At 43.2% G+C, this 72,089-nt stretch overlaps 1 protein-coding gene across 1 annotated transcript; it reads left to right on the forward strand.

The window, feature by feature from the left end:
* The first annotated feature begins 15,657 nt into the window (after positions 1-15,657).
* On the forward strand, positions 15,658-37,243 carry GRPR (gastrin releasing peptide receptor). The gene is made up of 3 exons (XM_056489515.1): positions 15,658-17,216; positions 33,297-33,648; positions 36,137-37,243. Exons 1-3 carry the CDS (start codon positions 16,798-16,800, stop codon positions 36,527-36,529), a joined length of 1,164 nt encoding a protein of 387 aa, XP_056345490.1. The 5' UTR covers positions 15,658-16,797; the 3' UTR covers positions 36,530-37,243.
* The last annotated feature ends 34,846 nt before the right edge of the window (positions 37,244-72,089 follow it).

Genomic DNA, 72,089 nt, shown 5'->3' on the forward strand with positions numbered 1-72,089 from the left:
TCATTTCCTGCTGCTCCTGTTGCCAGCTGCACCTGCTTCTTGAGACTGCCCAGGTCTCAGGTATCACTGGATGTGGAAAACACACAGCCCAGAAAAGGGACAGGGCAGGACCTCTCTTGGGACAGCTGCTCTTCTGTTTTTGCAGCTTAAAGCAGTCGCAGAACGACAGCCTCATCTAAAATCAGTTAAATCAGTGAGAGGCACAAGGCCTGCGATTGTATCAGGCTTCAACAGTAAAACAACTTCTTATGCCATTTAAATTACACTCAGGGGAAGAGGAGGGAAGTGTAGATAACTGAGAAGAGCCTCCTTCACACCAGTGTGACAGGGCTGCCCAAAGCCCGTGGCTGGAGAAGCCTGACACAGAGACTCTGGCACAGAGAGCTCCGTGCAGGTGAGCTCTCAGCTTTGGGGGCTGTGCTGACCACTGCCTGGGAGCTCAGAGGGTACACATGGCACAAGCATTGCTGCTGGGTGCCTTCAGGCTGAGCCTAAAGTTATAGCTCAGCTTTGCTGCTCTTTTATTTCCAGGCTACCTCTGGCCTTATTTTACTCTTGAAAAGTGACTGCTTTTCCCACAAAGGTGTTGCCACAGCACTCTGTGCTTGCTCTCCATGCTGGTCCCTCAGCCCTTCTGCTGTTCTTCAGGTCCTGATGCCAGGCAGAGTTAGCTCCATGTGGCTGGCACAGGAATATTCCTGTGAGTTCTGCATAGCCTGTAAAATGCTCTCCTTTCTGAGAAAAAACTGCTTAGCTACTCACTTTCCAGCTGAGATGGAATTCATGGCATGCCTATTTTGTTTTGAATCAAAAGAGGTGATCGCATTTTGATTTGCCTGTGGATAATATTTAGTGCAGGCTTTTAAAGGAAAACCTTTTTGCTTTGTTCTGCAAGACATTGAGCACTCCCAAATTTTAAACAGCCTAATGTAGTGGGAGTTGTCCCTGCCCATGGCAGGGGGGTTGAAACTCGATGATACTTTAAGATCCTTCCCAACCCAAACCATTCTATGATACTGTGATTCACTAACCTAAACGATAAACCATAATCCTGCACAAAGGAATCGTCTTGATCATGTTCTGGTGATAATCACTGAGAAATTAGTAAAAGCTAGAGCTAAGTATTCTTCTTTTCAAACCCACTGTTCTATTTACTTCCTTGAAAGGGAGACTGAGTTCCCTCAACTGAGTGCAAAATAATTTCTACCAAACAAGTACTTACGGAACAAACATGTATTTTTGAGAGGTGTAAAAAATGAATGAAAACATTTTTGTGAAAATTGCCACTAATAACATTTTACTGTTTATCTTTGAAAAAAACTAAAACAGAACAACATTAAGCTAAGGTTAGCAGGTTGATAGTGCATGTAAAATCAATACCAGATAACTTAATTGTCAACTAATCTCAATTCACACATAAGTGTACTATAGAGTCTGTTGGGATTTTTATCCTGTTTCATTAATGAAAAAGGAAAGAGTCTTTCCAAGATTACCCAGGCTGTTCATTTTATAGATTGTCCTTCAAAAAACACTGTTCTGTAAAAGAGAGGAAACAGGAATCTGATACAAATCTAATACAGAAGGCAGTTGAGTAATTAATAATTTGAGCTCCATTCATAAATGCATTAACTTTATAAAGGCAGAAAAATATTTACCCTCTCACACACAATCTAACTCATTATCCCTGACTGGTACTGTATTCAGGACATTTGTCTTTTGAGCATTATTTAAACAATTTAAACTCATTAGGGACCGAAATACCATTACTTACAGGGAGCAGCATCTTACATAAAGAGTTAAAGATACATCTTACCAATCTCACCTATGGAATAAGACCAAAATCACTACAGATTGTACAGCAGGGTCCTGAGTGTGTGGTAGCCATAGCAGAAAGAACGGGAAAATGTCATGATATTATTATGTCAGCATGAAAGGTCTTATTGTTCCCAGTCGAATTCCCTTTATTCCTGAACATGTTCCTGTTACACACTTGCTTGGGATTTTCAGGCTATTTCGGAGTATTTATGACTCAGTTACGAATCTTCATAAACACAGATCATTGTCAGCATGGGCTCAAATGAATTCAGCATTTCCAAGGAGAAATAAATAGCCAATAAGAAGCATACTTCTCATTTCACATGTCTATTCAAATACTGTCTCATATCAGTCAGATCCATACAATTTAAAGCCTGCCTCAAGAGACAATGGCTGCACTTGTAAATAGGAGCAGAAGCACTCAACAACTTGAAAAGGAGTCACTGAAACAGGGGATGTCACCGGACACAAAGCTTGGCAGACACTTATGATGGAGCATGACAACATGAAAGCCTTGACTGAATGTAGATCATGTTTATGATTGTTCATTTGTGGTTCCTTTCAAGGAGAATAATCTTTGCTTCCAGAGTGATAAAGAGTCTTATTACTCCATTCTGTCCACTGTATAACAGTACTTCACTACTATTTCTTTCTTTGCACCACAGAATCACAGATCAATCATGCTGGAAAAGACCTCTGAAATCACTGAGTCCAACCCATGACCCAACACCTGCCAACTAGATCAGGGCACTGAATATCAAATCCAATCTTTCCTTAGACACCACCATGACAGTGATTCCATCACCTCCCTGGGCAGCCCATTTCAATATCTAATCACCTTTTCTGTTAAAAAACTCTTAATGCCCAACGTAAACTTCCCCTGGAGGAGTTTAAAATTATGATGTCCTCTCGTCCTGTCATGGGTTGCCTGGGAAAAAAGGCTGATCCCTGTCTGACCACAACAGGCAGATGTAGAGAGTGGTAAGGTCAGTCTCTCAGACAAAGCACTCTGATGCTGAGAGAGCATGTCTGCCAAGTGGAACACACCAAAGCTTGGCAATTGTCTTGCAGGAAATTGGTTAAATTTCAGCTGTGTCACAGTTCAGTTCACTGTCTAAGGCCATAAATTCTTAGTAAATAACAGCAATCCCATGATTAAGCATTTCTCTTCCTTTATCTGGTAAGAATTGCATTTGTAAGAGAAGGTACTTAATTTTCAGGACGTAAACCATTAGAAACCAGATGTTTAGGCTGTGATGCGTAAACCTAAGAGGAAGACAAAAACCAAAACCAATACCAATGTAAAGGAATATATAACATATCCTGCATCTACGCAGGACCTCTATGGTGTACAGGTGGGACCCATAGCATTTATCTAAAAATCTGAAATCCTTTCTGCTATTTCTAATAAATGATGAAATCGGAGAAGATGAGGAGCAGTTTTTTGAATCCTGGTATCTATTATAGAAAAGGTGGTCCTACTTCATCCCTGACAGGCATCTGCAGGGAGTTTGCCAGTTTGCCAATTCCTCTTGATTAGGGCCATTTGGGTCAGCTCCAGTGAAAATGTTAATTATTCTATTGAACTAAGTACAGGAAGGAAAAGATGGATGGGCTGGCTGGAGTAATGACCGCTGCACTCGGGGAAGGTGCAGAGCCAAAGGCATTACAAGGAGTGCAAGGCTCAGAGTGGGAAGATGAGAAGCTGGGGTGAGAAAGGTAAGGAGGGCCAGCTGTGGCTGGGGCTCTGTGTGTGCTTTGTGCCCTCATTCTGGAAGGGAAGTGGAAGTCCTGCTCCCTGAGAACATGCTTACCTTCCCCATCTTCCCAGTTGTTCACTCCAGTGTGCAGTGGACAAACAGCACAAAATACAGAAGTATCTGAGCTGGCAATGTGCCCTGGTGGCCAAGAAGGCAAATGGAATCCCGGTGTGCATAAGGAAAAGCACTGCCAGCAGGTCCAGGGAGGTGATCCTGCCCCACTACACATCCCTGGTGAGGCCACATCTGGAGTGCTGTGCCCAGTTCTGGGCTCCTCAGTCAAGAGAGACCTGGAGATCCTGGAGTGGGTTCAGTGGAGGGCAAAAAAGATGAACAAGGGATCTGAGCATCCCTCTTATGAGGAAAGGCTGGGGAAACTGTGCCTGCTCAGCCTCAAGGAGAGATGACTAAAAGAGGACCTCAAGAATGTTTATCAGTATCTGAAGGGAGGGTGCCAGAGGATGGAGCCAGGCTCTTCTAGTGGTGCTGGGCAATAGGACAACAACAAAAAGTAAGAGTCTTTGAACTCCACTAACAAATTGATAGATGATTTCTCAGAGTGGAAAACTCATAGCTTTTTATTGGCTAGTGGCTTAGTTTATCCTCACGAAACACTGAATGAGCACTCTTAATAACCATTCTGAGTGAAAGAACAGCTTGGGCGGTGAGGTGAAGTGCCTCCACCTGCTGTGCTAGCCCAGGCACAAAGAGCACTTGGAATTGCCTTTATACACATAGAGCTTACTGTCAAAAAAGGTATTTTCATTTATCAGCTCCCTCACAGAGTTTTCAAAGTAACATTTTCTAGCTTTTCTGGTTCTTTGGTCTCAATTTAGAGCTATTCAGATGGGAAAGGCACAGTGCCTTCCTGTATACAAATATCTTGGTATTTTTTACTTTTCAGTTAAGTTAAAGTTTTTATGTCAGGAAAATGGCTGTGGTTAGACATTGGCCAAGAGTGTTCCCAGTGCAGCCTATTGGTATTAATGGAAAACCTCCTATTTGAATACCAAGGTTTGGAAAAGAACCACAAAATCTGTAATGAGTTTTCAGATGTGGCTGAAAACTATACAGCTGTGTTGGGTTGAGTCTTCTTCAAAATTGTTTTAGATATTGTAGAGGACATGGTTTCATTTTATCTTCATCATATTTAGCATGCCTGAAATGGTCCATTTGCATTGTACATTACAGAGAACAGCCTGACTGTTACTGCTCTTAAATGTCTTGTCAGTGCTGCTGGGTTTTTTTCATCTAAGGGATAGAATGGTTTTCAAATTTGGATGAAAAGGATTTAATTATTTCTACTCTTTCTTCCCCAGCATTTTAAATATTAATATGATATCTGTATTTTGGCACACCTGAAAGAGCAGACTAGATTAGGCACAAAAGTTTAATCTCACAGAAGGTGGGTGAAGGATAGTCTTGTTTTCAGTCACTGCTCAAGTTCCTGGAAAGGATTTTCAGTGTGACAGCATAATTGGTGTGTTGCAGATAATTGCTGATAATTCAGAGTCCTCTGATGACTTTCATCCATGTCCAATACCCCACCAGCATAGATGATCTTCTGAGGCTAGCTAATCTCCTTCATTTTACTGACAGAATCTTTGCAAAGTAAGTGTCTGCTGAAAATCTTTTCTTTCCTGTCAGGTTTGTAAGGTGGAAGTTGAGGACCTCAGTGTTCTTAATGCAGTCCACAATGTGTTCATACTGCCCAAGGTTTAAACTTCTTTGCTGAATAGAAGTGAATAATTTAGTTTCAGCTGCAAATTACTGACAGCTAGAACAGTCCTTTTGCCTTTTCTAGCACTGCATATAGCATCCAAATTAACAATACAAGCACACTAGAAGAATGCTAATACATCGATTCAGGGTGGATGAAAAGCACCCCAAAGTTAAGAAAGAAGTATGTGTCCAATGTACTCGTGTCCCAAGTAAAGGGATCAAAGCAAAGTGTCACAACTTCAGCTCCAGAGTCATTCCTCAGTACAGGATCCTCAAATCAGTTGTCAGATGCTTTGTCTTTTCCATATTCACATTTTCACTGAACTTCCAGGAGGATACATTCACTTCGTACTTGAACTCTCTTCTCTTCTAACAGTATACTCTGACAGATAATAGGATTAGTTCCACAAAATGCAGAAAAAGCAGTAGTTATACTTGTGTTGTTTTAGAAGTCCCTTATTTGGGATTTCTATGAATAGGATGTTTGCTGAAGCACAGTGATATGCTAAAAAAATTATTCAAAAAGTAATTTATTTTTCACACACTTGTCTGCCTGCCCAGAAAACCAATAATTTGTTTATTCAGTTAAATAAGATAGGACACTGACTTGCCAAGACACAGAAATGAGTTCTGAGAGCTGTCAATACATTCATGAATACAGATAGTATTTTACACTGACGTTGATTTAATTTTAACTGAAGGTTTATGCATCGTTCTGAAAGATTTTTTCCCTATGGTATTAATGGTGAGAACCATCAGGGCTGTAAACTCCAGGGTTCTTCCAGCTCTCTCATTTCATATGGATAACATCCATCGTGGGAAGAGCTGTATTTTATTGGAATGACATAACTGAATTGAGGTCCTAATAAATCATATCCATTGGCACATTCTCTGCAAACCTTTGGCAGTCTGATTCCTGAGTGAAGTTTAGGAACATGTTTATGAATGTACTCTCCACAGATGGAGTGGGAATTGCACACTGTGCCTTCCTTCTTTACGTGGGATGGACAGCTTTCTTCTCCTGGTTCATGGCTGAATTTTCCAGCGTGCTCACAGTTCTGCATCTCAATTTTGTCTCTCTCTGCAGTTGCTATAAATGCAGAATTGAATGTGCTGAATGCTGTTATGTGTCTTTTTATGGTAAATCAAGACAACAAATCACTGAGTTCAGGGAAGTTATGCCATTAGAAAAGCAGTGTGATATCAGAATTGGCCATCTGTCTCATTGCAAGCAAAGCAATGCTCCAAATCAGACTAAGCTTTACCTATTTCACACTTCCAGGTTTCCTTCTGATGCACAATTTTTCCGGGGATAAAAGTCCAGTTACTTCAGCATTGCAAAGCCTTTTATCCTTCTGTCTTCATTGCAGCTAATGTAATTGCATGTTGCAAATGATTGATTTCCCTCCTTTTTTTCCTTCATTAGTTTATCTTTTGTTAGCTGCTCAGAGAATTGTGAACATCCATCTACCTGTGTATTTTCAGAAGTTGTTTATACGAAGCACTCTCCTATTTTGTAACCTTTATTAAACCCTAAGTTTATGAAGGCTTTCATGGAGTCTGAGCACATACAGATCACCTGACTATCCTTATTTACAACCTCACTGACTCCTAACTTAAGTAACACTAGGTTGGAGGGCAATGGCTTCCTTCTATGAATGTTGTGCTGATTTTTCCCCTACTCTTTGTATTTCTTTACATTCCTACTGATTTTTGTTTTAATATGCTGTCGTCTTCAGACACCAGAAGCAAGGTGTCTGCCCTGCAGCACCCTAGCTCTCTCTCCACATTTTTTGGACATCAGTCTAATATTTGCATCACCTTTCCTTCTACTACCATTTGTCAGAGCATAGTCATTGCTTGGAATAAAACCCAGCACTGCAAAATTCACAGGAGGAGCTTTAAGAAACGGAACTACACTGGTGGATGGCTTTGCTTTCCAGAAAACCCAATCCTTCCCTTGCTTCTCAGACATCGGCTGGAGTTAAGCAATAAAGATCGAGTCAGATGCTCTGTTGACATGGCAAAGCCACTGTAACAAATCCCATGACTGGATATTGGGGACAGCACACAAAACTAAAACCAGAGCTAAATTAAACTAAGACGAGAGCAGAAGCTCTGTCCAACTTCTGTTTCTTCCTCTCCCTGATGTAGGAAGACCCTCTGAATCTGTCACTGTCTGTCACATGCTGGCTCCCGGCCCCTGCGGAGGCCTGAGCGAGGCAGGGGAGCTCTCGGTGCTGTCAGTGTCGGTGCCCGCGACCCGCGGTGTCAGCGCCCGGCGGGGTGGCAGCGGCCCCTCCATGGTCCCTCATTGCCCCTCACCGCCCCTCACAGTCCCTCACCACCCCTCCATGGTCCCTCATTGCCCCTCACGGTCCTTCACAGTCCCTCACCACCCCTCCATGGTCCCTCATTGCCCCTCACGGTCCTTCACAGTCCCTCACCACCCCTCCATGGTCCCTCATTGCCCCTCACGGTCCTTCACAGTCCCTCACGGCCCCTCCACGGACCATCACGCTCCTCCATTATCCCTCACAGACCCTCACGGCCCCTTCACGCTCCCTCACTGCCTCTCCAAGGCCCCTCACGGTCCCTTACAGCCCCTCCGTGGTCCCTCACGGCCGCTCCACGACCCCTCACGGCCCCTCCATGGACCCCCTATGGTCCCTCACAATCCCTCCATGGCCCCTCACGCTCCCTCCACTCTCCCTCACTGCCCCTTCACGGCCCTTCACGGCCCCTCGTTGCCCCTCCATGGTCCCTCACACCCTCTCCACGGCCCCTCACTGGCCCTCGCAGCCCCTCCACGGACCTTCCATGGCCCCTCCATTGTCCCTCACGGCCCCTCCCGGCCCCCTCCCCGCCCGGCCGCGCCGCCGGCTCAGCGCCGCCCTCTGGCGGCCGCGCCCCTCAGCGCCCGGGAGAGCTGCGGGCTCGGGGGGTTCGAGGGGCTCGGGGGGTTCCGGGGGCTCGGGGGGTTCGAGGGGCTCGGAGGATTCCGAGGCTCGGGGGGTTCCGGGGGCTCTGCGGGCTCGGCGAGCTCGGGGGGTTCGAGGGGCTCGGCGGGCTCGGGGGGTTCCGGGGGCTCGGGGGGTTCCGGGGCTCGGAGAACTTAAGTGTCTCGGTGGGCTCAGGGGATTTGGGGGGCTCAGGGGGTTCCGGGAGCTCGGGGTGTTCCGGGGTCTCGGCGGGCTCGGGGTGTTCTGGGGCTCGGGGGGTTCCAGGGCTCGGGGGGTTCCGGGGCTCGGGGGGTTCCGGGGCTCGGGGGTTCGAGGGGCTCAGCCCCGAGAAGGGGCGGCAGGGGCGCATCCCACCGGCCCCCCAAAAGTCCGTAAGACTTGCTGGAGCAAAGCTGCGCCCAGCGCCCCTGGCAGGGTGCGGGGTCCCCCTGCCCCGCCAGAGCCCTGAGCGCGGCGCGGGGATGCGCACCGGGGCTGATGGAGGGACCCGCGCACGGCTGAGCCCCGAGCATCCCCGGCGCCTCCCGCTTGTCACAGCTGCGGCCGCTCCCCCTCGGAACTTAAAAGGGAAATCACTGCCCTCGAGTATCTGAGATCTGCTCTCTTTCTCCTGTGAGGGAAGATAGTGCAAAACAAATCAGATACCAGATGTAGACAAAAACGATTTGTTTAGACTTATCATTACTGCATGACTCTATATTGCATGATTTTCTTCCTGAAACATCCCTGAAGTACAATATGAAGATGGGAAATGGTAATATTACCTTGCTGTGTTTTTCCAGCACATTTCTTGGTGAATTATGCCAGGAAGCTCTGGAACCATTTGTTTAGAAAAAAAGCTTTAACAGCCTTGTTGATGATGGGTTTCAATATATTTTTCTTCTCTAAAATATGTGTTTGACACTGAGTTGTTTCATTTGTTCCAATCTCCAAGAGTACAATTCTTATTATTAATAATAACAATATTTCCCTTTTTGTGTTTTTCTCTTGGGTGGGGAGCTGTACTTCCCCATGACAATCAAGATGTGAAAAAAAAAGAGTTCATCCTACCTTATAAAAGGAAAAGAACAGCATGCATTCAGCAATAATTTATTCCAGCAGCTGCTTGTCAGTGACAACATTGGAAGAAAAGAAATGTTCCTACCCCAGGAGCCCAAGGAGGATACTGGGATGATGCAGGGAAGGAAGGAGAGAAATGGGTGTGAATCCATCAGCACTGCTTAGCCTAAGGAAGGGCTGGCACATCCTAAATGATACCTCTGGCAAACCAGGGGTCAGGAACAAATATTTAATCTTGTTAAATCAGCACCTATATTTCCTGTGAAGCTGGGATGCTGATGCACACAGGGCTGATGCTCACAATTCAAGGTCTCAACACAGACCTTCTGGCCTTTGGTATGCCTGCCTGGCCTTGCCAGACTTAATGTTTGAACAAATTCTCAGGCTGACTTTGCCCAGGTTTCACCAACCAAGTAAAGTCTGAGGTACCTCCAATGGTCTCATTGGAGTTCAATGCTGTCTGGCAGTAGGTCCTGGAAAAAAAAAAAAAAGGTGTTAATAGGAAGGATTGGTAACATTGAGGGTGGTGTTACCTTACCTGTTTTGCAGTGTGTATACCACTCCATGCTCTGCTCTCCTCAGCTGTCTTGCCAGGGAAATGCTTCCACATCCCTGCTAAGGGTCAGCAGCTGCAGGGAAGTGCTGGCTCTGCTGATGGCCAAGAGCAGGGGAATTTTCCAGGAGTGTTTGGACCACAGTGCCATGCTATAAAGTGCCCAGTTCAAGGTGCCCTTCAGGGAGAATTAGCAAACTCAGGACACGCATGAGTTATATGCACTTTTCTTGCCCTTCTAATGCTGCAGCCCCCAAACTTCTTTCACCCAGATCCTTTTATTCCCCTTTTATCTTGGAAAACAGATATATGAAAAAAGAGCATCTTCTTTTACAGCTCCAGCCCAAACTTTTAATCTGGCTTCATCCCTTCCACAGCACTGGAATTTCATGCACAAAAGTCCATAATTGTTTAAGATTCCTCTAGTCCAAATGATGCTGCTAGCTCACCTAACATGGACATGTAGTTACTTAGGGTAATGTATTTGATTATACATTTACCCCAAAGTCTTAGCTTCCCCTGCTTTTCTCATCTGCCTTCGCTTTTTCTGCATGCTTTTTTCCTTCTGCAGGATCTTTGATGGTTTCTTTTTGTGTCCCCTCAGCTGTCTGTGGGATGATCTTTCCTTTGTACCCTTCCTTGCCCCTCTGAGCTGTCCTTATCCACAAATGTGAGTCTTCTTTCCATGCAGATGGCTTTCAAATCTCAATGACTTTGCATCCGTCTATCAGGATGGGAATCTCATCCTGCAGTATTTCCTTGGGAAATATTCCTATTTGTTGCCAACATGAGCTCAATATGGTTAAAAGAGGTGTTAAGGTTTTCTCTGCACTAAGGTGGCAGCACTTTTCTTGACTGCTTTTCACTCAGTCCTGCTTCCTACCTGTTGCTCTCCTTGCATCCCCAGGTCTTTCTGTCTTGCAGGGTATGGGGATGTGTGTGCCTGTATAAAGTGTGTGAAATGAAACTTTTCCTGCCTCTTTTTTAGCTAACATTTCTTGCCAGTATCTTGCCTGTTACAGCATTCTTTGCTCTCAAAAAATGTATTGTTGCTTCTTGGAGGGTTGCCAAGATCCTTTTCTTTGCATTGGGCTGACATCAACACTCTGTGCATCTTTTCCAAATGTGCCCTCCTTGAAAGTGGCTCACACAGGCAGCTTTCTACATTCTCAAGTCCCTTTTCATCCCTCATTTACCAGGTACAGACTGGTTCCTTGCTCCTGCTGGCCCACCATGCAACCTTTACTTTCTCACTTACTACGTTTTCAGATGCTGTTATGGCTGTATTAATCTTCAAGCCTGGCAGAAGATTCCTGTAAATACATATCTGCAAGTGTCTCTTTCAAGCAATTCCTTCTCCATGAGCACACATCCAGTGTGTTAGACAGTTCAGACATCCCTTCCAGCTGTGTCAGTTTTTGATGACTGTGTGTCATGATGAAACGCTGGGAATAAGTAAGGGATTTGTGAAGCTAGAAACACACTGAAGGAGTTGCCTAATTTAGAATTAACAAGCTATTTTCAAAGGCACAGTGGGAGCACTTCACATTGTATGGCCTGCATCTTCATTTGCACTCTAGGCTGTGCGTCAGCAAGGCTGCAGGGTGGAGGAAACTTGACAATGCTTCATTTCCATTTTTACATATGCAAGAAACCAGCACATAGTATCTACTCAGGGGACTTTTACTCTGTGAATTATATTCAGTTCCTTCCCCAGCCCCTCTGACCTCCAGTCATGCAGGTATGAGTACAGATCTTTGCTCAAGAAAATAAAAAGTTTATGTAATTTACTCTCTGTAAAGCCCTGATATAAATCTGTTCCCTGGAATGAAATGGGTTGGAAAATCACTTTTTTGTGAACAGTTTCTGTTTGCTTTGGTGACTGAAAGGGAGTGGTGAACACAGAGCATGATTTGGGCACGTAGGGGTGACAGCAATAAAAATGAAGAATTTCCTTGAAGAGATTATAGGCAGGATGCCTTACACTGCTTTGTCCCCTCTGGGAGATGAAGAGTTTCAGAAGGAGAATGCTTGGTAAATCAGCGGATGTTGTGCTCCACAAGCTCAGCAGTGAGTAATCCCTGGTTCACTGCTTCCTAGCCCCAGTAATCCAGTTATCAGGAAATAGCAGAACCCTGAGCACAGGGACTCCTCTCCTGACTCTTGACTGTGGATGCAAGTTTATTCATCTCCTCTGAGCTGGGAAGAGGCTGATAGGAAGGAAAGTCACACAAGCAACGAGCTGTGCTCCAAGGAGATGGTTCCCCATCACCCCCACATTCCCTGTGTGCTGCAGGTGCCTGGTGTGGGGATGCTGCATGGGCTGCCCACCCTGGTGCAGCAGGCTGCTCCTGCTCTCAGAGGTGATGGCTGGGCCAGCCTCAGGGGCTGCTGGTGGCAGCACCAGCATTCTCTGGCTTCCATCACCTGATCATTTCCCATGGAACATCACAGGGCCTCAGAATCCCCTGTTGCATTAGATTTTCCAAAGCAGTCCATTTAGATATGTAGAACATATGATCAGTGTCTTTCCAAAGACCTCGACTGGCTGTTAGGGCTTTGAATATCTTCCTGGAATTGTGATTGTGGCAGCTGCAGCTCTCCAAGCACCTTTGAAAAGTGTGTACTTTCGTCAATGCAGACTGCATTTGTTTGAAACTCTGGCTGCACTTCTGGGTGGTGAGCTCATAAGAAATCTGCAGGCCTAAATTTCATTACCTTTCATGTAGGTTTAAGTGCTTTAGAAAATTTTGCCCATCAAACTTTTACAAATCTCCCCATTGTGCACAGTTAAGGAGTAAAAGAAGGTTGTCCCTTTGCAGCTGCCATTTGGAGGTTGGACAAAGGTTGAGAGATGACAAAAAAAAGAATCTAATGGAAGTATGTATGGAATCTCCCATTGTCCAACTTAAAACCATTATAATGCAGGACCAGGCTCATGAGCCCTGCATTATTCTACTCACAACTCTGCCAACAGCCTGTTAAGTAACTTGTGCCAGGCCAGTCACTTTTTTTTTTTTTTTTTTTTTTTTTTTTAATATTCATGCAGGTTACTCCAGTGGTGAAACAGGGGTAATGACAATTACCTTCCACTGGAGAGAGGCTTGGGATCTTGAAATGAGCACAGAGGTGGTGTGCTCATACAAATGCCCAGACATCTTGCCTGCGCAGGGAAGATAAACGCTAGAGCGAAATGATTAAAAAGGTACACCATTTATTATAAACAAACCCTCTCAAATGCAATTTATGACAAGACAAAAACATGTCTGGGAAATATCCTCAGCATTTTTAAGTTACTTCTGGGGTACATCTGCAGGCCAGGCAATGATGAATAAAACCTGTGCCCTTCATCTTCCCTGAAACAGTATATTTACATTTGACATAAATAATGAATATTTTTTATAATCTAAATTGTTCCAAGCATTATAGGATCTGGTTCTGTTCAGTTTAAAGTTTGATTTTTGAATACTTTTTTTTTGTCTTTTCAGTTTCTCATTCTCTGTGGTCAGAATAATTCGTCCTAAACCTGAAGCCCAGATTTGTAAAAAGCAAAAATGAGAAAGCTGTAAGTTTAGACTTGAAGTGCTTCCTGGAATAACTATCAGCCTTGCAAAGATAAAGGTGAAGTGCATCCTCCCAGAGGTCATTGGAGCCCTTTCCTGCACTGATGGAGACATCTGGGATATGGTGATATGCCCCATCTCAAAAGAGTGATCAACATCACTGTCTCCTGCCAGATCAGCAGGATTTCCAGCATTGCTTCTCATTTCTTCCTCTGCTCACCCCACATAGTTTGCCATGTAAAGGGAAAAGAGGTTTCAGTGTAGAAGAGCTCAAATGGTGAATAGGGATGACTTGGTTTTTCTATTAGAGGGCTTTTGTCCAACTGACCACCTTGTTTTCCATCTGGAAAAATAAAGGCTTGTGATGACAGCTAGAGATGTGATATCTCTGAGTAGTGGGCTCACAAAACCCAATGTGAAGAACCTGTTTGAAAGGGAAGGGAGACAAGAAGTCCCCACCTCCTACTCAGGGTAGGTCACTGCCAACTACTGACCAGGCTGCTGGGCACAGGGGTCCAGCAGGATTACACCAAGTGGCTGCTCCCACTCCCAGAAGTGTCCTCTCCCCTTTATCCCAATGCTCAGAAAGCAAAGTGTGGGGGAGGGAGGGAAGGTGTGCATCCCTTTGCTATGCAGCCCCTATCACCAGGCTCCCAGATATGCTAGGGGATATTCTGGGAGAAGTGTCCCACCATGGTGTGTGGCAGGGCTGCTTCAGTAGCTCCACAGCTCCTCTCTGTGCCTTTGGTCCTGCTGTGCCAAACATGGCATTGCCTCCAAATGGCATCCAGCCAGCCTGGGAGCCCTGCCCAGGGCTGGCCCTGACCCACAGAAGTGCCCGTGTGCCCCGATCAGAATGTGCACAGTTGCTCTGTGTCCTTTGCTTTTAATGGTGGTAACCTCCAGCCTGTTCTTAAAAGCAGGCTGAAAGGAATACTAGAAAATTTGGCTTCTCCTCTGCACTCTCAAGCTCTCAGCACAGCACTTTCATGGGTGTTTGGCTTGAAAAACATATGTAAGTAGCCCTACTTGAAGTTAAGGGTACACATAAGTCCTTTGTTGGCTTAGAGTGGACAGCAGAAAAACAGCTGAAAACACTGACCCAGGTCACGAGAATGAGGCAGAAAAGCAACTATAGAAACCTCCTGCTTCGAATCCCACCATGGGACACCACTTTCAAACCCTGGAGATTTTCCAGATTGTGTCCTGAAATGCTTCTTTTATGCAGGACCCAGTGAACACACTTTAAAGCCTGCTTTGAATCGCCTCCCCTCTCACTTGCAAGTAACTCTAGCAGTTGGTGAAACATTCTTTTACATGCAAAAATGAGTAGTTGTGAGAGAAAGCGTAAAGTACAGCTTCATTTAACTCTGCAGGCTGGTTTCCAAATTGACTATGTATCTCTGCAGTCCAGTAAGTCTGCATATATATTCATAAATAGCCTTCTGTAAAGCATTAAGGCATCAGTAATAGTTATATCTTAATTCAGTTCTACGAAGGAGTTTTTTCAGACTGTTATAAGCCAAGCAAATTTCTTTCTGCTGCATCTCAATATTCATTATCTATGGATGCCAGTATGATGGCTACCTCATAAATAGAAATTATTGCACAGAATGGTGAACTTTGTCTCTTGGCATTGCTACCTCCAAATTAAAAAAATTAACATAAAAGTGTGCAGAGTTAAGGCTTCTCTGTATAACTTCAGGCTCACAGTGCTAATATTAATTTGCCTACCTTAATGACAATATTGGGTTTTACCCTAATTGGCTTTATTAATTTCACTTGTCTAGGGATGAGAGGGGAAGATGAATTTGGCCTTATATCATCATTCTCTTTCATTGTAACAATTGAATACCAGAATGCAAGTAAAATAGTTGTGCTTTTAAGTGAAGAAAGTGGGAGGGCTTTTCTGAACACATCATTTGCAGTGTGAAGTTAACTGGGCTGGGTTTTGTTTGGTTGGTTGATTTGTTTGGGGTAGAGCTGTTTGGTTTGGGGTATTGGTGTATTTGAGAGTTTTTGTGGTATGTTTGGGGGGGGCTTGGTGTTGTTTTTACTTTGGGAAGAGTTGGGTTTGGGGTTTTTATGGGGGGTAGATTTGTTTTTGGGGTTTGGTTTTGTTTTTTTTTTTTTTTTTTTTTGGGGGGGGTGGAGGAGGTTTGGGTTTTTTTGTTGGTTTTTTTTTTTTTTTTTCGGCAGGGAGCAGGTGGGTGGCGAGCCGGTGACGCACGTCGGGAGCCCTAAGCGAGCAGATGTATATTTTTTTCAGCTAAAGAGTTAAGGGCGGTGCTGGCCGCTCGCCCCACGCAGCGCTCCCCGGAGCATCCAGCAGGCGGCCGGAGCTCCCCGTGCGCTCCCCGAGCGCTCCCCGGTGCTCCCCGGTGCCCTCCAGGGCTTCCCGAGCGCTCCCCGGTGCTCCCCGAGCGCTCCCGTGCGCTCCCCGGTGCTCTCCGGTGCTCCCCGTGCGATCCCCGAGCGCTCCCCGGTGCTCTCCGTGCGCTCCCCGGTGCTCTCCGGTGCTCCCCGTGCGATCCCCGAGCGCTCCCCGGTGCTTCCCGAGCTCTCTCCGGTGCTCTCCGGTGCTCCCCGAGCGCTCCCCGGTGCTCTCCGTGCGCTCCCCGTGTGCTCCCCGTGCGCTCCCCGTGTGCTCCCCGTGCGCTCCCCGTGTTCTCCCGGCTCTCCCCGGCTGTCCCCGGTGTCCCCGGCTCTCCCCGGCTGTCCCCGGTGTCCCCGGCTCTCCCCGGCGTCCCCGGCGCTCCCGACGCCGCCAGCAGCCCGCGCACCCGTGGGAAGCAGCGCAAGGACTGACGTCCAGAACATCCCGCCTATAGGATCCGAGCTGCCAGCCGAGCCCCGCTTTCCCCCCGCGCTTTAAATCCGGCTGGCGGGGGCAGGCGCCGAAAGCGGCAGAGATTGGCGATGCGGCGCGGCAGTAACTCCCGAAAGTTCTTGCTTTCTGTAACTCCCTGCTTTCGGACTCGGAGCTGCCGGGCAGACCTGAAGCTGGGAGTTTAAGGAGCCTCGTTTGCGAAAATGCCTGCCGCTTGCTGGGCTTTGAATTTGATGATTGAACTTCCAGAGCTGAGGAATACTTAACAGCAAGAGAAGTCAAGGAGGAAAAGGCAAGTTTCACAATTCAGACCATGCTAAAACATGTTCTTCTTTCACCTTATGGAAACAGACTGTGGAAAAAGCTGCAGGTGCTTTTTGATTTGGTTATTGACAAGATGTGTCACAAAGTAATATGACTTTTAAACTCTTCTGACTGTGAGGAGCAGCAGAATTAAAGCAAGAAATTAATTTGAGGAATTTGAGGACTTTCAAAGAAGAAAGCTGTTTTCCAAGAAGAGCAAAGTAGGACGATGGCATCTGGAGAGTGCCTTCTGCTGGACCTAGACACAGAAAACTTCATTTTCTATAACATCTCTGTCAACCAGAGTGCAAACGTCTCCCTCCTTGGGGAAGACTGGTTTTACCCAGCGTTCCTCTACGCCATCCCCACCATCTATGGGATCATCATTCTGATAGGCCTTATCGGCAATATCACTTTGATCAAGATCTTCTGCACTGTGAAATCCATGCGAAATGTCCCTAATTTGTTCATTTCCAGTTTGGCCCTGGGAGACCTGCTGCTTTTGGTGACTTGTGTGCCTGTGGATGCCAGCAGGTACCTTGCTGACGAGTGGCTGTTTGGCAGAACTGGATGCAAACTTATCCCCTTCATACAGCTCACCTCTGTAGGGGTGTCAGTCTTTACTCTCACTGCTCTCTCAGCTGACAGGTAAGCTTGGCTGCTGTTGCCTTTAAAAGAAGCCTGCATAATTATGGCTCCATAAAATGCACAATTATAAATTTGTATTTTCAGGTAAAATGTTTCTTTTTAATATAATGAGAAAAGAAGAATCATCTCAGGTGTTTTCTGATGGATATTAGCATACAGAAGGAGGATGCAGACTGAACACAGGATACTTTTTCTAAACGAAATGTTTGTGCAATTTAGCTAATAGGCTACATTAATTCAAAGAGAGACAAGAGGAGAACAAGCTAAAGACCAGAGACAGAAAATGCCATTAATGAAGCTCTGCTAAAAGATAGCATGTTCATATTTGCCAAAAAGATAATTGATCCATACTTCATGAAGTGTGAAGGTACCAGAGCAGCAATTTAAAGTGCAGTGAGAATCAATTTTTTCTGGTGGCTTGCTTCCTTATAGTTAATAATATGTGAGATAATATTTCATAAAATATTTTTCAAATATTCAAATGAGCTTGCCAGGAGTCACAGTTGCCATAGCCAGTGTATTTTCCTTGGTTAAACAGTTTGCCCCTTATCCAGTCAAAAGTGATCTGTGATGTTGTTTGAGAAACTTCATTTTTCAATAATGTTTAGTGAAAAATAATGTGTAGTAAATATGCTGGTTTATTTTCTGGATATTTCCAAAAGAGATTAAGGAATACATTGTCACCATGATGAAGTGACACAGAAGTAATGAGTGAAAAATTATTTCAGTTTTGTTGTGATCAAAAACACATGGGGATTGTATCCTTGCTCACAAATAATTGAAACTATGTTTGCTTTGGGTAGTCCCTTGAGTGCCACTGCCTCTTGCTAAGCTGCTCTAAAACATCAGACTACTTTTGTTCAGATTTCAGTGTAGTTCATACACATATTTCAATATACTTTTTGCAGTTCCAACAAGAGCAGATAACTCCTCTGTGTTTCAGACAGAATGGTCAATATGTTTGTCCTCTCCTCCATGTTGGGATATATAAAAATAGCACTGTTGTCCCAGAAGCAGATGACAAACAGACCTATGTGTAGATAAAAGTCTTAAAGCAATATTCTTTAAAGTGCTGTGGAGATAGGAAAACAGCAGTAGAGAAAGACCACATGCGCTTTTTCTCCTGAGTTTGATGTGGTGTCTGGATCCCCTCTGACAGCTCTGAAGAAAATGTTAGGAAAACAATAAGTATCTCTCCAGGAAAATACATCTTTCTAAAGCTGTAATGTAAGTTGTTTTAAGGGGTGTAAGGAAAAGAAAAATGCATTGTAAAGAAGATTATGTTCGAGATATTTATTGCTATCTGATCTCATTCTACATAAAGTAAACATTACAAATGCTTTTACTGAGCAGCACATCAATAACACTTTCTGCCTGAAGTGATAGACTAGAACAGAAAACAGCAGCTGTGCCAAGCTTTGGGTTTGGTGACTTCAAGTTCTGAACTTCAGCTTTATCAGGAACCTGTTAACCATCATGCTGCACTGATGATCAAATGTTTCCATTTTCAAGGGATCATTTTACCTTCTTCTAATGCATCTGTGGTTCGCTGCAGAAGAAGATAATGAAACTTGTAACTTTGTTATGTCCATGAATCTAATATGCTGTGCATTGAAACAGAAGTGTCCCTTATCTATTAAGTTTGCTGAAGTTTCTATTTTGATAAATTAACAGCAGTGCTGGGATAATTTTGATACAAAATAATGCAGTCTATATTTTGTCAACTCACAGCACATTAGTCTATTTCCTTAAAGCTGTCACCCTGAGCTCCAGACCCCTTCAGCCTTAATCATGTCAGAATCACTAGGGAAATGACCTTAAAATGTAAGGGGAAAATTTCCAAAATGTGAGTTGAATGTGAACCAGCATGGTGGTGCCAGCTGGGGGCTGTGGAGGGTCTGGAAGCCCAGCACCCTGCTGCAGGTGAGATGCTGAGCCTGGCAGGTGGGGTGGTTTCATAGACACCCATTTCTGATGACAGATGTGGCAGTGCATGAAGGGAAACAGAAGAAAGGGTTCAGTGCTGTGAATCCTACCTGAGATGCTCACATGAGGCATGTGAATGTCCCTTCTCATTAATCTAAGCCATAGACCATGTGAGAGAAAAACCTCCTAAACCTCCTGCTCTGAACAACATTACATGAGACTCCCTCCAAGAAAAGGGAAACTTGTCAGTGTACTACAGATCTTTTGTCTATAATTCATCATCTGCAAAAAATTACTGTAAAACCCTCTTGGTTTCAGCATCCTTCCATTGCCAAAAGCAAATGGAAACAACTGCTGGCATGACTGAACATATCATGGTGATGCCTAGAGAGACATCCCAGGGAACAGAAGTCTGACGTGTAAATCTTTGGAGTGTGATACAAGAGGGTCATTTCCAGAGACATGACCATTGAAACAAGGTGAAAGACAGTGGGTAGGTGTGATGGGCAGATAGAGTACTAAGAGTGTGTGAGACACTTATGCTACATTGCAACAATGGTACAAATCATCCTGGCTGCATGGGATCGCCTTCTCAAAATGAGGGGACCAGTTTTAGTAAGTTTTTGCACTCACATCATCAGTGAAAGAGTATATGCCTTCCTGGGATATACTTTTAGTCTTTCCATTTACACTTTATCCTGTGTTCAGAATCTCTCATCTGCCAGTGACTGCAAACCCTTGGTTGAGTGCCAGTCTCCAGCACAGAGCACCTAAAGCTGCTCAGTAGTTTTACCACCAGAATGAGGGGCTGGCCAGAGGATTGACTGTTCACTTGCAAACTTCTCAAGGAGAAAAACAGAGGGACAAACTGCTGACCTCAGCTTTTCCTGCAGTGGGAGCCCCCAAGCCTGCAAGTGCTCTGTGTTTGTATGGACACAGCTGAGCATGCCTGCACAGGTTTGAGCAGGAAGGGACAGCCAGAGGGTCCCTGGGTGCTTAGGATGGGTCTGTGTACAATCATGAGATTTCCTTCAGATTTAATTATTATTTCACAAAATATGTAAGAAAGGGCAGGAAAGAGTTAACAATATTGCAAATGTATTTCCTCTGGGACCACTCCACTGACTGCACAATGCTTGCATCTGTCTGGCTGCACTTGCAGGAGCAGTGGGAGCTGTCGGGGGACAACTGTTTTCCTGCAAGAGTGTCAAATTTTCAGAGCAGTCAGGAGAGGGTTAAGGCATGTCCTGTGCTTCCAGCCACCTTCCACGAGTGATAAGGCGCCAGTGCTGAGTATACAAGAGCGAAGAAACAAGCAGCCCGTGTGTGTGTGATGTTTGTGTGTTTTAGAAACACTCTAAATGGGGTTGGTAGGGGAAGGACATCTGTCTGCCCAGCTGCTCTGTGCTGTCAAGCCAGTGGTTTCTTCAGCTACTGTGCAGTTTCTCCCAGAAAAAATGAGAGTTTGGGTTCTGCCCTCCTCCTTCACCTCCTCCTCAGTGCAAGGATAAGGGGCACAGAGGCACCTGTGAGAGCAGTGACACCTGGGCTTCTAGCCCAGGAGAAAAGCCAAAGCTGTCTCAGCAAGGGACAGGAAATTAAGGAAAATCTTTGCACAGCAAGAGGAAAAGCAACTATTTAATTGCCCATGTCATGGGAGAAGTCTTTATTTAATTGGCTCTCTCCCGTGACTGACAGGGTATATACATTTGCATTTGAATTAACCAGGCTGTCAAGCATTGATCATAGTTCCTCACTGCTAGGCTGACATCGTAAAAGATCAAAATGTCCTGGTGCTCACGCAGTGAAACCTTCCTGAAGCAATGCTGTTTTTACAAGCACACAGCAGAGTTAGTGTAAAATGTAATTGGAGTTTACAAGCAGCATCTTTACTTTAAGCACCTTGGATTATATGGATTCTAGCACTGGAAAACTGCAGCACGCCTGCCAGCCAGAGCTGCCTGCAGTCCTGTGGTGGGAGTGACAGTCTCGTGAGACATGTGGAGTGACATTACACAGGAGATTAGGTGGCTGACAGTGGTAAAACCAGCTGCAGACAGCAGGGTTGCAGTCATGTGGGACACCTGAAATGAGGATGCACTTGGAAACGTTGACCTCAGTGCCTTGATGGGTGCAGGGATGGATGCAGGAATGCTGTAGGGCTCCCAGCTCTGCTGGGTCCCTTGGAATGCACCACGAACACAACTTTCAATGTTCCTCTGTACTCATGTGACAGTTTGTTTATCTAAGAAATAAAGCTTTCAAACTACACTCCTAAAAAAAGCAACAATGCAAGAAAAGAAACAAATCCAGAATTTCTAAAAACACACTTTTAAACATGCAAAAATCTTTGTTTAGTGGACTCATCTCTTCTGTGATTTAGATGTCTCCAGCCCCTACTATTACTATTACCTACAATACTACAGAAGGTTTAATATCTACATGCCAGTTCATTTATTTTACTTTACAATCACTGGTTTATATCTCCACTAGAGGACTAAGGGAAGCATGCCACCTTAATAAAAAGCTTTGAAAAGTCAACCCACACTTCCACTGAGTTGATTTACATAACGACACTTTTTTTAAAAACACCATCAGAAGTAAAGTGCCAAGTCCACAGCAGTTAAGAATATATTTTGGGCATTCTAGTCACAGCATTCATGAAACACCTTCAGGTAACTAAGGCACTATTTTGGATTTTTTTTTTTTTTTTGTGCTGTAATTTACTGTGCAGCCCCCAGAGGGTTTGAGCCACTCTGAACTACCAAAACAGCCTCTAACCCAGTCAATGTAAGTTGGCAAAACAATACCCAGCATGGAGAGTTTGGATCCACCAGTGTGACCTCATGATCTCAGCCAAAACATTGATTCTTCCAAGCCAGGGAAGAAAACAGGAGGGACTTTGGGGCCAGCCCAAAGCCTTCCCTTTCCCTGGTGCTCAATGAGTCAGGCAGCCCCATCTCCACCCTTGCAGTGTCTGTGCTGCTGCCCTTCACGTGCTGATGGATGCAGGGTGATAGACACATATCCCCTTCAGCTGATGTACCACAGTCTTAGATCCTGGTTGCTGGTCACTGTGTCAATATAATATAAACACTCTTTACACTCTTAGTTTTAGCTCTCATTTCCTCAGCCCCTGAATCCATCTGCACCAAGAGCAACTGATCAAACAACACAAACTTTCTGAATGTCTTGATTAACCAGAGCAGATGGCTAAAACACAATAGATGCACTTCTATAACCAGGAAGATTAGAGCTCCCATTAATAGCAGTGGGATGGAAATCTGAGTTTAGAGTCAGTGCTAATGTGCTGGAGACTGTCAATATTTAAGCAATCTAAAGGAAGAAAAGTCAGATTACCTATTGTTTACATTTCAGTAAAACCTAAAACCCTCAATCAGTTGTCATGGTCTCATAGTATGAGGTGCTGTACACACTGTTATTAAGGAGAGCAACCTGCTGCAGAGAATTTGCCAGCTGTGTGTCCCAGCAGTGGGCTGGGATTTCACTGTCACTGCAGGGAGATGAGCTTAGGGTGGACCCATCAGTTCATGCCTTACTATCTGATTTTCAGTTGTGGACAGCAGCCTGGCTGAGAAGAGAAGGAGGTAGCTGAGCTGAAAATATAGAAGCAGGCACAACCACACTGTGAAGCATCCAGTAATTGCTTTGCTCAGAGACAACCCTTGCAATAACCTGTTTTCCTTTATTGTGGAAAGTGAGTTCACCGCTGTCCCTATGGAGTCTGCTCAGCTTGTTTCTCAGCAGTTTGGCCCCCAGGTGCCCACCTCACCCCATACAATCTAGGACACCATGGGCCATGATGTCTTGCCCATAGTAGGCTCTGCAGCCACCCACAGTGTCTGCTGTGTAGGATCTCAGGCAGAGCAAAGGCTTCCAAAATTCCTGTGCCATGGGGCAGAAAACAGGGACAGTCCATGGGCCTCTCACAGTGCTGAGGCACCTGAAGGCATCCCAACAGCAAGCCAAGTGCTCTGCTGTAGAGAAAAGCAGAAAGATGGAGATGCCTGGCAGAAACTCCCCTCCTGCTGCCAGGCTAGTGATCAGTTTAATTGGGCTGCAGAAAACTGTGGGCAATCAGAGGGAGAAGCATTGTCAGGGCTCTGCCATCCTGTCCTCACTTGTCCACATTCAGTCTCTGTATCTTTCTAGGAAAGCAGGACAGAAAACAGTACTGTGACACCCTGAGAGAAAAAAATGTTTCTTCACACCTTCAGGCAACCCTGAAGCATGAGATTGAGACATAAATGTTCAAATGACCTGGGGGAACCAGAGATGGGGATACAGGACTAGGAGATACTGCTCTAGCCATCAACTCAGCAGTATTTCTTGCCCACACCTGTGCACAGAGGCTACTGAATATCTCATAGGATTTGGATTTTAAAAAAAATCTTTCCAGTGACATGAGGCTGCTTTCTGAGTATTCAGACTAAAAGCACATATATCACTCTGCCACCTCTTGTGTGTCTGGCACTCTGCTGCTCTCTCTGCTTAGAACTCATGTCATGCTTCAAATTGAAATTTGTCTGACCTCTACCTGCTGCATAATAACCTGACTCACAGCAAACCTGAAAGGCTGAGAGTTGAGTTCACCCTGGTGAAGAAAACATTCTGGGGACACCTTATTGCATCCTTTCAATACTTAAAGGGGTCTATAAAAAGGACTGAGAGGGATTTTTTACCAAGGTCTGTAATGGACAAGGGGAAGTGGTTTTCAACTGAAACACAGCAGGTTTAAGTTACATATAAGGAAGAAATTTTTTATGATGAGGGCTGTGAGGCACTGAAGGGAGCTTGCCCAGAGAAGTGGTTGATACCTCACCTCTCAAAGTGCTCAAGGCCAGCTTGGATGGGTCTTTGAGCAGCCTGACTTATTTGAAGATGTCCTTGCTTATTGTGGAGGGGCTGGGCTTGTTGATCTTTTAAAGGTCCCCTCCTAACAAAGCTATTCTATGGCTCTAGGATTAGAGCAGTCAAGGATAAAATAGATTGTTCAGCCCCTACATGCTGCTGAGGGCTCATACAGTGGTGATGATCTCTTATGACACCTATGTTTACTGAAACCACAGAAAGGACTTAAGCATCATATAACTGGCTTAGCTTTATATTGAATTACACTAAAGTCACGACAGGATGAGAATCCCACAGGATATCTCATTTTGTCACATGCAGAACAGTCACTCTAATGTCTTCTTTTGTCTCTTTCCTTAACAGAGCACTAATTTTTTTTGTATCTCCTGCTCACTTGGCTGCCGTGTTTACTATTTTACACATAACTGAGTTCAAATGGTTTATTTTAGACTATGGCCATTTACCCCAATGACTCTACAACATTCTCAGTCTGGTTAGCCACTGTGACATCTGCAAACTTTTCCAGCAAAGGTTTTATAGCCTGCTCGAGGCAGGTGATACACACAATAAATAACACTGCAGCTAGAGAAAGTTCCCAGGACCCAGGCCATGAACAGTTCCACACACTGCTTTTTACCATGCTTGATGCCCTGCTAGGGAAGCATGGGGCTCAGGGTCCCCACCTGGAACCCCCCTTTCCCAGATCAGGAGGCCTAATTTTAACCCTTTCCTGTGGGAGTGGGACAGGAATTGCATGGATAGGAGAGGGAGGACCCTGGTTCACATGTGTACATATCTACATGCATGGTCACCTGTGCCAACATGCCCACAAGAGCTGCAGCTCCTCTGTACACCAGCATGGCCCACATTCTATTTTCATCCCCTATCATGTTGTGACAAGACAAAAAACCCTGACATCTGCTGTGTGTTAAACAAGACAGACATATTAATTATCACCTGTAAGCAGGATTAACCTGTCTCTTATTCCCTCTACAACTGGCCTTGGGCAGCACAGATATTTACAATTTTCTTGATCACACCCTCCAGCTTTTCTGCACATCACATATTTGAAGCCAGTTTTCCGCTTCTGAGGAAATTCACCACTTTTTCAAGATTTGTAAAAAAAATAGCACCAGTTGTTTCTCAGCTGGTTCCTTTAGTACTCCTAGGTGTAAATTATTAGGTCTGTTGATGTGAAATTAGTTTGTGTTAGCAGATGTTGGCTCACATCTTCTTTAATACACCTCACAAGTTTTCTGCTACTTCTGCAGTACTGCACACATAGTATAGAACCACATGCATCTCCTGCTCATTTGGTCCTGAAGATAACTATCAGATTATTGCTTTTCACTTGGTCTCATTATTGTTCATATCTTCACTATTTATGTGTATGCTCAACTTACTGATTTTTTTATTCCTGATGTATTTAGAAATGCACATTTGTCTGTTACAGAGTGACCTTTGATAATTTGTTGGCTCCTTCAGCTTCCCTTATCAGTCACCAACATTTTAAAACTCCGATACTTGCTGTCATTTACTTTTGCTTTTTTCCCATCTGTTGCATATTGATTTTTGTAATTACTTCTTTGAGGTTTTAGCATGACTCCTCCTTTTCTGTTATACAGGGCAGCTTTTTGCCATGCTTTTTTCATGGCAAGGAGGGAGAACACAGGGAGCAGGCTGGAAGTCAGCAACTAATGTATAGTTAGTGATGCCTCTTTAGATTTTTTTTTTCTCAGTCAGTTGATTTGAAAGATGCTTTTAACTTTAGGAAATCTGCTTCTCTAATGTTAACAGAATCACAGAATGGTTTGGGTTGGAAGAGACTTTAATGGTCATCTAATTGCAGCTCCCCAGAAGTGGGCAGGAACACCTTCCAGTAGACCAGGATGCCCAAAACCTCATCCAACCTGGCTTTGGTTCTAAATATAGATAGCTTTTTATTCTATTTCCACAAAATTAAAATAAGCACACAGCAGCTGCTATAGCTTATGGAAGTGCTAATTTTTAGGTCAATGATGAGGTCTTCTTTCTTTGTCAAAACAAGGGAAAATATTGATTTATTTTACATCACAGACAGGACTTTTTCTGTTGGGAAACTGCCATTTTTGGAAACTCTAATGAATTTCTTTAACTGGCTCTGTGGGATATCCAGCAGTTATGCCAGCTGCTTAGATTACTCAGTGATTCTGTCTTTATGCACCAAAGGTGGTGCTTTCAGAAGAAATAAGGCACATTCTCTAGTGAAGTGAGGTGTCCATGTCTGAGGCAGCAGCTTTAGTTGCCCTGGTCTCAGTTCAATCCTCATGCATGCAGATGTCCCACCCCCAGGCTGCTGACATCCCTGGAGACTTGGGCTGTGGCAGTAAAGCCTTGGGTGGAAATCATCCCTGGGGCTTCTCCTTCTCATGCCTGGTGGCCCCAGTGTCAGCACCAGTTTTCCAGATGCTCACCACGAGGCAACCACAACACCAGTGTGTGTTCTGGTGCCACATGGCAGGAGCAAGCACATCCCTCTGGCTGTTCCCAGGCACTCAGCACATAGGAGTGTGTGCTGGTGCTGGAGAGCTGTGTAGAGAGCTGGTTTTGAAATTAAAGGATGCTTCCACACTGTGTCCAGGGGGGCATCAGGTCAGCCAGGCAAGGGAGGGGATTGTCCTGCTGTACTCTGCCTCACCTCGAGTGATGGGGGCAGTTTTGGGCAGTACAGTGTAAGAAAGATATTAAACTATTACAGAGCATCCAGAGGAGGGCAACAAAGATGGTGAAGGGTCTGGAGGTGAAGCCATGTGAGGAGCAGCTGAGGTCACTTGTTCTGTCCATCCTGGAGGAGACTCACTGCAGTTAAAACTTCTTAGTGAGGGGAAGAGGAGGGGCAGGCACTGATCTCCTCACTGTGGGGACCAAGGGATGAGATCTCCTCACAGGATCCAAGGGATGGCCTGAAGCTGTGTCAGGAGAGGTTTAGGCTGGATATCAGGAAAAAGTTCTTCACCCAGAGGGTGGGTGGGCACTGGAACAGGCTCCCCAGGGAAGTGGTCACAGCACTGAGCCTGACAGAGCTGCAGAGATATTTGGACAATGCCCTCAGGCACAAAGTCTGACTCTTAGGGATATTCTGTGCAGGACCAGGAGTTGGACTCAATGATCCTTGTGAGTCCCTTCCAATTCAGCATGTTCTGTGGTTCTGTCAATGAATGGGTCCCAGCCCTGCTTCAGACAGCAGCTCTCACATCTCTTCACAAGCAACCATGGAGCTGGCCCCACTGAGATCTTTCCCTTGGCATGAGGCTGAAGGTCACCTTCTAGGAATAACTGCCCTGGGTGGAAAGGGGGTTTTTATGATGTCCATGAGACTCACACTATTTCCTGCAGTAACCTTTAAATCCATTGTTTTTCATATGTATAGTAAATTTCTGAAATATTTTAGGCTGTGGATGATTATGACTAGGAATAACACATTTACTATCAAATTATTAGTGTTTAAGCTCTCCTTCCCCAGTATGTAGTACAGTTCAGTGGTCTCTAAAACACTCTTATCTCAATCCTGAATTTAGGCATTCCTAGACTGAGATTCTTATTTGTCCATATTCCAGGATAATGTAGCAGTGTGCAGGTATATAGATTGAATTTTTAACATATGCTTTAAAAGTAATAACTGTGCCACTTCCATCAACGCCTCCTTTTTCTTTTCATTTAAATGTTAAATTAATAAAAAAGAGAAAGTAGGCAGTACCTGCCAATGTATGTAAGATTTGCCCATTAGAGATGTCTTTGTGCCCATATGCAATTTACTAAAGATTTTAATAACAGATGTTCACTCAAGAATCATGCATAATAATGATAATCTTAACTAAGTATGCAGAAAGCAGATAGACCCAGAATAAGTTGTCGGAGTGTGTTGATGGGTTAGACAGTCTAGCAATTTTGTGGATTTACTGAATTGTCTTCAGAGCTATAAATATTCATAACATCCATGGTAGAAACAATAAAGGAAGTTTTTGGCATTGCATTTGTCATAAATTTCTTGGTATATTTAGCAAGACTGTTTTCTTGCTTTCTAGGTGGAGCTTCACACCATCTTCTTCATTTATGTAGTTTTTCCATAGCATCAATTTTTCTCTGCTGCCTGAGGCTTTTTTTGCATGGTAATTGAGCCAATCCTTCATATTATGTGGGCAAAACAATAATGTGATGCTCATAGAACATAATTGCAAAATCTTAATGAAAGGATTTTTGTTCGGTCTGTTCTGAGGCAAGGACCAGACCAATGTGCCATTAACCTTACAAATGGGAACAGATGATTGGGGATCAGAGGGACAGCAAATTGCACTTTCTCACTATATCAGTTACAAGTGGGAACAGAAGTATGAGAGGCATGCTGACTGAGAGGCAGTTCTTCCATCATTACCACAGGAAGTCATGGCAATTTCAAGCAATCATTTTCTAGAACTGAGGGAAACTCAGTGTTTGCACTTCTCAGCAAGTTATGTGACTGTTTCTGCAAGACATCAGTCCATTCCAGCCAATCCCTACTTTTTTATTTAATTTGAGTTTCAAATTAGCTCAACATCTCAAAATAGAGCACAGTTTAAACAGATTCAAAACTTTGTAAGTGGATTTCTCACTTCAGAGAGAAAGAAAGTGGCAATATATACATCTTCCTACCAGCCTGATGCAGTCTAAATAGTGGGACCAGTAATGAAGCAGGGGTGGGCAAGGCTTCTGAACAGGTTTCTTGTTGGAACAGGTTTTAACACACTTGGGTTTTAAAATACAAATTCAGGAGTGGGGCACAGGATCTTTTTATGTAAATGGTGTTGGGCATAGTAACAGATGATACTACTTGGAGGAAACCTTTCTTGACACTTAAATACTCCTGCAAATTAATTTTTGGGGGGTCCTTTTCCTCTGGGGGAAGGATGAGCAGGCCTTTTTTCCCTCTTGTATTTCTTGCAAGTGTTAATCTGTAGAAAGATGGACATGCTTGGAAGGACTGAGCTAGAAAAGGGCAGTGCTCTGTGGCAGAGCCTTTTTCAGCCATTTTCTCTCCCTACTCTCCTGGGTCATCTACATTAGCTTTCCTTGCTGACCTAAGGGATGGGAGAAAGGCATTAATACAAAGCAGTCATAGAAGAGGAGAGCAAGCTGAGACTGCCTAAAGCACTGGCTCCTCCACACAGCATAAAGTTACTTCCCTCCAGAAAAACCCAAAAAAACCAAACCCAAAGACTTAGACATATGGAGCTAAACTAATTTAAAATCCCAGGGAAGCATCTGATTTTCCTCCCCATGCTTTAGTTGTTTTCATTTAATTTTTGTGGCTATTTTAGCAGGCATAGGTAAGTGGATGAAGGTGGCAGGTAAAAGCTGTGAAGGAAGCAGTGAGGCTGCAGTCTTTGTGGATAAGTCTTTTCTTTCCCAGAGAGAAAAATTGCAGCCCTTCTATGCTCAGAAATGTATAGGCATTATGGCCTTGAAGGCAAAGCCTGTTTATACTTCAACTGGTGTATATTTTCTTGCCTCAGCTGAGGAGCACAAAGATGGATAAAACATTTTTGTACCAACAGAGAAACTACACCTTGGAGACACTGACACCCATTTGGGGCTGTATTTTGGTTGGTATCTTTGGACAGTGTATCTGTAACTGTCTTTTCATGCCACAGCTACTGCTGTGTTTATATGTGAAGCTGCAGCTTTGGGGCAAGTGGATGGTATTAACCAATGTTTGCATACTCCAAGCTTTAGAGAGCATTAGGTAATACTATCATTAGTTACATTATTATTAACACAGGGACAATGACACATTTTCCTTGGCATAGTAACCTCAGTGGGAAAAGTATTTACCATGGAAAGACCTTGGGTGTGCCACATTTTAGTGGTTTATGGCCATTTCAGTAGTTTCAGTTGTAAGAAACAATTACCCAGTGAGCACGACAGAGATCCTAAGGGATGTGCAACAGACATTTTCAAGGATTGAGTGGAGAGGCACATGCTCTATGGGCTCCTACAAATCCACAATGAATTTTTGGGATTGGGATAAGAAGTGATCAGGTGCTCTGGGTTGAATCACCAGCTTGCTCTTGGAGGCTTGGATTCTGACCTGGGGAGCAGGGACAGCACCAGAGTCATGGTGGCTGGTGTGGGGATTTCCTTAGCAGAGAATCCTCACAGTGCCTCAGGAATTGCATTTATATTAAGCACACTTAGAATAGCCCCATGAGTAATTCCTTTTGAGAGCTTCTTTCAGTGAGACAAGGAGCTGACTGGCATCCATCCTGCCTGGGAGGTCATTGGCAGCTGCAGGGACACAGTAGGTTGCTGCTTCACAAGTGGGAACAGAGAAATTCAAAGACTGAGCAGTAGTGAAGGTCAGCATCTCTTTCATATTTCCAACCAGATCAGCAACCCAGTCATTTTCATGTGGGCTGTTTGGCCCAAATGTTTTATTCAGCTGAATCTTCAGAAGGCATATATTGAAGTCTTGGGCTTTGTTGCAGTGCATGAATTGTACCTCTGTTTCTTAAAATTCTTTAAAAAGTTCTTGAACAGCTGATAGGGAAAGGAGTTTAGCTGAAAAGAATATATATATCTCAAATAATAATTCAATAATTAGAGACTGAGTGTGCAAGCAGTAGATGTGATCAGTCCAAAGCCATGTCTAGATGTACTGCAGAGAGTTGAGCATCCATGCTACAACCTGGGCTAAAAATAATGCCATAATAATTAACCCACCAGCAAGGAAGTCATGCAGATCATCAAGAAAATAATTTTATTTGATTGTCAGGCTAATAAGAAAATATCTACCTGTGTTTCTGGACTTGAGAATTTATATTTTCGAGATCTCTTTTCTAGCTTTGTTTCTTCTGTTTTATCTTTCTGTTTCTTAACTCCCATCCTTTGGGTCTACATTGAACCCTTTGCAAGCAAAACCTCTGACATCTTCTCTTACATCTGCTTTAGGAGGCTTTAAAAATACACTAAATGCCTAGTAGTCAGTGCCAGCATTCCTAGACATTTCTAATGATGTTATGTTCAAATTAAATTGTTTTAAAATGCCCTCTCTGATTAAAATGTACCAATAACTTGAATTGGAGTAATTTTCTGGCTTTCCCAACTCTATTAGTGTTAATAAAAATTAAATGGTTTCTCTATATTCTTTAACTTACCCATGTTCTTGGAACATAATACTGAAAAATGTTCTCTCAGCTGTCTATATTCTGTAAGACAATCCCTGAAATAATCATGACAACATGTCATGTTGATAAGCATACAGTAAACATCTGCAGAAAAACCTTTGAATCAACCAAATATGCTAATACCTTGATATATTATTAATTTCCTTTTGCATTTCTCTTCTTTAAGGTTTACTGAAGACTTTCAGTGAGCTCATGTTTCTGTCAATAATCTATATCTGGTCAATGAGACTATAAATTGAGCTATTTCAACAGCACTCCTTTAGTAATCTGCCTAGCACTTCTGTTTTATGACTGCAATAGGCAGAGCATCATATTTGTTTAGGACTGTGACGTTCTTTGCCTGAGTTTATGATCTGGTGCTGGAAGATTGTGCTTTGTGGTATGACACCACTTAAACCTCAGTTTTCAAAGTGCAAGTTAAAGAGGTGCTAAGCAAGCCTTAAAAATACTGTGTCTGGCCACTGCAGCTGGAAGAAAAGAGACCTACAGAGCTTGGAAAATAAGTGGTTAAACAGCAAACTACTGAGCCCCGTGTTTGTAGTACATGAAAGGAAAAGTCCTCCACACAAGACATCTGTATGAGGAAATACCTGCAAATGACAAAATATCTAGATACAGTCTTCATAAAAATAAGTATGTAACTATATATGGAGCTATGTATGTATGAATATACATGAATATAAATATGTGTATGTATTTAAAATACATACAGAGATATGTAGACACATATATACCTACACAGAGGGAAAGTTAGGTGTGCTGAGCAGGACACTGCATGCAATCAGAAATTGGATGCATGCTTACCCTGCAAATACTGCAGTTACCCAGGTAAAAGGGTGCAGGACTGATGGACTCCTCTTTCAATGCTGATCTTTGGGACAGTGCAGGCTGTGGCACTGGGAGCCACGGGGTGCCTGCAGAGTGTCCGTGGCTGTGCATGGAGGGGCTCTGGTGCCTCCTGGTGCTGTGCTCACTGCCCCTGCTCCCACCCAGAGCCCAGTTCAGCTGCCTGAAAGAGCCAGCATGCTGCAAAGGGATTAGAAATGGACCCTGGAGCTGCTGATGGGATGTACCCTGCCATGCCAGAAGGGGCTGGGACAGCCCAGGACCCAGGCAGGAATGACCAAGGGGAGCCAAGCGCATCATGGGCAGAGTGAGGCAGATCCTGGAAGGAATATCCAACAGTTTCTAACTGTTATAATCATTATCCTCCATGCTAACTTGTGAAACCTGTAGATACTCCTTCCTAACTACTTTTTATTTTTCTTCTACCATGTTCCTTAAATGCATATGTGAGTTGCGGCTCGCTTGGAGTATCAAATCCTGCCAGAGAAGGATCCAACGTATATGAAGCTCTGATAAGACCTTTTCCACTCCTCTCATTACACACAACAATTTAAATAAGTTTAATTCTTTGATATTCTTGGATTCTAAAGTACAATTTTCTGAAAGGCTGAAATAGTGAATGACAAAATTTCACATGAAAAGATATCTCTTCATATGTAGAATAGCAGTTCTAGCTACTTAACCTGAATTCACTGTTAGAGAAAACTCTTGCCAGCAACACCACCAAACATCAATTAAGCAGGCAACATACTCTTTGCAGCTTGAGAAAAAATAAGATTTTCAGGAGGCCACTATTCTTACAGTTTGAAAAGTCTGGCAAAATCTCAGCCCAGTTTCCTTCAACACTGTTCTGTGAAGGGGTGTAAGCTGCTGTACACTTTTGAAGGAAGTCTATGATTGCACTTCCTGTCTTAATGCTATTTGCACACATAATGTCATTAATACTAATTAACATGTTAATGTCAGGGAGCCCTGGGCTTTGTCAGGTCAATTACAAATTAAATGAACTCATGATCGATACACGTGAAACTGAATGAACTGATGACAGGTGGCTCTGGTTTAAATTGAGAAATCTATTGAAAATATTGAAAGTGAAAACTCCAGAAAAAAAATCCAGTCTTGAGTAAAGAATGATTTTGTTTGTGTTTTACTTCTGAATGGAAGCGAAAAGCAGGAATACTATGCTTGAATGTTGAGGTTAATAAACTATTTTCTTTTTTTGTTTGTTTTTCTTTAGGTACAAAGCTATAGTAAGGCCAATGGAGATCCAAGCATCCCATGCACTGATGAAGATTTGTGTGAGAGCTGCTATAATCTGGATTGTATCCATGTTGCTTGCCATCCCTGAAGCAGTATTTTCAGATCTGCACCCTTTCCATGACAAAGAGACTAATAAAACCTTTATCAGCTGTGCTCCTTACCCTCATTCAGATGGGCTGCATCCCAAAATTCACTCAATGGCATCATTTCTCATATTTTATATTATTCCCTTGTCTGTCATTTCAGTGTATTATTATTTTATTGCTAAGAATTTGATCCGGAGTGCTTACAACATCCCCGTGGAAGGAAATGTGCATGTGAGGAAACAGGTAGAGATTTGGCTTTCTTCAAAAATCCATATTCTCTGTGAATCTGGGAGGAGAGAGGGAATACAGGGAAATTTATACTGTGGCAGATTGTGTCTGTTGCACTGATTTTAATAGATTAGGTGGGGTAAAATAATTAAAATGGATAAAAGAAGCCATGATACAGGGCTAAGGAGTTAAAGCCTGTTTAAAGCCTGTGTCTCCTGTTTGTAAGTTCAGAGACCCTGGCAGAGTGGTTTCCACTGCAAGCATAGCAGGAGACCCTTGCCAAAGCCTGGGAAGGTGTTGACTAGGATGCAGGGAAAGGGGCAGAGCAGATACAGTATTTGCAGATTGAAGCAAGGGGTGATATGGGAGAAAATCAAAACCTCACAAAGTCACTTTGTCAGAGAGAGGACCTTGGATAAAGCCTTGCCTGTTTCTAAACAGCCTATTTACCTTGATGTATTTATCTTATTTGCCTCTTCTTTTTTAACTGAGGTGTGCTTCAGCCTCAGCTAAACTGACACAAGCCATTGGTAGCTGAGCAATTGTCCACTCAATTGCACCCAGCTGACACCTCCACCTCAGGCTGACCCAACACAATCATCTTACACAGCCTTCAGGTGCTATGCTGAAGCAGTAAGGCTGGAAAAACTTGGGTTTTGTCCATCAAATGATGTGCAATCCCTGAAATCCTCATCCTTTTTCCTTCTGAATGTGTGTAACTCTTTTCCCCTGCAGGCCATTTCTCTGCTGATTCAATGGCTGTTTTGATTAGTGGCAATAAAGTGAGCAGGACAAGCAGCCCTTTCCCCTCTGGTTTGGGGGAGAGAGCTCTAAAGAAAGCAAAAGGCCAGGCTGGTCTAGAACCTCCGTCCATCATTTCCATGCTGCAGTGCATGCAAGGGCTATATGTCTCCATCTGAGATAACTGGTATCGATTTCTTTATTGCATTCCTTCCTTTCTTTATAGTGCAGATGTGGCCTCAATAGCCCTATATCAAATTAAGAATACATTTTGAAAGAATATATGGTTTAGCTAAGGAGAGCCCTTCTCAAAGGATTTAATTTTCAGCCTTCTCACTGGAGACATTATCAGGAAGGGCATGTCAGCCCTTCCTGATCTCAATGGCTGATTTTTAGTCAGTGCCATTAAAGGGGCATGAAATAAAGTCAAAATGGGTTTGCCATGTCTCTCCTGCCTGCTTCCTGCTTGCAGCTGTCCTGAGAACAGATCAGCCTGTGTGAGATGCTCAGTTTCTGATTTACCTGTGGAGCTTGGAAGCAGAGAGGGGATGGGGCAGTGTCCTGGCCAGGCACTGTGACTGCACTGGGGTAGGAGCAAGGGCAAGCAGGGCTGAGGCTAGGACCAGTTGCAGGCCATCCACATCCTGCTTAAGTACAAGAAGTGGGATGCAGCTAATTCCCTAGGAGTGCCTGGGGAGCATTAGTGGGATTACCACATAGGAAAACATTAGGGAGCCCTAAAAGGTCAGCAGTGTTGCATTTTCCAAACCTGCAAACTCTGGCTGCACCTCTCCCAGGGAGCAGTGCATTTTGGCAGGTTTTTCTGGGCAACTCTGTCTGTCCTCTCACTTTGGGCAGCCCCCTTCACAACTTTTGCATTCATTAGGAAGAGAGATGTGTTTTTCAGTGGCTTTGTTATCTTAATGTGCAGCACTTGTGGACAAAAGACAAGGTATGGTTTACCTCAGCTCCCCTTGGTTGAGCAATACTTTTGGGTTGGCTCCAAGCCTGTAGAAGTAAGTAAAACAAAAGTGTGGCCAGTCTGCATGAAGGTTATTCTGCATGCTAACTGATTTTGTGAAAGTACCTTTCCCTGACAAAGCTCAGATTATGTGAGGTGGTCATCCATCTATTCACCACCTGTAGCTCTCTCCTGGTGGCTCCAGCTCCCTCCAGCTGAAGGGTCCACCTCGCTGCTGCCTTGGTGTTCCTCCAGGCACAGAATATCCTCTCTCTGCTTCTCCATCTCCTTCAGACTCTGAGTGCTGCCCTTGGTCTCAAAGGGCTGTGAGCTGTTGACAGCACATTTGTGTACATACACCACATGGCCCCATGGCAGAATGTCCTGCTCTGAGCTCCGTGAAATATCCCAGACTCCTGTATGATAATTAATTATAATAATAGTAATAATAATAAGGTAATTTATTAAAATTACATATGATTGTATATATTATGTGTGGATAACTAATGCAGATTGTCCACACTTTTGTTGCTGGAGCAGGGATTTTGCAAAGTGACAAGCCATTGGAATTTAATTTCTAAACAGGAAAGAAAAGACTTATATAATAAATTTTCAGAGTTATTTGTTTATTAGGGAAGGGGGTTGAGGAGAGATGAGGAGAGTCCTTGAGTGTTAACCTGCAGTCCAGATTTCCCTGCTCTGGACATGCCATATGCTATCTGGAAAGCTGCAGCTCTGGCACAAATAGGCAGCCCTGGTCAGAGCTAGAGCAGCAGCTAACGAGTGTCTCTGTGTGTGCAGATCGAGTCCCGCAAGCGCCTGGCCAGGACCGTGCTGGTGTTCGTGTGCCTCTTCGCCTTCTGCTGGCTGCCCACGCACATCATCTACCTGTACCGCTCCTACCACTACTCCGAGGTGGACACCTCCGTGCTGCACTTCGTAGCCAGCATCTGTGCTCGGATCCTGGCCTTCACCAACTCTTGTGTCAACCCCTTTGCTCTCTACTTGCTCAGCAAGAGCTTTCGGAAGCAGTTCAACAACCAGCTGCTGTGCTGCCGGGCTCGCCTGCTCATCCGCTCGCACAGCATGGCCAGGAGCACCACCAGAATGACCTCCCTCAAGAGCACCAACCACTCCCTGGCCACCTTCAGCCTCATCAATGGCAACCACATCTGCCACGAAGGCTGTGTCTGAGGGCACAGGAACATCAGCTGCTGAGCGTGGCTGCTGGACCTCGCTCCGTGGGGTGGTGGGCAGAGCAAGGTGCATGCACACCCACGAGCACACCCACGAGCACACCCACGAGCACACCCACGAGCACACCCTCATGTAACAGTGTGCTCAGAGAACTCAGAGGAGCTTGAAGCATCCAACATTTCACCTTGGGCTGAGGTTGAAGGGTCCAGCATTTCACCCTGGACTGAGGCATCACCAGAGCATCAGATCATTGAGCACCAGCCCACAGGTTCTCCCAGGGCAGTGCTGCTGTGCTTTCAATGAGAGCAAAATGAGCACCTTCAGATCAAATATTTTTTGGCTCTGCAGAATGTTCATCGCTTCCTGCTCAATCCCAAACGTATGCAGACTTAAAGAAGTGATAAGGACCATATCAGGTGCACACAATTTGTCAGAACAGTTGCATCCATCACATGGTGTAATGTACTTTGACATAGAAATAAATCCATTTAAATAAGGTAACTACTTTTTTTTAAAGGAGTTCAATGTAGGTAATTTACAGACTTTTCAAGTATTTATTAATGTTCTGAGTACAGTATTAATGGTCTAAAAGATATCAAGAGTTTACTGGGGCATGTCTGTGGCCCCTCTGAAATGAGCAGTATCTTGCACCACGTCAATGTGAAAACAGTAACGTAAATAAATGTGAGTTGGAATATGTTTACAGCTTTCAACTGTGTGAGCTTTTGCTGTGTTGTGGAAGAGATAGCAGGGCAATTTCCAAGCATTACTGTTTCGTTCTTCCTGTCTTCAAAAGTGTGGCATAATGAATCACGTAAGTGGCACCACAAAACTTTACTTGTGTTTAACTAAGGGCAGGCAATATCAGAAACTGATGTACAGCTATTTTTCATGTGGTAGTGCTTTGTAAAACACTAGTTTTTCAGCAAAAGCTATCAGCAATGCAAGGTGTGATCTCCAGCCTCCATTTTTTCGTACTGTCTTCACAGAAATCTGTGGAAACAGAGTGCCAAAACTGGCTGACAGATTAGAGAAACAGGTCTACTGTAATGTTTGCCCCAGAACAATTCCTGTGCCAGTACATCTATTCTGGAACAGGAGCACAGTGTCCTGCAGATAACAAACTCCTGAAGAGCCTGGGCTATAAGACATGCAAGGAAGCTGCACACCTGATAAATAAAACTGCTGCCAAATGAGGCCATAAACCAATCACTGCAGCAGAATCCTGGGTTTTCAATGGCCCTTATCCTCCTTGATGATGATCATTTTCATTACCACACCAAAAGATAAATGAAAGCTGGTAAAACTTTGTCCTGGCCTTGCTCTGTGTTTGTAGAAAAAGCAATGTGTGCAGTGTAAAAGCACTCACCCTGCACCTGCAGCTGCTTTGGGATGCTGGGGGAGCTGCTGTCTCCAAGGGCTCAAACAGGCTCTGGTGCCAAAGACAGAGCTCTGAAAACTTTGCCTGATTTTCCCTTTTGTCCTCCAGATGAGGTTGGACACGCAGGATGTGCTGCTGAGGGTTTCCCTGTGCTGGTGTGCTGCTGAGGGTAACACTGCCCTGCTCCCCCTCCAGCCCTGGCACTGCCACCTGCATGTCACCCCTCCTGCAGTGTCCCCACATCCCAACCACGCTGAAAACTAATGGAATAGGGTTATTCTACAGATTAGTCAATTCCCTTGCTTGGCTGACTGTGTCACTATAATGCTAATTTCAATTTACTGAGCTATCTGAGGTCCTCATTTATTAAAATTTACAATGCTTTCCCTAATCTTTACTATGAAGCCGCATACATTACCAGAAGCTCAGTCTGCTACCATTTCAGAGAGTTTGGTTGTGTTCTGAGCTGTTTATGACATTTCAAAATGAGAAAAAATTATCTAGCCTAAGGTATTTTTATTAAATATTTTCTTTAGCCTTGCAAGAATTTAACCAAAGGCAATCAGTAATTACATACTTCAACAGCAAACACACCAGGTGTGCTACACAATGTGTCCTTGTGTTTGGTAACAAACAAGAGATTACTGTTCTACAAGAGACTTCAAAAGTTTCTGATTTTTTGTTTCTGAGGGAAGGGGATAAAATCATAAATCATGAATCATAAAAAAGAGAAAATCATAAATATGGGGGAAAGAGCACAGTTATAACTCCCTTAGGGCTATGCTGAATGAAGTGCTTTGCCTCCCTGAGAAAGGTGTTGAACACAGGAGAGCTATGAAGATTTAGCACTGTAGATTTAAATAAGTGCTATTGATTATACACTTTCCTTCAAAACAGAACTAGTGACTCCTCCAAGGACAGGAAAAATGGTTATAGCTCTGGTCTGAAAAGTGCTTTCCAGAAATGCAGCTGCAGATTTTCCACATGTTTCACAGCCTCACTCCTACCTAAGTTTCTCAGTATTATTTACTGATGGACTTGGCACTGCTGGTTGAACTCGATGACCTTAGAGGTCTTTTCAAGCTTAATGATTCTGTGATTCTATGATTCCTTTTAAGTCTGTTTTTGCATCTGATAGGCATCAATTTATGGGGAGCTCCATTCAAAAATGCAATATTTTCATCCAAATCTAAGATACATACAAGTTATTTTAATATTTAGAAATTTAGATCAAATATTTTCAAATGAGATGTCAATTTTCACTAACATTCTTCGTTTTATTCAGATCCCTGTCTCCCTTTTCAATATCTTTAAGACAATTCAGTGGGTCTGTGAAAAAAAAAATTTAAAAAGTTCCTTGCAAAAAGTATTTTGAAATTCATTTCACGAACTTGCACTTATTTTTAATACCATTGAAAGAGCAAACCTGAGGTTGGAATTGTTTGTATTTCATTCTCATATTAAAATAATGAAAAACATCAATGCAGCAGTTGAGGTCAGGGAAGGAAGGAAGATTCAAGAAAGTTTCCTGAAATATCCCAGCATGTAACTGAAATATTTGTATCTGCAATTTTTTACATGTGTGTCTCACTCCTTGTCTCATTACCTTGTTTCAAAAACACGGTGTACTTTTCAGTGCTGCAGCAGCTGATCCCTTATCAGGGCTCTCTCTGCAGTGTTTGCTGGCACAGCTGCAGTGCTGGTTCTTTGAACCTGGAGCGTTGTCTGCAGCCTTTCGTTTGCTTGGGAAATTTTCAAAGTGCCGAAGATAAAACCTGTGCCCAAGCACAACCCAAGAAAACCTGTGCCCAAGATAAAATGCTGGCAGGCAGTGCCAGCACTGTGCACACAGGTAGTGCCCTGGGAGGCTTTGCAGACCCTGGCTGTGAGCCTGGGGTGGCTCTCCATCCTCCTTTCACTCTGCTCTCTCCATCAGCACTGGGAGCACTGCAGCAGAGCAGGCTCAGACCAGGCTGTTTAAGGAATGTTTTATTGTCACTGAAATGCCTGGTTCCTGGGCTGCTGAGGAATTTTCCACATTGGGTCCACATCTAAAAGTGGACAGATGAAATTCCCTTAGAAGCAGGCAACCCTTTGTGTTCAATCTGCCCTGTCCTGTGTCATTTCAGCTATCTGCAGGGTGGGGGTGTGGGAAAAGTGGTGCCTGGGTCAGGATGTGTGTGTTACACAGCAGGGCAGTGTTGCTGCTGTGCTTTCCTCCTGGGTCTCAGGTGCCACCAGCAGAGCCACTAAGGGTACATGGCTGCCATTTGCTGAATTGGTGTGAAATGCACAATTAATGTTAAACAGGGATAGATCCAGTATCTGAAGGGGGACTGCATGGAAGCTGGAGAGGCACTCTTCATCAGGAACTGTAGTGATGGGAGAGAGAGCAGTGGGTTCAGACTGAAAGAGGGAAATTTAGGTTTAGACACACAGAAGAAATTATTTACTGTGAGAATAGTGAGGCACAGGAAGAGGTTTTACAGCGAAGTTGTTGTAAATACCCCATTCCTGAAAGTGTTCAAGGCCAGGTTGGATGGGCTCTGAGCAACCTGGTCTAGGGTAAGGAGTTCGACTCCATGAGAGGGGATTTGGAGCTACATGGTCTGTATGGTTCCTTCCAAAGCAAACCATTTTTTGATTCTGTTTTGAGGTATGTTCATGCTTATACTGAGTTATGTACATGCTTTCTCGGGAGAAATTAAATAGGATAAAACATTGTTCTTCATTAGGAATTTAAATTTTTGAGATTCTTGCATTCCTTTCCTGAACCTGGTGGGAGATGAAGATTCCAAGTAAATCACAGCTTTCAGCTGTTCTTGCTTTAGTTTAGGATTATTATAGTTTGGCTCTATCACTATTTATCACTATTTATCACTATTTATTCTAGGTTTGAAAAATCACCAAAAGGGATCAAAAAGTACAGAAACTTGCTAATACTGACACCAGATAAACAATTCAGATTCCTCATCTCTGTCTTTGACAGGCATTTTTCTTGGAGTATTTCCAAATATTGCATTTTAGAAAATGTTTAAATATGAAAAATCAGAGGTGTGGGATTCTGCTGCATGGCAACAATAGGAGCGAGCAAGAAAAAATTACAGATGTGGAAATGAAGAGTTTTACTTTTAAACACAAATATTTATTTATGAAAATATTTGTTGAACTCAAATATTTATTTCTAAAAATACACCAAATCATATAAAAGGTAATGAGTTATTCTTTGTTTTAAGTAAAGAACAAAAATTCAAAGCATCTCTATTCACCTAACAAGAAAACAGGAAACCTGTTACTGATATGTGTCATCCTGATTCTCCCAATTAGCTTGATTTATGTGGAGTGAATATTATAGTTAAAACCCAGAAAGATTACACTTTTATGCATGGATTGGCAGAAATAATACACCTTCTTCCTCATTTTTCTGACAAAACACATTTTTTTACAGTAGAAAACCATCTGTGTGTATTCAGTTGGGAAAAAAAAATCCCTGCCTTTCAGCCTTCTTTAAAGGCAAGAAGCTCAGTGCTGCTTATCTGAGCAGTGAGAAATCCCCTGAATGTTAACTGCTCATTGTTAGTGCTGGGCCATGATAACAGGGCAGCTTATCCTCTCCATCTCAGGAAACCACAGCAGGTGATGAGCCTCCATCATTCACCATAAATCATTTGAGATTACTAATATTGCCCTTTCCAGGAGGAAGATGGCAGCAGTTCAAGGATGCAAGGAACTATTTAGACAGCATTGTTCAAACCTGAGAGTTTTCTGCACCTTACAGAAATATTTGTGCTACCTTCACTTCGTTATTTTTTAAATTTAATTTTTATTACACAATCTTCATATGTGATAGTGTCTTTTAAGCCTGGAAATCAGGGATGGAAGATAGCTAATTTTAGCTGATTTGGGTCTTTTGTAAATTGATATTTATTTAGGAACAGAAGACTGTTTTTAGGCTGTAACATGTATTTTAGCTTGGGTAGCTACAGACACCCCTCCCAGGGGAGTTCAGCCAGCCTGCAGGGAGGCTCAGCAGATGAGCTGGACAAGCTACTGTTCCTGCAGCCCTCCCTGGCACAGGGTGCTTCTTGCAGGGGCTGTACTTCTTACATGTCCATGTGTCCTGGTTTGAAGGACAGGTGTCTGACAAGAAAGGCAGGAGCTTCTCTTTGAAATGGAGAATGTAAACCCCTTCCCTCCAAATTATTATAGCTTTGAAATTAAGGGGCTTTCAGACAAAGAGATGGGAATTAGGAATTACAGTTCTTTACTAGGAAAATTAAAATAGAAATACAGTATTACAAAGAACAATCCCAACCCTGACAGAGTCAGAATACAATCTGACACCCCGTCAGTCAGTCAGGGTGTTGGCAGCAGTCCCATTAAATGGTGGCTGCATCCTCCTGCAGTGGCAGATGTGGTTCAGCTGGAGCAGTGCTCCTGTAGAAGGTGCAGTTCTCCTCTGAAGGTCCAGGGATGATGTGGAAAGGTCCAGCTTTCCTCTGGAATCCAGTGGAAAGATGGATAACTTGCAGTCCAAAATCTCAGTTTTTATCTAGGTAGGAAAGGCTTGGCTCCTCCCCCTGGCTGGAGCATCTCAGCTCCATTTTATCAGCCATACAGTGGGACTGAATGGGCCAGCAGCAGATGATATCTTCCTGGAGGGAGGATGGGTTGGGGAGAAGATAAAGATGATTGCCCCAGCTGGTTTAAGATGGCCCATTAGCAGATGGTATGTGCCAGGGAGATAAGGGTCACTGCCCCACCCAGCTGCAACAGATGGTGACAGAATACACATTTCTGGTCACATCCTGTATTGCAACCCAGGATGCCATGTCACAGACAGCTCTGGGTCAGCCTGGTGCTCACATACCCCTTCTGGTCCCAGCACCTTGCCCCTGACCCCTCTCTCCTCTCCGAAGGGCTGCCAGGGCTCCACCCCTGCCATCCTGCCTGCAGCTGGGGCTGTAAGCAGCTGGACACCTCCTGCAGCTCCTCTGGAAGGTGTGCAGCACATCTCCAAACCTGCTTCAGGCACCCCAGGTGCTGTTTGCTTGGGCCCAGGCTGCAGATCTCCTGTAACTTATTTCTCCATTTTAATAGCTTCCCTAGGAAGACTGAAGTTTAATTGTACAGGCCACCTTGAAGGGCTCAGCACCTTGAAATTGGTCAAGTTTCATGAGGATTCACACTTAACCCATGAGTCCTCACACAGATAGGGCAGCTGTGCAGGTCATGCCACAAAAGGGATGAAAGAGTTCCCTCTGGATAGAGTCTCTCCTTGGAAAGTCCCTCACTGCTGGCCAGCTGCATTAATATTATGTGTCTGCCTTGCACTTCATAATAATTGAGCACAGCAATTGTAAAATCTTTAAAGAATAGAGACTGAATAGCATTCTGCTTAATGCTAAGATTACCAATGAAAACTATGTCTCATTTCATATTAGAATTACATCTAAAACTCATTTTGTAAGTGCCTAATTGCTTGTTTATGGAAATAGCTACTTCAAATGATTTATGTGATTAGCTTGACTGTTTTACTCTAAGTGGATATGAATTAAAGAGAATCAATCCTAGAATTCTTTTGAAATAAAAGATTGAATCTATCTTACTGTAAATTAATTACACAGAATGGCAAAATGCCTGCTTTATGCTGAATATCTCTTTGTAAGTGTGTTTCCAAGGCAAGTCAGGTCCGCCCAGTATGTTGCTCTGAAGTGAATGGATCTGGGCTGTGTGTGAGCACTTCCAGATGTAGAGTCAGACTGTATTATCCACACCAACATCTCCCTGCAGCTGGGTTTTAGTGGGGCTGGATTTCACACCAGGCTCTGCACTGAGGCAGAGAAGGAAGACTGTAACACCTGTCCAGTGAGTGAGTCTTCTTGCCCAAAGTGTTTCAAAAGGTTAAAGGGAAAAATAAACAACAAAGTTGATGTTTTTATCTGTGTTTTATGATTGGCCTAAACCCAAGTCAAAGCAGGTAGAAATGGGTCAATAGGTGACCCACTGGCCCTGGAGGTCAGCAACAAAGCTGAGCATAGTTCCAAAGGTGTGGGGTGCTACTCTCCTACCTGTAGCACTGATAAAAGCAGGCACCCAGCCTTGCTGAGCATCCACCTTGCCCTCACCAGTCCATGGAGATGGACAGGCACATCCAGTGCACATCATAGCCCCTGTTTTGAACACCCCCTTTGCATGAGACCCCATTTCCCATCTCCCAGACCAACTCTAGCTGACCACATGGGATGAATGCCTGCATTTTAAATGTCTGTCCCATCACACTTACCTGAGTCTCTCTGCCCAGGGCCCCTCTCTGTCCAGCCCTGTCTCCCTGCTGGCCAGCAGAAGGACACACCTGATGCCCCATTATTCTATTCTTACCAGCTGCTGCCCTGTCACCATCTCATGTCACCCTAGGCAGGCTCATAGGAGGGTTTAACAAGGAGAAGGGGTCTTTTGCTCCCCACAAGTCACCTTAATGAGGCACACAGGAGACCTCTTCAGGTGGTGGTTCATGTCTTTGCTCATTTGTCCCTCTGGGGTTGTCAAACTCCCCACTGGCATGATAAGGGGAACTGGCTGTGAAAACACTCCCAATGGCCACAGGGATCCTGTGGGACAACTTTAGACAACTTGCTCAGGCTCTGTTAGACCACAAGTCTGACTTATGACCTGTCTCCCCTGTGCTATGTGGTTACTCATGTAGCAGGCTGAATAGGGAGGAAAAGTTCAGAATAAAAATGTCTTTTTGCCATAGATTCATTCATTCAGAAGATAATAGCAAATCCAGAAAGTTCTCAAGCCAATCTCATGCCTACAGTATGTACAATTTGGCTATGCCAGAGGCTGAAGGTAAAGAGCAAGAGCAATGATCCTTGGTCTGGTACACACTCATGTGCCATGAAAGGGACAATCTGTAGGAAAAACTTAATTTACTGATTGTTGCATTTTAGGCTATAGATGGGCAGCGAAAAGGATAATGCAACATAGTTCCTCATGCAATGGAGAAGCAAAAGAGAGAGAGCTTTATTTAAAGAAACACTACAGTATATAGGGTAGTACATGAAAAACAAAACAGAAAAGACTCATTGGTCCAAGAAGGCAACACCTCTTTGAAAACATACCTTCTGCAAAATATCACAAAACACTCACATGGCTCTCATGGAACCTGCAGCTGCACAATCATTGTTATAATTTCCTATCCTTGTGAAGGCTGAGAAAGGCAAGGCTTCAAAGCTGCTTTTTCCCTGGTTCCCAGCAGCATCCAACAATAATTGATGACCAAAAAGAAACTTGGGAAAATCGGGTGTGTTTCTCCCTGTAAGCACAGTGTTGTGTTTCAGGGAAGAGGCAAGCTGCACAGTACAATCTCAGGGGCAGAGTCCAGGTTGAAAAGCAGTCCAATTTTATGCCCCCACTCAGCAGTTAGCAGTCTCCAGGCAGAACTCACAAAAAGTGGAGCCCTAGTAGTGAGCACTAAACTCCAGAAGGGCACTTCAAGTTCAGTTGTTTGTTCCTGGAGGAAAAATCATTGGGCACTTCTAATCTTTCTGAATGCGCAGTCAGGACCAGATGCTGACAATCCAGAACAAGCCAGGAATCGATTCAGGAAATGTGGCAATCCATTACCATGGCATGCACTTAAAAATTTCTTAAAGAGACCATACAGTATTTGCTTTTTATAAAAATTATAACAGCAAGTTGAGAAGCCACAGACTGGCTTTATTAGCAGTGCACTCTAAGACACAGCCCACTTCATTTCAATTTCCAAGTGCATGTGTGCAAAAGCTTAGTTACAAACTACAAGATTGTACATATTTTATAAAATGTGTGTAAATTTGATATCTCCAATGAACATTATTTATTGCTTTGTAAAGTAATGTATGTATGCATTCAACCATCTGTATAGAATGTAAATATCTTGAATTGCTGTGCACAGAAGCAGCACAGTTTATTTTATCTGAAACATGCTTTGCTTCCCTTTTCCAGAGTCTGTATAATCTGCTAGAAAAAACAGGGAAAAATAATTTCCCTATTAAAAGAAAATTTGCATTAATGTCAATGTCTCAGCTTTCTTGAAATAGCATTTAGAAGGAAATTTAGAAGAAAAGAGGTCAGAAAGTGAAAACATATTGCAATTTGGACTTCTTTTCTCTGTGACTTTGATGTATTTTCTAATTTTATACACTATACTTTTCATATTCTGTCAAACATGACTATTGAGTTGCACAAAACTTAGAGTTAATAAAGCATGAAAGACAAAATAGATAACATCTGTTGCTTTTTAGTTAGAAGAAAGCCCACAAGTTTCATAAGCATTTTTATCCACTTGCTTTTGTGTCAATTTTCAGACGTTAGAAAGGGTTATCTTCCAGTGACCAAATAGCCAACACCAGAGGCTGTGCCACCAAAAATCCCACTGAGAATCCTCATCCCAGATCCAGTTTGCTCCCAGTTTGCAAGGTGTGCAAACCCAAAGGGCTTGGCAGAGTTTTTTGAAATGGGTGAGGTTTTAAAACTCCCATTTCTGCCACCACTGACCTGCAGCAGTGGTGGAGTTGTGGATGCAGGACCAGGGGGCTGTGACAGGAGCAGGGGAGAGAGGAGGCCACAGAGAATGAAAAGCTGCAGTCAGCATTGCCTGTAAAAACAAAGAGCTCAGAGCAATTGTATTAAAATAATTGGAGACATCTAACAGTTATTGGCTGTGAAACTCAGCTGTGTAAGGTTGATTAATTAATGGAAAATACAGAGGAATGTTGTGAAAGCTCTCCTGTGATTTGTTGGCATCGGTGGTTTTGTGTCTGGCTCCCTGGAAAGAAACTGTGAGTGACCTTTGCTTCACCATCCATACCACTTTGAGCATCTGTTACACAACAGTTCTGGCTCTCTAAGAATCAATTGCAGTTCATGGCTTGAAGGACACGTTGCTTTTGTGGAGAGTTATTGCACTTGAGGTCATCAATGCAATCCACCAAGTCTGTGGCTCTTTTCTACCCTTATTACAAACATTGTGAGCTGGATGCAGATATTGGAATGTAGGAGTGCTGCAGGAGGCAGAATGTCACACTACAATTTCTTTTGCTTGGCATTGTTTGATTCAGATTCATAATGCAGCTCACACTTTGTTCCATGTTTGACTTACTATTAATAGTATTATTTAAAGCTTAAACAGTATAGACAACTGACAAAAGACTGTTTATTGGAAAGGTTCTCTTTACATATTTATGCCATCCCTCATTTAAAACTTCAATTTTGTTTTCTATCCTGTTGGCTACAGTTCTGTTATATATTGTTATACAAAACTGCTTCTTATATTGCTTTATCTTGCAAGTGATCTGTGTATTATAATATTAAACAGTATCTGAACACTGCATTTGAGTAGGTATTCTTCACAGATTGCATGCAACAAAACAGAGGTTTCACTGTGCATTTGGCATGAAAAGGTATGGAGTACAGTAATATCCCATCAGTTTAATTTTTTTTAGTGTAGCCTTTGCACAAATTGGAAGGTCCTTGATATTCGCTGGAAAATCTATAGAGAAAAGTGTTGTAAGACATCTCACAGCATTGCACACAATGAAGTGCCCAGAGATTGCAAGTTCTGCAAGTCTGCAGTCTGGTTTCTTTCTGCTCAGGCAGACAAGGCCAGTACGAGTTGTGCTGGCACATCAGCAGTCTCATGACTTGAACACACGAAGGAGTAAAGAATTTCTCTGGGCAACCTGTTCCAGCATCTCACAGCCAAGAACTTCTTCCTGGCATCTAATTTAAACCTGTGTTCTTTCAGTGTGAAGCCATCCCCCTTGTCCCAGCACTACAGACTTTGCACAAGTCCCTCTCCAGCTCCATTCCAGCTGCTGTAGGTGCTGGAAGGCTGAGAGCAGATCAGCCCAGAGCCTTCTCCTCTCTGGGCTGAACAGCCCCAGCTCTCTCAGGCTGTCCTCAAGGAGGGCTGCTCCAGCCCTTTGTCCCTCTCTTGCTGGATCCCCAGAGCTGGGTGCAGAACTCCAGGTGAGGTTTCAGAGTAGAGGGAATGGATCCCTTCCCTGCACACCAGCTCTGATGCAGCTGAGGACACAGGTGGCTCCCCAGGCTGTGAGCACACATTGCTGGGTCACATCCACCTCCTTCTCTGCCAACACCCACAATTCTTGGAACATACAATACAAAGAATGGTAGAAAGAATCACCCTATGCTGCCTGGCATTACTTTCAGACAGTAGAAATGTTCTGGAGCAGAACTGTGCTTCTCTGCTTCTGCTGCATCTTGTCCAATGTTGACATTAATTACCAATTTACATTGTATTTCTATTTGCATGGGAGATCTTGGGAACTCTCTACTGGAAAAATACATTTCTTTGCTGTTTCATACCATCAGACTTTGGGATTTATTAAGATACTCATTAAGAAAATACACTAAGTCTCTTACCTAGTAGGTTTTATTAAGTATTTTGGGTTTATTAACTTTACTGGATTTTATTAAGTTTTCTGCCACTGGCTTAAGGGACACCCTTACCAGGAAATTAAGTTAATGAAACTTCTATTTTCATATTATGTTAGGAATATTATCTGCACCCTCATTCAGAGCTGGTCAAATGTAAATAAGGATATCTTTATTGGGAGTTACTCTAGGCTCCCTCAGGCCACTTAATTCAGTTTAATCAATATGATTGAGAACTCATTCTTGAGATTTCTTGTGTTACCTCAACTTCTTGCTAGTCCTCCTGGAACAGAGATTATTGGCCTTTGATTAAGGTAGATTATTATTTTCTTTCTTATAATTTTTAATTTATTTGTAGCAACCATACTTGAATTGCTAAGCTTCAGGAAACACTCCAGTAAACTTGTGAGAGCAGTTTCCATGTAAGAAGGGAACAGATCTGATAAATCACTATACAGTCACACAAACACAACAGATCTTAGAACAGGCTCTAAAATTCAAATTAAGGCAGAGGATGTACAAGCACATTCTCTTGGACTGAAAAATGAAATAAAGCATGTGGTGTTGGGGGAAACAAATAAATGTTTGCTGAGAGAAAAATGTGCTTTCCCTGCTGCCTCAGCAGCTCAGGATAATTTTCTGCAATGACACTCTCCAAAGTTTGCCAAGTAGATCTTTTCCAGGAACAAGAAGTGCAGGAAGGAAAAATGAAACATGTGAGTTGTGGTGTTTCATCTCTTGAGAAACTTGAACTGAAACCTTTCCAATGCTGGAGATGTTAGAGACAGTTACCTGCAGCACTGGCTTCTTTGCAGACTTTTCTAGATGCTATGTGAAAATAAGGCTTCAAACAGAACAGCAAAGATGGATGGGGTGAGTCTTCTCAAGCAATGCAAGATGTTTTTTATAAAATTAGGCTGTTACTGTGCCTGGTGAAAAGAGTGAAGAGACAACTGAAAAAAAAGGTGATAGAGATATCTGAGAGACTGAAGTTTGAAAAAGTGACTGGCCACAGGGGATAGCATTGCTTTCAGTGAAGAAAACAGAGTTATCCTACTGTTTTTGAAGATCAAAACATCAAGACATTTCTCCAAACATTTCAGACTCTGCTATTACCTCTAGCATGGGCCCTGCAGAGAGTTAGAGTGTCACCTAGATTAGGCTGAATTCTGTTAATTTAAAAGAGGCAGTCACACTGATTTCACTCCTGCTAAACATTTGGACCCTTTTTATTACAATACTTTAAAGAGTATAATTGTTAACCTGACTTTTTCTAAGAGCACATAATCAGTTTTCTATCTGAACATAGGTGTTGGCAGCATATGGAAGATGTCAAGGTAGGTGTAATCATAATTTCCAAAAAAATCCAAGGCACATGGGTACAGACAAAATAATGACTCTTTGTTTTTAGATTTTGCTTCTCATTGCAGTGAATTTTATAATTAAACTAAATGCAGTATAGAAAAAGTGCAAACACCAGAAAAAAGCTGATCTGTGCTTTCATAGGCAGCATTGCCATAGGAGCTGCATTTCCACAGGTTTCAGAGAAACAAAAACATAATGTTAATTTCCATGCTTCTAAATGAAAAGTTGTAGGAAATCTTGACAGCTCCTTTATAAAGGATTAAGGATTTGATTGAGCATTCATCAGTGTTGTCAGTCAGTTTAAACTTTAATCCCAATGACAAGTTCATCTTCTCCCTGTGTGCTGCAATGATTATGAGCTGGACACAGAACAGAACACAGAACACTCCTGCCTTGCATTGAGGCTGGATGGTCCTTTGGCTTCAGAGAATCTGTTAGACACTTCTTACAGAAAGAAACAGGGAGTTAGGTGTTGGTTTGGGTTGACTGTAGCCTTCTGCATCTCCTAAAGTGGAGAAACAGGCCTGTCTTGAGCACTGGAGAGGCATGTGATTGTGTGCCTTCTTCTGCTCTATATGAATGGTCCTTGCCTACTGATGGTTTTTCTATTGTTTTTCTGGCATGGATGTGTGGGTTTAGAAATGCTTTTGAAAAAAATGGCTCTCAAAATACAATTGTTAATTGTCATTTTAGCTATGTATGAGATGAGTAATTCCTGTGATGAGTGTTTGTTAATGGTAAATTCTCCCCTTAAAGGGAATATTCTTAGCCACAGATATTTGTTTCAGACCATCCTGAGCCAGGTCCCATTTGAAGTGGCAGATTCCCCCTGAAGTCCTTTCTAATTTTTGGAAAAAATTCCCCCAAGGTTGAAGAGTCAGATCACAGGTTCACCCTTCTTTCCAACAATGCTTTGGTAAACACAAGTCCCTGACAGCATTTAAAGGGCAGGGGAGCAGCATCCAGGCTTGATGGGTGCAAGTCTCTCAGCTGCAAGGCTTGCTGCCACTCTGAATCTCTGGTCTAATTCTAGTACTGTATTCTGCACAAGGCTGGGATCTTTGGGACACTCCCATGTAACTGTGGCAGCTGTTTTGTCTCTCAGTGCTTCCAGTCTGCCTACAGCTGATGTGGCACACCTGCCTTCAGTGCAGAGCCCAGCTGGTACCAGCACATCCCAGAATTTTCCTGAGGAAGCTCCAAGGCTTGGTTCTGTCAGTACCTAGGGAATCCCTTTCCATGGGAAGCTGACAGTGCAGCAGCAGTCAGGTGTGGACACCAGGACACCAGCCCTGGTACAAGCTCTTTGCCCAGAGACCTGGCTCTGCTGCTTCAGAGCACTGCAAACACACACTCCAGGTTTCCTTGCAGCAATTTGCTTGCATGGCAGTTTTTGTAAGCCAAGCAGGAAACACTGGCTGAGCTGAGAGATTCAAGGACATCTTCCAGTGGAGACATGCTTGTGTTTGACATTTATAGCACCCTGCATAAAATCATGACTTACTGCTTATGCCATGGAAATTCCAATTCCCATGATAATCCACTCTTCAAACCTAGTTAAGAGATGACTTATTAAAGCTCTTGAAGTAGATCACAAAGCCTGAAATTCCCATTAGATTAATTAACATTTTGAAGGCACACACCTAAGACACTTTGTGAGAGCCCAGGACGAGAAATAAATTTCAGCATGACACCTGCTGTGGTAACTCCTCCCAAAATGCCCAAATCTTTCAGGGTAGCTCATCACTCATGTGCCATGAATAAAATATGTATTAGATACTCTGCATCTGTCCCCCTGTCTTTGCAGAATATTTTCTTTAATCTCTCCAGACACAAATTCTATTACTGTTTTTAAATTGTCTTTCAGAACTTGTTAATCTTCTCTATTCTTCAGTAGTTCTGCAAGTCTCTCTGCATTCCTGAAAGATTATTTTAGTATCATAGATATCGAGATTTCTTTTTAAATATAAGATTTAATCTGTAGTTTAATATAATTCTTATTATCAGCAGGAAACTAGGATAGCATCCAGGCAATTAGCAAAAAACTAGGACATGAAAAACAGCAGTGAGCAAGAAGCCTTCAATAAATGTATAACTGCAAGATAAATATTTTGGGAATTTATTCCTTATCTTGATTATTTGCCATATTGGTGTCTCTGGAGCTGCTGGAAAGAAGTGAGAGAAAAATCTGTTTTGTTATGGTTTTGTCTGCCAGAATATGCTGGTTTTGGCTGGGATAGAGTTAATTTACTTCATAGTAGCTGGCATGGGGGTGAGTTTTGATTTGTGCTGAAAAGGGTGCTGATAACACACAGATGTCTAGAATCATAGAAAAGAAGGGAGGGAAGGAAGGATCACCAGTCACAGCTCCAGCTTTGATCCAGCTGATGGCATGTCCAGTGTCCTGGGATGTGTGCACACAGGCTTAACAGGGATACCAGTTTATAGGTATGGTTTCCCCACCCTGGAGCTAAGTTTCTTGCTTTCTCTGCAAATTAGTTATCACACACAGTTTGTTCTTGTAGACCTTGATGGAAATGGGTCACAGGGCTTCAGGGGTCTTTGGTGGTCTTTTCTGGAGATGGCAGAACACCTGCCTGCCCATGGGAATTGGCTGCATGGGCTGAGCTGCCAGCTGGGAGTAAAGCAGGACACAAATCTTGCTGTGGTTCAGAGTGACCTGCAACAGGTGGAAGGGTAGACCCAACTTCCCACTCTAGTGATATGGTGCCAAGCCACAAATATATATGGCTTTCTTCCCTCTAGTGGGTACTTCTGCTTGTGAAATTAGAGGAGATGAAATAGAGATTCATTTATTCTGGCTGTGCCAGCTGAAGTAGAACAGATGATTTAAAGGATTCTCCAATGTTCTCTTTAGTTCAAAGGTGCAATTCCCACCCTGACACCCCCTCCCCAACAACCCTCCCCCAAAAGCTAGAAAAAAGAATAAAAATTATTCTTTGCTTTTTTTATTTTGGACTACATGTCTTTGGACAGCCCATCAAACACCCAACTTTACATCTCTCTCTCTCTAGGAAAAGTTTCCCTGCTAAAAGCTATCCAGTTCGCAAGGTATGACACCAACTTCTGGAGCTTGCACATCCCCTTCATGCTCCTCTCCAGCTCTCTCTGGGGTCAGCTGCCCTTATGGTCCCCTTCAAAGAAAATTGGTTGTGACGGTTTTATCTGAAGGCTTTTGCAGCTAATAAAAAATAACCCTGGCTTTTGGTGATTGGTAGTTCATGCCCTGATTCCAGGAAAGGTCTAGCAGTAAGTTTTTCTACCTCACACAGTGATGAACAGTGACTGATGTTTGAGAGCTAAGTCAGCCTTTCACAAAAATTTCATTACTCTGTTTCACCAGGTCAAAAGGCTTAGGAAACAAGACACTTAAAGAGCTGTGACAGAGGGAGAGGTGAATGAGCAGGAAATGAAAAGGGCTTGTTGCCTGCAGCAGTTCCCACTGCACGGACTCAGGAGGAGCTGTCTGAGAAGGGACTCTCATTGTTCTGGCCTCTCCATTACCAGGGACAGGAATGAATTCTTTGCTGCAGCACCTCACCCAGGAAACACAGCCAGTGCCCATGGGTTGGGTTGTCAACAGGAGCAGAGGATGTCACACTGCTATTTCAGCATGCACCCACTGCTCCTCCTCCTTGCTGTCCTGGGAATTCATTCCTTCTCTCCTCTTACAAGAAAATACTGTCATCTGCATGTATTAAGTATTTGATGATCCATGTGCAAGTTGTACCACCATCATACATACTTTACTGGAAATATAAATTACACTCTGTTCTCTTGTGTGCTTTTGAAAGATATATATAATTGCTCCATGTAATATTTGGTTGTCTGATTATTCCAGCTGTTTATATATTATCTCTGAGCCAATTAAATAATGGCAGATGTAATGGAAATATACTATAGAGAACAGAGACAGTCTTTGTTACTGACTGCAGGGGTGAGAAGGGAAGAAAGGAAATCTGACAACACAGGACCATGTAGTCTAATGTAAAGATCTGTAAATTATGGAGAGCTGCAGATGAGCTATGCTGAGTACTCAGGAGACTGGAATGAGGAAATGTCAAGGGGTAAAGTCCTACTAAAGCAGTTTGCTGCTGCAAATAATGGTTTGGCTTAGTGAATTTGAGAATGCTAATTGAACCTTCCTCACTTATGTTTTGCCTATGTAGCCCTTATTCCATTCTCTCTAAAACCAACAAAGACACTATTTTAGCTGCTTGTGTGCTTTGCTACTCCAAGATAGGACCCACAAGCTTCAATTAACAGTATTGCTGGGGCAGTGGGACAAGAATTATCATCTTACAAGACACATTAACTATCATGATCGAGGATTTTTAACTGCAGTGACTCTCTGTTGCAGTGACTGGCTCAACTGAGAAGTTTGGAAAACAGGAAAAACTTCAGAAAGATGCATGAAGGGGTCTGAGTAGTTTCTCTGTCCCAGTGCTGTTTCAGGTGGCTAATTACAGAGATTTTACCAGACCCCTTTCTGAATTGCTCTTTTCTATATCCAGCCATAAGTCCCTCTCTGTGATTTAGTCCTTGCATAGCTTCATTCAGTGAAAGATTTCTGTTTGATCCACACTTCATCCTGCTCCACTTTGCAATGCCATCTCAGTCATCTTCTGGAAAAGAGGGAGATGTCTGTGTGCTGAGGGCTTTTCTCACCACACCAAACATGAGGAGCACCAGTCCCCACGCCAAATCCCTGTGAGAGGCTCATTCTGACTCTGGCAGGGAAGAAGGATTCATCCACTACAAATGCCTTCAACAGATATCCCAAACAAACACCACAATTAACTCAGCTGTGATCCTCTGTCCTTTGCACCCAAGCCATCACTCAACCTAATGTCCTCCCTTGAGGACATGAGCCCAAGTATATCTGCTCTGTGGAAAGGGAAGCATGCTCCATCTTCCCTGAGTGTTGCAAGTGCAGAATGTGAGGATTTTGGTTGGCAAATAAAGTGAGTTCCCAAAGTTTCCAAAGGGATTTAGACAAAGCAAAGGCTTGATGTAGTGCCATGTCCATGGCAAAGCTTCATCAGTAGCAAGAGGACCTTGGAAATCATGCAGTGATCCTCATGGGCTCCAGTGGCCTCCATTCCCTTTGTAAGGAGGTGGGAGCAGCCCACTGTGGCCTCCTGTGTGTGTGTTCAGGCACCAGTAAGAGATGGAAAGCCATGATGGGGAAAAGGTGCAGAATTGTGCTGCTTCTTGTACCCTGATTCCTGGATTCAATGTGACCTTTTTTCCCTGCACCATCTAATGGAGTGGGAGAAGTCATGCAGGCAAGTATCTTTATAAATGTACTGTCATTCCTGATCTGTAAATACCACAAACTGAGAAGAGGAGAGAGAAGTAACAAAGCCATGAATATCATCCTCCCTCAGTTGCCCCAAGGAAAGAAAGAAATTAATGCTCATGTGGCTGGGTACTCCCACTGAGACCATCCTCTTCTCTGTGCAGGGAGGATTTCAGAGGCCTAGGGATGCATGTCCCTTCTTGATGCTGCAACTGAGAATGTGTCCTGCAGTGGCACCATGCCTGGGAAAAAGTGTGATTGCTGAAGCCTGGCTTCAGGGAAAGGAAAGGAAAGGAAAGGAAAGGAAAGGAAAGGAAAGGAAAGGAAAGGAAAGGAAAGGAAAGGAAAGGAAAGGAAAGGAAAGGAAAGGAAAGGAAAGGAAAGGAAAGGAAAGGAAAGGAAAGGAAAGGAAAGGAAAGGAAAGGAAAGGAAAGGAAAGGAAAGGAAAGGAAAGGAAAGGAAAGGAAAGGAAAGGAAAGGAAAGGAAAGGAAAGGAAAGGAAAGGAAAGGAAAGGAAAGGAAAGGAAAGGAAAGGAAAGGAAAGGAAAGGAAAGGAAAGGAAAGGAAAGGAAAGGAAAGGAAAGGAAAAGGAAAGGAAAGGAAAGAAACTGCAAATGTCTATGTCTAAGAATAGATATTGAAACTGGAATATGGTTGACTGTACTCCAGGCTCCTGGGTTAAATACCAAGCTATTGCATACAATGCAAAAGGCTTGGGAAAGCTGAATAGCTGATGACTACAAATTAGCTGTTTAGGAAGCCATTGACATGTGGCCTCTGGAAAATTCTTTATTATGCACTCTTTTACTTTATTTGGGAAAAGGTATGGTGGTGGGGATGGAGATATTCTCATCTATGCTATGAGTATTGGAGCAAACTAAAGGCATGATGTGAAAGCACAATTGATTTTGCAAAATTTGTTTGAAAATATTGTAATGACTGTAGGAAGTTGTTTTGCCCTGGAATATGACCAAGCAGCTTGGACAATGTCCTGTTTGCAAAGCTATCAGTAGTGGATTGAGTAGTAAGGGCTGCCATGTGCTGGTTTTGCTGCTCTGAATTATGCTAAAACCCAGAATTATCATTCTGATAGTGAGGCAGATTTGGCAGATAAGCTACTAAACTTGCCTGGAGACACATGATGGGCAATCACTTTATAGTATAAAAGGCCAGTCCAATTCCACAGAGATAGGTTCTTCCAACATATTCCTGCTTGGAGTGTGTGAAGTTTACTCCCTTGGGTAAGAGAGGCCCTCCCATGGATACTCCTTGTGGTTAAGAGAAAGAGATCTGCCCACAAGCCCTGGTGTGGTGAGTTACATCAATCTCTACTTAATAATTGTTTCTTTTTGCTGGCTTTAGTATAATTGTGTTGTTACAGTGCACTATACTACACTACACACTGCTAGTAGTTTTGGTTTTTTATACTGTGTTGTAAGTAACTCGGATTAAGATCTTTTGTCTAATCATTTGTCACAATAATTAATTAATTTTATGTGTATATATCTGATTTGCCATCATTAAAGGCTGCAGGACAAAGTTACTTAAGCCACTGAGAGTCTGTGGCTAAGGTCAGATCCACCTGCCCCCAGGCTCCTCTCTGAGAAAGAGTTTAATGCACAGGGGGGTCCTTTCTGCACCTCATGGCTCAGTGGCAGGGCTTCTCTAATATACTTTTCCCATAACAATGGCTTAAAGGCTTCTCATGCTATGGTATTACTGATGCAGACTACAGGATGAAAATGAAAAACATCTCTGTATCAGATGATGAAAGCCTGAGCACAACACAGCATGAAGGACCAGCAGCACCCACTGGGTGGTGAGATCTGCCCTGGTACAGAGCAGGGCACACTGTTATGCAAGAGTAGGACCAATACAATAGTCAAAAGAGTAAAAGGCAGAACCTTCAGAAATATTCAGTGATATCCTCTGTAGGTATTCTTTCATCTGAGTCCCCATAGCACTAGTAAAGGCAAAAATACACCACAGGGAATGATGGAGACACATCTACTGATCACCTATTAAGAAATCACTTTTTTGTCATTATATGTCCTTAAACCATTAAGTTAATGGACAGGCTTTGTGCTTTGTAACTCTTTGAAATGATGTGTGCTGGAACTCATGTTATCCCACATGTTCATGTGTCATCTGGAAAAATGAAGTAATGAAATTTTCTGATGATACTCTATTATTTAAGGCAATAAAATGGAATTCAACTGTGAAGAGTTGCAGATGGCTCACAATACCGAGTGATTGTGAGAAAAATGGCAGATGAGATGCTGATAAATACAAAGTATTGCACATGGAAATAAACATTCTTAACCATGCATAACAGTGATGAGCTCTAAATTAGCTCTCAGCAAACAGGAAAAGAAAGATTTTTGAGCTGCCGTTGACAATTCCAATAAAATCTCAATGCCATGCTCAGGAGCCATCAAAAAAGTAAATAGAACATTAAGAATTCTGGAGAAAGGAACAGAGAACAAACAGAATGATAATCCTCTGTCACTGCATGATCATATTATGAATGTTATGCGCTGTTCAGATTCTTTCCTCCTCCAGGAAAACAGACATAGAATATATATATATAAAGGAAAGAGCAGTCAAAGCCTTGTGTTAGCTTTTGTATGGAGGTTAAAGGGTTCAAAATGTTTTCATCTTTGAAAGAAAAGGCTCAGAAAGGAGCCTGTGTATCTTCATGTGTATACAGCCATGAATGGCATGTAGCACTGAATAGGGACTCGTATTCACTATTTCTCACAACAAAATAAGTAAGGTCAACTGATTAAATTCTCAGGCAGCATGTTTAAAACTTTAAAAGAAATGGTGGTTGTCTTTCATGTGTGGTGCCAGGCATTTCAGAGCAGGATAAAGGCCATAAAATCATGCATTTTTTCTATAATTCAAACAATGTCAGAGATTATTTCTGGACAAGCAATGTGAGCAGCCTCAAATGCAACCTGGCTAGAAGGGGAAAGTTACTGAACAGAACAAAATGTCTGCAGAAATATATTGACAGAGAAAATTCCTGCCAGCCTGGGAGCTGTGAGCCTGGGAACCAGGCCTGAGAACCAGAAACACACTTGAAAAATGCAGCAGCTGCTCTCTTTGATATACACCCAGGGTGCCTACAAACTAGAGGCATCCTGAGATACCACCAAAAAGTGCAGAAACAAAGGACTGTAAAGACCATTTATGATCTGAAAAGGTGAAAAGGAGTCTAAAAAAATAAAAATTTATTGGAAAAAGTCAGAAAACATCACTTATTATTTGTTATATGTGAAAAATCAAGTTTTACAATGCCTATTAGCTGCTTGAAGGAATGATGTCTACATCCTCTTATAACTGTGATATGAAAAGGACTTAATTTTTATGCAAAATGAGTAAAACAACTGAGAACAATGTATGCTGCATGCATTTTTTCATCCTTAAGCAGGCTGAATTCTCCACATGAACTCTTTACAAGATCTTGGACTCTCACTGGGGAACTGGCTGCAAGCTCTGCCATGTGAGATAATCTCTGAAGTGAGATTATCTCTCTGTCACTTTACCCACTTTTGGAGTCAGTTTGGTTTGTTCTCCCACCTGTGGGATGGTTTGGCCCCTTCTGCAACCTGCCTACCTTATATGACATAGGTATTTGTTGGATACCAGAAACCTGGGATTTCTGAACTTTCTGTGCTTTTGGGCACTGATCCCCTGGAGAACACTGCTTTTGACTTAAGACCTTGGAGAAGTCTTCCAAATTTGAGTGATGGAGTTGAAATCACAAGTGTGTAGTTAAATGGAAGTGTGTGAGTTCACATGGTCAAGGGTTTTAAATTTGAAGGTTTTAGAATATAGTAATAGGTATGGGACAAGTTGGAGGATTTTGGGTGTTGTTTCTGTTTTCTTCCTCCTTCTTCATGATTTCAGGTAGTAGTTGTTGGTTGGATAGTTAGTGCTGCACCACAGGTCAAAGGAGCTTGGCTATTGGGTCAAAAGTATAAATAATATAGGTGTTAATTCTCTATTGGACTGTTCAGCCTTAAAAGACCTTGTAACTAGCTAGATTCACCTCAATTTTGATCACTTTTAGCTGGTACCTAGAAGTGTTGCAGAACTCTCTGTACTTTAGATAAGATTTAATAAACAACTAAGCCTGAACACAACAAAATTCATCTCCATGTTTTTAATCCTGAGTGAAGACAGAAGAAAATGAAGACAAGCCACTAATTAAGCAGTGCAGATACCACATCTACAGGTATTATACATCTATATAAATAATCTGTCATAAGCATGCATGCTGCTAATTGTTGATAAGCTTGTTTCACTAATGATGAGAGTGTTGTAATAGTCCCTACAGCTGTTAGTGATGGTTGGCTATTGGTTGCTATAATATCAATTGCTGTTATACTATTGATTGTTGCTCTACCACTGGTTGCTGCTGGAATTTGTAATGGTTTGAGAGATAGATATGTAAACTTTATTTATAATGTGTATCCTTGCATAGCATTTGTGGTGATCCGTAATGAAAATAGAGGAATTTAGAAGATAAAGCCTCTTGTGTCCTTGTGTATTAAAAAATCCTGCAAACCCATGGTCATGATCTCTATATGCCCATGGCTAACCCTTTAGGCTGTGACACCAGTCTCTGGCCCAGTTGGACCAGGGAGACCTGCAGGACACACCTGATGAGTTAGCACAGGGAACTGTCTGTCTACAGCCAATTTTAGAGGGAGAAATAGCTCCACGGTGCAGATGTGCTCACACTGCTCTTCTGACAGTCCCCAGTTGGCCTCTACCTTCACTAAGTCAGTGCCCAAAACTGGACAAGGTATTCCTGCTCAGGTCTTACTGATACATTGGGGTTTTTTGCCAACTCCACGTGTGTTTATAGATCATGGTATGTTGTTTGCCTTTTTCATAACAGTGCAGTGTTGTTGTGTTCTGCTCATGATCCTTCTCCAAAACAGCAACCTGGCTACTTGTTAAATGTGCTGTGCCCAAGCAGTTGGGTGCTCATCTCTTGCAGCATTCCCTTGCAGCTCTCTTTGGTTTTCATATTCATATTTCTCCATATTGCCAAGATAACTTTGTACCTTGAACTTGAGCTCCAACCCAACTTTGTGTCATCTGCAAGTGTGTGGTTGGGATCACCAATCCCTGGTGATCCAGTGCAATTGCTGGGCAGAACTGGAACAGAAAGACCTCTGGAAGAGCCCTTGCTGACACTTTACATTTTGCCATTGAAGTAATTTTCAGTATAGGTACAGAACATGTTTTGAATTCACCATTTAGTGATTTAATCCGTGCTGTATTTCTTTTTCTTGCTTATAAGAATGTCATGTGAGATCAAATCAAAAGAGCTTCCAAAGTGAAGTTTTATAGATTAGTTCTAGATCTTCTTTTCTGCTGCAGAGGAAAATTAGATTTTTTGTAATACAATTTGCTTCCTACAAATCTCCACTGCCTCCTTAACTTTCTTTATCTTTCAGGTACTTTCTAAATAGTTCATCATTTGATTAAAATTATTTCCAAGCTCACTGACATTTAATTCTCCATATTCTCTTTTTTCATTATTATTAGGAGAGTAACTACCATTGATCTGAGATGGCCCCTTCAGAAGAGGAGGGAAACAAAATGATTGCTATTGAATTCATATCCTGGACCAGCAGATCAGGTCAAGTGTAATAATGAGATGATCACCATTCCTAGGTGGCTTCCATATTGTGACATGACAATTCTGAAACACATCCTCAGAAAAGGCACAGAGTAGCCAATGCCTTTTTAAACTCTGCATTTTAGGCAAACTCCTGCCAAGTCTGATCTGTTGTGGGAGGTGGACTTAGTACAGCAGTGGCAGAAGTCAGCTGTGTGGATAGGCCTGAGATCATCACAGAAGCTGGATGCAGTGGGCAAGAGAGAAGAAGAGAAAGAAGGAGGGTGCAGAAGAGCAACTGTGCAAGAGCTGTGTCTTGTGTTACAATACAGGATGTGACCAGAAATGTGTATTTTATCACCATCTGTTGGAGCTGGGTGGGGCAGTGACCCTTATCTCCCTGGCACATACCATCTGCTAATGGGCCATCTTAAACCAGCTGGGGCAATCATCTTTATCTTCTCCACAACCCATCCTCCCTCCAGGAAGATGTCATCTGCTGCTGGCCCATTCAGTCCCACTGTATGGCTGATAAAATTACATCATCCCACTGGGAGATGCTCCAGCCAGGGGGAGGAGCCAAACCTTTCCTACCTAGATAAAAAACTGAGATTTTGGACAGCAAGTTATCCATCTTTCCAATGGATTCCAGAGGAAAACCAGATCTTTCCACATCATCCCTGGACCTTCAGAGGAAACTGCACCTTCTCCAGGAGCACTGCTCCAGCTGAACCACATCTGCCACTGCAGGAGGATGCAGCCACCATTTAATGGGACTGCTGCCAACACCCTGACTGACTGACAGGGTGTCAGGTTGTATTCTGACTCTGTCAGTGTTTTGGGATTGTTCTTTGTAATACTGTATTTCTATTTTAATTTTCCTAGTAAAGAACTGTTATTCCTAATTCCCATCTCTTTGCCTGAAAACCCCTTAATTTCAATATTATAATAATTTGGAGGGAGGGGGTTTACATTCTCCATTTCAAAGAGAAGCTTCTGCCTTTCTTGTCAGACACCTGTTCTCCAAACCAGGACAAGCTGACAGAAGTTATTCCCACTTTTTCTGCAGAAATGTGCCCACAGACTCGACTAGACAGGGTTAAGCTGGTATGAGGCACAGCTCTGTGGTACATGGTCAACATGCCTTTCTGCTTCTTTCACAAGTCACTGCCTGTGGAAGGACAGAAAGCATTGAGTGAGGGAGGAACAAGGCACATGGTGATCAGGGCACATCAATATCTTGGCAGCAAAGTACTTCACATTGAATAAAGCACTTCCTTGTTCCTGTGTCATGCTGTGTGCCTGTGCCTTCAGCACACCTACAGGGCTGTCATGCACTCTGGGGGCTGTTGACTGTTGACTCCCATTGGTGAGGAGGAAATAAAGTAAAATTAGCTGTGACATAAGCTGAAACATCAGGCTCTGACCTGCTGACAACCCTTATCAGCTTCTAAGATGAGTAATGACTAAGATTGCCTGCCAGCCTGCAGGGTCAGCCTGCCAGGTCCAGACCAGGTCCTAGGAGAGGGGTGGGAACAGGAAGAGCAGTGCCCTGCCTGAATCTGTCTGTGCTTGCAGCTGTGGGACTGAGGCCAGCTCTGACCATGGCCACAGCTGTCAGGCAGTGCAGAATGCCTTGTGGGCTTTCCCCAGATGTGACACCACTCCAGGTGCTCATCCAGCACTCCAAGGCTGGCCCAGACACCCTGATCCCTGGAACTCTCCCACCACAACAGAATTCCAGCAGGGGCAGGCAGCTGGGCTCTGCAAGATGTCCCAGATCCTCAGGGAGCTGAGCCTCAAAGGGGAGCCACTAGTGCAACATGCACCATTACTGACCAGAGACCTTCTGGTAAATTTGGTGAGGTGAAAAGTCATATTTCCCAAAAAGACACATGAAAAAATTCAATTGAATGCTTAAATTCTTGGCTTATCAAATGCACATTTAACTTAAAGCTGAGAACAGCCAAGAGGTCCAGAAATGGGCAGAATTCTTGCTTTGAAAAAAAGTGTTTGAGCTCTGAAAAATAAATATTTGAGTGAAAGCAGGGCTCCTTCCAAGAAACTCTTCTACAGTAATACATCTAAATAAACTAATAGAAATCAATATTATTCATTAATAATTCAATTTGGGGATTTTCTTGGCAACTTTCAAATTAATGTGTTTTATCAGTTCAGTGCTCTGGATTTCATCTTAAGATAAGAGAAAAATTTATTCTTTCATCTATCCTTGTCTACTCTGGGGAAAATAACTGTATTATTACTCAGCTATTTTTCAAAAGTTGCTCAGTTCTTATAAATGGATTGGGATCACCTTGGACAGCAATGTACAGGACAAAATTCCTAATAGCAGATGGGAGAGGACAACCTCCTGTTTTCTCTATCCACTGAGCATTTTTCCATAGTCCAGCCTGACATAAATTGTGGTTAAAATACCACAAAGCTTATATAAGGGTTTGATTAAAAAAAAAACAAACTAACTAAATTATAGTAATATAGTTAGTGTTGCTTAGCACAATGTCCTGGATAATAAAAATCTCATCAAATAAATAATGGTTTTGCTCTTCAATAAGGTGATATATTTAATGATTAAAGATAACTTCTCTGATATAATAGTCTGTGTAAAGGCTTTAGGAGATGACAGTACTCAGCTTAAAAATGTAAAATTATAGAAAAGGAAAAAGCCAGACTGGAAAGAAAAATAACTGGCTGATTGACAGACTTCAAGTTTCTGTCAGCAGGGAGGTCGCTGGATGGGGACATATTTATTCCTCATGGACTGCCCCAGGTACTCAGCATCTTCATCAGCACCTGCAAGAAGATACACTCACTCCTGGTACACCACAGGCATGACAGAGGTTAGCAGGGAGGTCAACAAACACCAGGGTCTGGGGCAAGAGAGCACTTGGAGAAAAGTGCACAAGTGTAGCTAAATGCCAGTTATACATCAAGGCAGAGGGGGAGAGGCATTCCTGCCTGGAAAACCAGGGTGTCTGGAAGGTGTCTTGGTCTTTCAGGGGAGAAGCAATCTCTGTGGAAAATACTTTGGCAAAAATAGTAAACAAAAATATTATCCTTGAGAATTAACTGGGAGAGATGAATATTCACTTGTTTCTTAGTACCACTGCTCTAGGGAGAAAAGTGCAGCAAGAGCAAACAGCTGGAGAAAAGAGAGCTGGACCCAGACCTTTCAACTGGGAAATCAAAGGACACCACTGGAAAATGACTACTGCAAGAGCTTGTCTTGGCATCAGGGTGACACTGACATGAGAAGAGTGCTCTTAAGCTGTTTGTGAGGCTGAGAAACAGGTGTGCAGGTATATGAGAACCAAACAGCTTGTAAACCAATCAAAGAGTACTCAGGCTGAGATCTTCTCTTACACTGGGACTTTATACTATCTATTGGTCCTGCAGAAGTATTGGATTCCTGCTATATGGAGGGTATTCACGGCTCTAAATAGGAGCAATAACAATTTGTGCAATTGTCTGTGTTTCAAGGGTAATACAGAATCATTATTGTATCACTGAAAATTATACTAGGCTTTTTAAATATGTGTCTGACTCTTAATTAGTTAATTAAGAATGCTCATCTTCCTATCACAAACAATTTGTGAAGGTAGATGGCAGAGGAAGTACTTTAGGAGTTTAGGAATTTAGGACTGACAAAGGTGTTTGGAAGCCAGGCAGAATTAACTGTTGAACTCTGCAAGTAATGAAGCAACTGCAGAGCTTGCTGACTTCCACATATGGTTTGTGCTTCCCAAAATTCAGGCTTTAAGTTACTGTGAATGAACTGGACCTTCCAAGACAAACAATTGTGTGCATGTGTCTGAATTAATCACAGGGATACAGGGTAATATTAGCTGTAATTGATATAAGGTGACATTTATTGGAATAGAGGTTTAAGTTTTCGTGTTAGAGAGAAATGTGGACACAGAGCACAGAAAGAAACAGACACAGCATTACCTCTTTCATCTAAGCAGCCAGAGCACCAAGTAAAGCAGACTGCCTGGTTTCTTTGAAGTTAATGGTATTAATTATGCTGATTGCAGCTGTGCCATTACAGAGGCACCTTCTGAAGATGTGGCTGCTGTCATCCTAATCCCCACCCCACACACCTGTGAAGTCCCATGAGGGGGGGATGTGTCTCTGAGCTGCTCCCAGAGCTGTTATCCTCCAGCTCCCAGGTGTGAACACCTTCCCCCAAGGCTGTTCCCACAACCTACTGTGAGCATCTCTCACAAGAGAGCCGAGCACAGAATGGCCACGTGTGACAAGTGACACCATGTCCAAAGTGTCTGTTTATAGGGACATACAAAACCCACAGGGGGACATGACAGCCAGATTGGATAGGAGACAGCAGGTAACTGCAATAATTCACTGGAAGATATATGAAGCTCTGTTTCATATGAAAAGTTTTGCTATATGCTTTGATTCTTTTTTCTTCTCACACTCTTAGATGCAAATCACAATTATTCCATGTTACAAATAACATGGATTTTATTTGCTGATTCTGGTCTAAGTGGTACTTTTCATTTCACTAAAGAGTCTTCTCTTTTTGGTAAGTAACAAACGCCCTAGAGAAAAAAAATTTTTTTAATTTCATCTTTTAAATTCTGGAATGTTTTTTTATCATGCCTTGCCTTGGTGTAAGTTCCTTCTTCTTGTTTAAATTCTATACCAGGCAACATTCTAAAGTTGCAGGTACTAAACTCCACACTGCAATCTCATGCATTATTCCCTTGGAGGGGGAAGAAGGGACTTGGGGAGTTAATACATTTGAGTTAACTGGCCCAGCAAAGGCAAGATGTGGGCTGGCCTTTTGGTTGGTATCAGGTGTACAGTTTGTATCTGCTGATTGCATTAGGAATTAGCAATTGCTTTCAGTTTGGCTCAGCTTTCTTTCTTTGCTTAAAAAGTTATAAACAGAAGCTGAAAGAGGCATCTTGTAGTCTACTAGTTTTGAACCCAGACAAAAAAGTGGAAATAAAGATGCTTTGATTTATTGATTTTATTTGACATGCAGGAGAAACAAAATTCTGTTGACAACAAAGCAATTAATCCAGGAGTTCTCTAGAGGTGCATTAGAAGTCAGACTGTGTTTCAATGTTATCCCCAGCAGTCCTTAACAAATTGGGAAAATGTTGGTTTTGCATGGCCTGGTTTTGGGGGGGCACAGAGGTGGCTCATGTGAGAAGCTGCTGGAAGCTTCCACCATGTCCAGCAGAGCCAGTCCCTGATGGCTCTGAAGATGGACCTGCTGCTGGCCAAACTGGGCCAATGAGAGGTGATGGCAACACCTCTGTGATGATACATTTAAGAAGGAAATCAAAACAAACGGGGCAGAGTTTTTTTCTACTAGTCAGAGAAGAGGAGAAGGTGAGACCATAAAAGGGAAAGAACATGGAGACACCAAGGTCAGTGCAGAAGGAGGGGCAGGAGGTGTTCCAGGTGCCAGAGCCAAGATTCCTCGGCAGCTGTGGGGAGACCATGGTGAGGCAGATGTGTCCTGCAGCCACAGGGATGCAGAGATCCACCCACAGCCCATGGGATCCATGGAGATGCAGGGATCCACCCTCAGCCCATGGGGATCCACAGGGATGCAGAGATCCACCCACAGCCCATGGGGATGCAGAGATCCACCCACAGCTCATGGGGATCCACAGAGATGCAGAGATCCACCCACAGCCCCTGGGATCCAGGGGGATGCAGAGATCCACCCACAGCCCATGGGGATCCACAGGGATGCAGAGATCCACCCACAGCCCATGGGATCCATGGGGATGCAGAGATCCACCCACAGCCCATGGGATCCACAGGGATGCAGAGATCCACCCACAGCCCATGGGATCCATGGGGGAGCAGAGATCCACCCACAGCCCATGGGATCCAGGGGGGTGCAGAGATCCACCCACAGCCCATGGGGATCCATAGGGGATGCAGAGATCCACCCACAGCCCATGGGATCCAGGGGGATGCAGAGATCCACCCCCAGCCCATGGGATCCACAGGGATGCAGAGATCCACCCACAGCCCCTGGGGATCCAGGGGGATGCAGAGATCCACCCACAGCCCATGGGATCCAGGGGGATGCAGAGATCCACCCCCAGCCCATGGGATCCAGGGGGATGCAGAGATCCACCCACAGCCCCTGGGATCCAGGGGGATGCAGAGATCCACCCACAGCCCATGGGATCCAGGGGGATGCAGAAATCCACCCCCAGCCCTTGCAGCAGCCCCATGCCAGAGCAGGTGGATGCCTCTGTGATCCAGTGGGAGACCTGGTGCAGAGGGTCCCTGCTCCCAGGCTGGAGCAGCCTGTCCTGGTTGGACTGCACCCCGTGGGATGAGTGACCCACACCACAGCAGGTTTGGGAGGGCTGTGTGCCCATGGGAGGGACTCCCATCTGCAGCAGGGGCAGTGTGGTGAATCCACACTGGGAAGGTCACAGAGAGCTGTCTACCACACAGGGGAGGATTCCTTTCCCTGAGCAGTGGAAGAGAACCTTTGGTGACCAAAATCCCCACACCCTGTCTGCCTGCACTATTGGTGGGAAGGAGGAGGGGTTGGAGGAAAAGGGTTTTTTAAGGGCTTATTTTTCTTCTTATTGTCCTCCTCTGACTTTGTTAGCAATAAATTCATTTTGTACTTCTAAGTTGAGCCTGTTGTACCCCTGGAGTGTTTACTCCCAGTCCTTATCTCACTCATGAACCCTTCATTAATATTTTTTCCCTCTCCTCTGCCTAGGCTGGTAGAGGGGGGAAGTGAGTGACTTCTGTGGGTGCCTGCCATTTGTCTGATGTCAAACCAAAACAGAAATTTAAAAAAAAAGGAAAAGAGCACAAAAAGGGATATGAACAACATATGGGACTGCTTCAGAAAGATTGACAGAGAGAATGTATTCATGAAATGAGCTTCCCTCAGGTTTGCATCCTGTATCCAGCAAAAATGCAGATTTGAATCCAAATGCACTGAGCCCCAAAGACCAGTTAGTCATCCAGCTCTAGGTACACTGTATTCCAGAAGTGCAGGAACAGGCCATTAAGAATAGTGATGATACAGATGGCCAGAGTATGAGAATATTATTCCTCTCCACTGGCCCTGCAAATTTGTTCTGTGGGAGTTTTCATGTTGAATTGCTTCCCTCAAAGTCCCAATGCAGCCCTCATAACAAAATAAGAGTAATCCTTTTTGTTTTCTTCCTGGTGTCATCCTCATGCAGTCATTTAACTTCTTTGAGAAGAAAAAGGAGATTGAAAATATCAGTAAGAGCTTGGAAGTAGCTTGAGTATGTGGCATAAAATTTCACAACAACTTGCTGGACTTTTAATTGAAAATTATTACCTTTCCCTTCCTTTCCAAGGACAGTAAAAGCAGATGAGTGGGTTAGAGTCCCAAAGAAAATTGTGCTCAGCTGGATTCACTACAACAGTTCAAACTTCCTCTAGAGGTGACTAAATGGGCCAAATGGGAAAGGAACTTTAATATTTGTTCTCCACTGAGTTACTCCAAATCTTACTGGCTGCTATTATGGTATATAACATTTTGCCATAAGAGTCCCTGAGCCACAGATCCTCAATAAATATTTTGCAATCTTCAGCCCAAGACTCTAGTGTTCGAAGAACTCAGCTCTGAGCAAAGAACCATAGAAACAGAGTTCCTCTTCTCCATGATAAATCCTGATCTAACAAAATTCTCTGGTAAATAAGATACACCGGCAAGATTTAATAAATTTCTGAATGTGTCTCTGTCCTCCCTCTTGAAAGCATCTATTAACAGGCAAAATGAGTTCCTAAATTTCAGTTATCCAAGAAGATGCATGGAAAACAAGGCTAACATGCCATAGGACTGTCAAAATTGCATCCCTCTTCTGGAAACCTGCAGGACAATGAGTGTTCATCTATTCCCAGTGCTTATGCACTCTCCATGCTGCACTGTGCCTGGACCTGGAAAGCATCAATTCTTTCAAAGTCTTGAATTTTATGTGATTTCACTTATCCTGGTGTTGGTTTTCAGTTGTTTTGAATAAACATAAGCTCTCTGGATTTCCAGGGGAGCAGACACCCCTTTTCTGCACTTAAGATCTGCCAGAAACACAAACCAGCTCTTTGCCATGGCTGTACACACTGAATGGCAATTTTAACCTGTTAACAAGTTAAACAAATTGTTGGGGAAAGTATGTCCTCCTTCCAACCTGTTAGTGGGCTTCATCATGCTGGAAATACCTAGAGGGCTGAATATCCAGATATCCAGTGGGTGTTCTGTGCCAGAGGCTTGGAACAAAGAAGGAAGCAATAACACAGGGTTGAGAGAAAACTGCATTTTGCTACACCACCAATGCCAAGACAGCCTGAGATCTTCAGCTCTGTGTTCCAGAAGGGAACAATAGCTACAGAATAGGTAGCTTTGATGAACCCAGTATCCAGGACAGGAATACAGGTAGGCAGAGACAATCCAGGGATTTCTCAAAGTTGGCAACAGCTTTTTACAGCTTTTGTGTACAGAGAGCCAAGAAAACAACCAAAAAGGAGACACTTCCAAGAACCATGAGCATTAGAAAGGAACTGAAATCAGAATGAAGGGTGACCACATTTCTTAAGATAGAAAACAAAATCATCTGGCTTCAGAAAGTCAGCCTTTTAGAAAACTATCTGGTTCAAACCTGGAAGAAAGAAAGGAGCTTCAGGGAGCTAAAATGTCCTCAGAGAAATAGATCTCACATATGTGTTTTGTGTCTAACCAGAGATTAGGCAGAGTGAATAAGGAAAATAAAAGATTAGATGATAATTTCTTTAGGGAGGCAGCAGCAGATATACCAGATCTCCCTGTAGTGAGGAGTTGGATCCATAAATTAAGGGATAGATATAGATAGATAGATAGATAGATAGATAGATAGATAGATAGATAGATAGATAGATAGACAGATAGATAGATAGAATGCTAAATTAGCATAACTCAAAAGGAAAACCCACCTTCCAAACAAGGCAGAAGTTGTGAGAGACTTACAATAAGCAGTTTAATTGTTGCAAATCCTATCATACTCTTCATTTAAGTATTTTCTTTTATGTTGTTCTTGTAGTAAATCTCAAGATAAAAGCATTGCTGTTTTCCAAACTGAGAAAAATAAGTCACAAAGCCTGGAATAAAGAAGCTGCAGTTCAAGAATAAAAGTTAATTGCAACTGAAATATGTATCACAGACCTATGAAAATAGATAATTGAAAATATAGGTCTTGAGGAGAAACAGATGATGGGGAAGGGTATTTATTAAGTGGAATTAGCTAGAAGAAAAGATATTTGTGCCAGAGATGGGTAATGGTGTGGATTAGAGTCAACCTCGAAGATATAAGATGTCTTAAGTGGGATTGATGATACATGTGTATATCATCATGATGTATGATAGATCATATAATATATGATGCATAACAGATTACAAAGATGCAGTTGTCAGGAAGTGAGAAGGAGCTCCCAAAAACCATGGGGCATGGGATCCCAGGGAAGTGGGGGTGGGAGTGGGACTGTTTGAATGATGACAAGGAGCCACTCAGACTTGCTACATAAATTGAAATTCCCATAGCTGAGATGGTTAATGGAGGAAACAGAGAGAAGAAAACCCACTAACAGGCAAGACTGAAAGAAATGGGCTGTTAGGGAAAGGCAGTAACAAGAACAGTATGGGCTGGAATGAACAAGTAGTTAATTACACTAGCAAAGGGAGGAAAAGGCAAATCCTCAAATATATTGCTTTTTCTGTCTGGTTTCTTCAGACACTTCTTGTCTGGAAAGACCTCCCAGCACCTGTTCTGATTAAAGGCTATGGACTGCTTGTAACAAGAACAAGTCTATTAGTATTAATCACTACTTCTCCACACAGGCAAATAATACTCTGTAAGTGCCAAACATTGTATTAAATAGGCATGTTAAAAACTCTAGGCAAAGAAATATTCACACAGGAGAGATTGTGCAGATGGAGTCTGAAGCATGTATAAACTTCACAACGACCTACACAAGCCCAAAAGCATTTCTGCCAATTACTGGAGTAATAATTTCCAAGGATGTTGGCCAGTACCCTTCCTTCATTTTCTTTCGGATATTTGATAAAATTCTTTGACTTCTGATTGAGTCACAAACTGAGATTTTTCCTTGTCATTGTTTCCAGTAATTTCCCCTTTCTCCAATCTTCCATCACTCCTGTGAAGGTCATGATGACAATTCTACTTTTTCTCAGCAGAAGACAAACCTGCCACACTGTGGCACAGTGAGGATTGGTCTTCAAAAAGCCCATATGCCCTCTTCTGAAAACTACCCAAGCCCAAAAATATGAACTCACTGAACTTTAGGCTCTTATTGCACAATCCCACATGCAATGGATGCCACACACTCGACCACAGTCTGACAATGCTGATCCCAGCTGGAGTCAGCACTCAGGAGTGTCTCACCCAGGAGCTGTGACATTCCCGTCCTGAAAGTCTTCCCTGAGTAGCTGAGACACATCAGCACAAGTCTTCCCACAGAAAAGGAAATTGTAGTTTCCATTTGCATTTTTCTGATCACAGATGAAGTGCATGGGTACCTCCGTTTTATCCCCAGGTTTTTCAATCACTCAGGTAATACTACAGAAATAGCACTGGTACCCAGACAGTGGGAGATCAGTGCATCTGCTCCTAATGCTGTATGTCTTGTGAAAACCTTTTAGAGAGCAATTGAAGTGGGTTTGGTTGGGGCACAATACAGCTTTTCTGCAATGTATTGCATGCTTGATGAACAGCAAAGGATCAGGTGACATTTTATGAAAAATACATCAGATGATGGATACACTTACGTTGCACAAAACAAAGCTCCAGCAAGAAAAGAAAAAGCAATGCTGCTAAAAGCTTCCTTATGGAGCAAGACTTAGAGTGGTAACAGTTTTCTTTTGTTGTTTAAGCAGCACAAATTGTGATGCAGGTGTAAAAAGCAGTCTAATCCTTGCTCAAGTGGAGAGTAAGCATAATTAAGCAGCAGCTGCCCATTTATCTTTGAATAGATACCTCTCAGCCAACTGAACAGTAACTGTGCTGAAGGATTTTTTTATTTTGCACGTTTAGACCTTGAATTGTGCTCAATATCAACTCAGTGAAAATGATTGCCTGACTTTAGAGAATGATTCAGCTCCAAATGGCAGACTCCTGACGTGTCTCTGCAGAAATCAAAGCTACACAATTCATGATTAATCACAAGTCTTTTATTTCTTATTTCCCACTCCTTGGTTTGCTTTGATTTGTGGTTTGGTTTTAACAATGAAAAGGTCAGTTGACTTCTCTTTCTTGTGTTTCCCTACCCTCATCAAGTATGACCCCAGGTTATCTCTTTTTGGCCACATCTCCTTTTGGTCACATCTGCCTCTTCATCTCATCAAATGTAA

This window comes from Oenanthe melanoleuca, chromosome 1 (assembly GCF_029582105.1).
Source record: "Oenanthe melanoleuca isolate GR-GAL-2019-014 chromosome 1, OMel1.0, whole genome shotgun sequence".
Classification (NCBI taxonomy): domain Eukaryota; kingdom Metazoa; phylum Chordata; class Aves; order Passeriformes; family Muscicapidae; genus Oenanthe; species Oenanthe melanoleuca.

What these genes read in the sequence shown, in the direction of transcription:
- GRPR (XM_056489515.1), top strand. Translation starts at nt 16,798, where the DNA reads ATGGCATCTGGAGAGTGCCTTCTGCTGGACCTAGACACAGAAAACTTC. An exon ending in ACTGCTCTCTCAGCTGACAG is followed by an intron (nt 17,217 to 33,296) that starts GTAAGCTTGGCT and finishes GTTTTTCTTTAG; the next exon opens with GTACAAAGCTATAGTAAGGC. An exon ending in ATGTGCATGTGAGGAAACAG is followed by an intron (nt 33,649 to 36,136) that starts GTAGAGATTTGG and finishes CTGTGTGTGCAG; the next exon opens with ATCGAGTCCCGCAAGCGCCT.